The sequence below is a fragment of the Micromys minutus genome (genome assembly GCF_963924665.1).
Source record: "Micromys minutus genome assembly, chromosome: 10".
NCBI lineage: Eukaryota > Metazoa > Chordata > Mammalia > Rodentia > Muridae > Micromys > Micromys minutus.
The window spans coordinates 27,571,432-27,637,531 of NC_137979.1; the positions used below are offsets into that span (position 1 = coordinate 27,571,432).

Genomic DNA, 66,100 nt, shown 5'->3' on the forward strand with positions numbered 1-66,100 from the left:
TAGGAAGGATCAGTTGTAGTGTGTAAGCTGGGGCTTCAAAGTAATAGAACCCGAGGAAAGGTTGGGAGTCAAGGAAAGGTTAGGAGTCAAGTTCTGTGGTTGAATTTCAGGGGCAGGGGAGGGGGGTGTTAGTCCAGCCATCCAGCAACCTTCCTGTGTGATGGATGTGAAGTTAACTATCGAGCCAGAGGAAGCTGGAAATTTAAGTTGCTCAGATTCTTGTCTGCCTTCTACTGATTACAGTCTCTGTGAGGACAGGAACTGTGCCTTTTATGTCTGTTTCCCCGGTGCTTGCTACAGAGAACTTGCTCGGTGCATTAAAAAAAAAAAAAAAAAAAAAGAGCCAAAACTTGGATTTATATGAGTTACATGCCTGCACTGGTTTGTTCATTGAGTATTTCTGGGGTGTCTGTATCAGACACTGTGCTGATTGCTGGAGACAGAGGACAGAAGATTGTCCCTAGTGGCTGCAGGCCCTCGGAGTTTGTGACAGGATATGGTAATGAAGCCTAAGGGAGGTTGGAGGAGGGACAGTGGACAAGAGCTCATCGCCTGCTGTCAGTGGGGTCTGCAGAGCACAGAGCAACTGGAAGGAAGGCTTTCAGACCTGGAAGTGTTTAGATGGCCCTGGTGCAGCGAGCAGCGAGGATCTGCTTTTAAGTAGAAAGGTGAAAAGGCAGGGGCGTGTGCCTTGGCGGCCTCTGATGGTCTGAAGCTAAAGGTGCGCAGAGATTGTGATCGGCTTTCTTGCTGTTATCAGAGACACAGCGGGAGAAGAGAGCCAGGCTGCTGGGCCCTCACAGATGGTGCCCTGTGTTATTCTGGAGGGGAGAGCATCTAAAACCGGGGGTGGCGCGTCCTCTGCTGGACCAAGGCCGTTCTGCACCCAGCAGAGTCTGTAAAGCTAGGGAGGAGAGCAACAGGAAGGAAACTCAAATCCAAACAGCATCGACATATTATTCCTACTGGTTCCTCCCAAAGACAAATCTAACTCTCCAAAGGCTTAAGTCTACACAGTCAGGTCCAGTGTCTCGCTTCCCTAACCACCTGCAACTTCCCTATTGCCCAAGAACTCAAAACTTATAAGGAAAGAGTGATAGGTTAAAACTCTGCACTGGCCAAAAATCGTGATCTCCTTTAGTGCCTCAGTCCCAGTAGTAATGGACCCACTCTTTGGAAAAATACTGAACTAACTGGTTTGAGGGTCAGTCCGTAGTGTTTATGGACATTCGCAAGGCTCTGGTTCCATCCCCAACACTTAGATAGATAGATAGATAGATAGATAGATAGATAGATAGATAGATGATAGATAGATAGATAGATAGATGATAGATAGATAGATAGATAGATAGATAGAGAAAGAGAGAGAGAGAGAGAGAGAGACAGACAGACACACACACACACAATGATCGTGATAGTTCACAGACTTTGCATAGTGCTGGGGATGGACCTCAGGACTCACGTGGCAAATGTTCTAATGCTAAGCCATAGGCAAGCCCAATCATCTTTTCCTTGATTTATTATTCGGGTGTTGGGGATGGAACCCAGGCCCTCCATCATGCTGACAGCTGCTGTGGACATAGGCCCCCTTCACCTCCATATTCTGCAGTAACGAGAAGCGGGCAATGACGTGGGCAGCTGCAACAGCAAGGTCTGTATCTTGCTTATCGGCGTCTCTGTTCACAGGGTTTTCTTAAAGGCTTTAACGCCCCCCACTAATCTTTTCTAAACAGTGATAATTATAAATCCCAAACAAAAAACCCAGAGGCATGTGAGCCTCTCGGGCTTTTCATTTTTAATAGATCCACTAATTAAAAGGTATAATTTAACAAATAATGACCTAATCATCTCACTCTGAAATCAGACGGAAACCCACTACTAAAATGTTGGTCTAGGTAGTGATAATGGATCCAGGCTCAATTCAGACCCCTGCCGGGTCCAGCCTGGCCCTCTTCCAGCTGCCTTTGATTAGCTGCAATGGCTTTCCAAGCCATTTCGAGCAAGCTCTCTATAGAGAGGATAAGTGAGCAATTTAAGGGGCTAAGTGGTTTTTTGGACCCACTCCCACTGCTGATAGCACAAGACTGAATGTTCACCCCTTCCTCGCCCTTATTCGCCGTCATTTGGTCAATTCCGTTTTCTCCCCTTTCCTTCTCTGCCCTCTGCAGGGAGAGTGTCGCTTGAGAAGTAAGAAGCAGGAAGGAGTAGTGGCAAGGAAAACTAGCCACAAAACCAGGTGATGCCCATCGTATCCAGCGTCCTAAGTGGTTAATAGAATAGTAATTCGTGAAGGCAAGATTGCTTCCCACCTACCCCGCCCCCTCCCTCAGTTGGGAATAGGGCATCTGTGCCAGGTTAAAAATAGTCTTGTGTTCTGGAACCTCCCCCGCTGCCCAAGCTCACGCCAGTCTCCTGTGCCACCCAGGGCTCAGTGGGAACTCATTCTGCGTCCCAGGAGAGCCTCAAAGGCTGGCCCCCTTTCAGGAGACCCAAGAAGCGGACCGGGGAAGCTGAAGGTAGCAGAGAGTGGCAAAGGCTCTCTCGTGTGGCTGAGGCAGGAACTGCTAGGTGAGACCCCGAAGGATACAAGGCTTTGGGAGCAGTGTGCAGGCTCAGTGGGGCAGTTGCCAAGTGTTACACTGTTGTGCTGGGTTTTTTTCTGTTCCCGTGATAAAACTCTCTGACCAAAAGCAACGCACGGGCTTATTTCATCTTGTATATCCCGGTCACAAGTCCTCTGTTGAGGGAAGTCAAGGCAAGAAGAACCCGAAGTGAGGACTGTTTGCTAATCCATGAAATACTACCTCTGACAAGGATTTGAACTCATGGCCCAAGAAAGTACATCAGGAACCATGACAGATGCTGCTTCCTAGTTGGCTGATTTGCAGGCTCATGCCTAGTTAGCTTTTTTGTATAGGACCACCGGCCTAGAGATAGTGCTGCCCGCAATAAGAAATAAAATTTACTTATTTCATGTATGTGGGTACACTGTCACTCTCTTCAGACACAACAGAAGAAGACATCAGATGCCCATTACAGATGGTTGTGAGCCACCGTATGGTTTCTGGGAATTGAACTCGGGACCTCTGGTAGAGCAGTCACTGTTCTTAACCGATGAGCCATCTCCCCATCTCCACCCCCTTCCTGCATCAATTAATAACAAAACATTCTTACACAGTTCTTAAATGACTCTGTGTCAAGTTAAGACCGTGTCAAGATGACAAAGAAAGCCAACTAGGACAGTTGTATTCCTATCCCCAGGATCATAGCTTGAATGGTTACCTCCGTTCATATGTGGGGTTCAGGAAGAACACTAGCCTATTGGGCGGTGGACCAGACCTAGCACTCCTGACGAAGAGGCAGGTTGGTGGACCTCTGAATCCTCCTTGCAAAGCTGTTAATTTCTGAGGGGATGCACACAGTCTCACTTCACTCTGGTGTATATCTGCTCTGTAGCTGTGAAGACTGTGATCCTGAGACCCAGGCCTGTGTTAGACTTTCATCATTGTAATGAAATACCTGAGACGGGCTTGCTTTATAAAGAAAAGAGGTTTATGGGGCTGTGGAGATGGCTCAGTGATCAAGAGCATTTATTGGGGACCTGAATTTAGTTCCTAGGACATACACTAGGGGACTCACAACTGCTGTAACTCCACCTCCAGGGGATTTGATGCCTTCTTGCACCTCCAGGAGCAGCAGCACACTTGTGGCACACACACACACACACACACACACACACAAATAAAACATGATTTTTTAAAATGGAAAAAAGTTTAGAGGTCTAGCAATGCTGACACATTGGGCAGGCTCAGGAGATGGAGGTAAATGTAGAGCTGCATAAGTCTCTCTGTGCCTTGAAAAACCAAAAATAGGGCTGGTGAGATGGCTTCATGGTAAAAAATTCTTGCCTCTTCTGATGGTTTCAATATGCATGGTCCAGGAAGTGGCACTGTTGGGAGGTGTGTCCTTGTTGGGGGAGGTGTGGCCTCGTGGGGGGAGGTGTGGCCTTGTTGGAGAAGGTATGTCCTTGTTGGGTGAGGTGTGGCCTTCCTGGGGGAGGTGTGGCCTTATTAGAGGAGGTGTGGCCTTCCTGGGGGAGGTGTGGCCTTATTAGAGGAGGTGTGGCCTTCCTGGGGGAGGTGTGGCCTTGTTGGGGGAGGTGTGGCCTTGTTGGAGGAGGTGTGGCCTTGTTGGAGGAGGTGTGGCCTTGTTGGAGGAGGTGTGGCCTTGTTAGGGGAGGTGTCACTATGGAAGCAGGACTTTGAGGTAATATATATGTTCAAGCTCTGCCCAGTGTGAGACACAGTAGTCCTCTCCTGGCTACCTTCAGATCAAGATGTAGAAAATTTGGCTCCTTCCAAGCACCATGTCTGCCTGCATGCTGCCATGCTTCCTGCTATGATGACAATAGACTAAAACCTCTGAACCTGTGAGCCAGCCCCAATTCAATGTTTACCCTTATAAGAGTTGCCATGGTCATGGTGTCTCTTCACAGCAATGGAAACCCTAACTAAACCACCACTCAAGTTGAGTTCGGTCCCAGTGACTACATAAAGGTGGAAGGACAGAACCAACTTTACAAAGTTGTCTCTGGCTTCCACAATTATGCCATGACAGGAGCATGCCCCCCACCTCCTGCCACACACACACAACCAGGCTTGTGGTACACGCCTTTAATTCCAGCACTCTGGAGGTAGAGGCAGCAGATCTCTGAGTTCAAGGACAGCCAAGGCTACACAGAGAAATTATGTCTGGTTGGAAAACCAACCAACCAAACAACAACAACAAAAATCCTCACAATCCCCCACCAGCACCACAAAACAAACAAACAAACAAAAAGCCCACAAATAAAAACCCCATAAATTAGCCAGTGCTCTGAAGGCAGAGGGGTCAGAAATTCAAGGTCATCCTCAGTTACATGGTGAGTTTGAAACTAGTGTGGAATACAGGATCGTGTATCTTAAACGAAATAAACAAAACTGGAAAAAGAGCATTCTTTTTATCAGTAGGAAAGAGGGGCAGAAGAAAATGTTTTTAGCCCTTGGGGTCCTAGGGACAATTTCTCATTGTCCTGTGTCCAGTGAGAAGAAGGTCATGTTGACAGCGTTTGCTTTATGGTGTATCTTTTCAGCCTTCTGAGGACCAGGAAACATCTGATTCTGCAGAGCCAGAAAATTTCTCTGATACACTGTGAGGGGTTTCGTTTTGTTTTTGAAATATGGTCCTATTATATTGCCCAGTCTGGCCCTGCCACACCCCTCTCTTGGGTTTTGGACTCTTCTCACAGCAATGCCGTTGAGCATAGGTGTTGGAGACTTCGTGACCCTGGGCCCTGGGCACACACAGAGCTGTGTAAGAGATGTTGCAGTTTCTCCCAAATGCCATGCACCTTCAGGTAGTCAAAACCTCGCTTGAGGAGCTGTCGGCACAGGGTATACGTGTAAGCTAAGACAGCATTTGGCAGGATGTTTAAACCCCAACACCAGATACCACAAACCAAACCCAAGATACAAAACCCTAAGTCTGCAATTCCAGAACTTGGGAGGCGAAAGAAGGAGGATTGTCACAAGTTCAAAGTCAGCCTGGGGTACAGAGTGAGTGCCCAAACTAATTAAAACAAACCCAAACCCCAAACTTTCCCTTGCTCACCATTAGTCTTTTCTCTCTGGATAGCAATTTTTTCTGCCTCCCCCCCCTCCGTTTTTTAAAGACAGGCTCTCACTGTGTAGCCCTGGCTGGCCTGGAACTCAATGTGCAGAGTAGACTGGCCTTAAATCTACAGAGATCTGCCTGCCTCTGCCTTCCCAAAGCTGAAACTACAAGTATGGGCCAATTTTATTAAATTGGTTCTGGCAGTTGAAGACAGGACCTCTCTGGTATAGCAAGCACTTCAATGACCGAGTCAAGCCATCTCCAGATTAAAGGTATGCACCACTATACCTGACCTGACTTTTTTTTTTTTTCTTTAAAAAAAAAAAAAACCACAATCTCTCTATGTAGCCCAGGCTGGCCTTGATCTGGAAATTATGCCTTAGCCTCCTGAATATCTGAATATCTGGGATTACAGGCATGTCTCACTACTGGCTTTTCTTTCTTTTCTGAGTTTGTTCTTCTTGTTCTTTCTCTCTAAAGATTTATTTATTTAGTTTATGTATATGGGTACACTGTTGCTGTCTTCAGACACACTAGAAAAGGTCATCAGATCCTACCTATTACAGATGGTTGTGAGCCACCATGTGGATGGTGGGAATTGAACTCAGGTCCTCTGGAAGAGCAGTCGGTGCTCTTAACCACTGAGCCATCTCTCCAGCCCCTTCTCTTTCTCTTTTTGTCTCTCTCTGTCTCTGTCTCTGTCTCTGTCTCTCTCTCTCTCTCTCTCTCTCTCTCTCTCTCTCTCTCTGAGTGTGTGCATGCATGTGCCACGGCACACATTTGGAGTTCAAAGGACACTTTGCAGGATGAAGTTCTTTCTTTCCACCATGTTGGTTCAGGATGTCAGGCTTGACGGCTAGCGCCTTTCTCTGTGCACCATTTTGCTGACCCTATCATATTTTCTTTTAAAAAAATTTTTTTAGATTCATGTTTTAAAATTTTTATTTATATGCTTATTTTTTAGACATATACACATTTGAGTGTTCTGCCTGCATGTATGTACCTGTATCCCATGCAAGCCTGGTGTACCTGGGGGTCAGAAGGCACTGGATCCTCTGCATCTGGAGTTAAGGATGAGTGTGAGTCACCACATGGATTCTAGGAACGGAGCCTTGGTGTTCTGTGAGAGCAGCCAGTGCTCTTACCTGCTTAGCCATCTCTTCTGCCCCTTATAATGGTTCTTGAGTAGATTTGATGTCACAGTGGGGCAGAGAGAGGATGGTTTGTGGCAAAAGCAAAAAAAAAAAAAAAAAAAAGCTAACAAAATTGGTCTCCAATTAAAGGGATGAAAAGCACAAGGCAACCACACGGAAGGGCACACATTCAAGATATCAAGGCACAACTATGAAAATGGACTGTGTCCCGTAGATCAAAGAACACCATCATCCAACAGCCCTTACTAGGGTTGTATACGACGTCTTTGTTCTCGGATAGTCCCAGTGAAATTGGGAGGAGAGGTACATGTCTGCCTTCTTCAAACTGTCCAAGAAAAATATTTACAAAGAACAAAAACAAGTAGCGTGAGTGAGTAGGACAGTCCTCCGGGTAAAGGAGTAGAAAAGTCTGAGTGTCTGCGTTTCAATCCCAGCTCCACTACATCCTGGCTAGCTCTAAACCCCTCCGTGCCTCCTTTCTCCCATCAGTAAATTAGGGCAATGGTAGCTGCACCTGTGCAAAGAGCTCAGCATCAGATGTGAATCCCTGTGGGAACCAAGGAAATATTGCCTATGTTATTGTTACTGTTGCATTCTAGGTCCAGGGGGAAGAAGTTACATAGTAACTGTTCCTTCTAGAAGCAGCACAAGCTGGGGATGCAAGACAAAGGCTGGGGGTGGGGGATGGGGTGGAGTGGGGCTTCTCCTCTCGGAAAGGGATAAGCTCCTGTCTCAGGTTTTCACAGACTGTAGGCTACTTTACATATTTCCCCGCAGCTTGTCATATCACTCAACATTCTTTTGGAGATCACTGTGCAATGGCGTTTATCCTGTACACTTCTAAGGATTTTACATGTGTTTTAGGAATTTATTTTAAATTTACTTTGTTTGTTTGTTTTTTGAGACAGGGTCTCCCTATGTAACCCAAACTGATCTCGGCACATGATCCTCCCAGCTGGGATTAATGTGAAAGCCCCTTTACTCAAACCCTAACTGATGCATCTGTAGCATTCTCTTCCTCCTCCTCCTTCAGTTTAAAGTGTGTGGCTGTTTTGCCTGCTTATATGTCTGAGCCTGGTATCCAAAGGGGCCAAAAGAAGGCATTAGAAGCCCTGGAGCTGAAGTTGCAGATGGTTGTGAGCTGCCTTGTGGGTGCTGAGAATCAAACCCAGGTCCCCTCTGGAAGAGCGGCAAGGGCTTTTAACTGCTGAGCTCTCTTCTTCTCTGTCTTCCCCCCCTCCCCCCTCACTTGCTATAAAGCTTAGACTGACCTGGAACTCTGTGTGTGGCCCAGCGTGGTTTTGAACTTGTGGTTCTCCTGCTTCAGCCTCCTGAGTGATGGGATTACAAGGGTGCATCACCATACACAGCTCTCAGTATTCACCTTTTCTGTTTGCTTGGTTATTTTGCTCTTCTGAGAGTAGTTTCTTGTCATATAGCTTAGTTTCAAAATCTTCCTGCCTCCACCTCTGGATTACTGGACTCCTGGGATTACAGTTGTGAGCCACATTACTTAGTCTGATATTAAATATGCAAACTATACTGCAGAGGCTGGGAATGTAGTGGTACAGTATTTTCCTACTCTACTTAAGGCTTGGGGTTCATTCTTTACAACCACCTTAAAATAAAAGGGTAGAGACTAAAGAGATGGCTCAGTGGTTAAGAACACTGGTTGATCTTCCAGAGGTCCTGAGCTCAATTCTTGGTATTGATGGCCTTTCCCTGGTATCTGACTCCTCCCCGTGTATTCATTCCCTCGTGGGTAACTAACTACACCACAATCAAACAGGAAGATGGCTCAGGGGTAGAGGCACTTGCTTGAAAGCCAGATGAACTGAGTTTGATCCCTAGTACTGCCATGATGGAGAAAGAACTAATTCCTACCAATTCTCTGACCTTTACATATGCACTGTGGCATTCTTTCACACACATATGCATCCACACACAATAAGTAAAAGTGGGTAATAAAACCCCAAACCACACCCCCCCACACACAAAAAAAACCATTTAAACATACTGGGAAGGGAGGGCTTGTATGAGGAACTGGAGGAGCCCCTCACCGTAGCGCAGGAGCTAGGTGACTTGTGACAATAAACTTGTGCGTTTGCTGTAACCTCGGAGAAAGCCGAAAGCCCCAAAGCCCGTTTGCCCATAAACTGTCCATCTCCTTAAAATTCCACATCGTGACCAGCAGAGGACGCAAGCAAACCACTTATATTTTCTTCTGCCTCTCCAAGGTACTCTTTTTCAAAGATCCAGAGCTTTGGATCTTAGGAGTAGGAAGTTTTCTGAGTTATCCATGTTTAAAGGGCGAGAATCAACCCAAATGACAGCTCCGAAAAGAAAGAAGTGACTCGTGCTTAGATCCTATTTTGTGCTTCCTCCCTACACCCAGGAGCAGTCCACAAAGCACAGGACTTGTCTGTTTGGTGCAGATCCTCTGAATATATGGCTAAGTCACACCAACGGAGTCTTCTGAGTTTTAGATGTTGCTGGGTGGGGTCTGTCTACTTGCCTCCGGGGCTAAAATGTCTCTTTCTCACTCCCTACCTCTCTCTCTCCCTCCCTCCCTCCCTGCCCCCGCCCCATGCAGCTTACAACCTCCGGCCCCCATCAAAGTGCTGTGCCACCAAGCTCCTTTGTAGTCCTGATTGCAAGCAGTTAACTGCGAAGTATAGATGTTGGAACATCTGTGGAGAAACAGACAGACCCAGAGAACGAGTCGGGAGTGGGGTTGCTAGCCTTTGTGGACCACAGGCTGGGCAGAGTGGGTAGTGGGGGCGTGCAGGATGTTTCCTGGTCCTCTTGGGAATTAAACACTTGAACACTTCATCCAGTGCATGAGCGTTTAAAATCTTTCCACTCAGATAGGTACGGTGGTGCATGCTTTCAACTTCAGGACTACGGAGGCAGAAGCATGTGGATCTCTGTGAATTGGAGATCAGCCTGGTCTATATACCAAGTTTCAGACTATGTAGCAAGCCCCAGTCCCAAACACCGCACCCCACCCCCACCCCCATGTGCACGTCTCGATTTTTTCCACTCACCACCTTTCTAGAAAATTGTATCCAATCTTGAGTATATAATTATATAGAAGTATACACTTCAAACGTTTGTAAAGAAAATTATTTTAAAATAATTTCTTAGTACATAATTGATTTTTTACATTTAATTTCTTTAAAATACATGTATTTATTATTTTATGTGTATGAGTGTTTTCCCTACATGTATGTCTGTGAACCAGGTTCATGCCTACTACTCACAGAGGTCAGAAGAGGGTGTTAAATCCCCTGAAACTAGAGTTGCAGACAGTTGTGAGCCACCACGTGGGTGCTGGAAATCAAATCCAGGTCCTCTGGAAGAGCAGCCAGGTCTCTGAACCACTTAGCTATCTCTCCAGCCCCTGCTTTTTCACAATTAATAAACTATATACCAAGGACACACAAAATGCCCATATATGTAAAATAAAAGATGAAGGAAAACACTTGAAGATAGGACAAAGCAAAATTGCATACTAAGGGGATGGAAGGGCTTGCTTATTTTTACGTGTATACATATGTTCATGGATGGGTGTGCTCATGTAAATGTACGCATGTGCATTAAGACCAGGGGTCAAGTGGTGCACAGAGTCAGACATTTCCTCTGCCTCTTGCTTATTTATCTAAGATTTAGTTTTATTTTTACTTATGCTGTTTTTGAGCCACCTGACTTTTCTTTGTCTCTCTGTGTGCTTTGTGTGGTATGGTGTGTTATGTGTGTGTGTGTGTGACATGCTTTGTGACTGCAGGCTGTATGTATGCCTTGTGGGGTGTGTGTGTGTGACATGCTTTGTGACTGCAGGCTATATGTATGCCTTGTGTAGTGTGTCACACGCTTTGTGAGTGCAGGCTGTATGTGTACCTTGTGTGGTGTGGTGTGTGTGTGTGTGTCACATACTATGTGAGTTTGCTGGTGCACATGCTATGCATGGGCATGTAGAAACTGGAGCAGAATATCATCTGTTTTCCTCTATTGCCCTCTTCAACCTCACCATCTTGAGATGGGCTCTCTCACTGAACTGGAGGCTCATGATTTTGTCTAGGCTAGCTGGTCTATGAGCACTCCAAAACCGTTTGTCTCTGCCTTGCCTATGTTGGGGTTATAGACATGCATAGCCACACGCAGCTCTTCTTTCTAATTTGCTTTTCATTACATTTAATTAATGTGTACATGTGGGGGAGTGCACATACACAAACTACGACGTGCACTCGTGTGGAATTCAGAACAATTTAGGAAGCGAGTTCTCTATTCTGCCTTTTGGGTCCCTGGGATTGAACTCAGATGGTTGGGCTTGGCAGCAAGCTCTTTCCTGCTGAAGTGCCCCACCCCCATAAGCACCTGAGAATTGAACTCTGGTCCTGATACCTAGAGAGCAAGTACTCACCTAGTGAGCATCCTCCTGAGATGGTTTTATTGTTCTAATTGTTCAAATGAGGAATCAGGGTCGGAGAGGTTAAATCAATTGCCTGAGGTGAACTCTGAAATCCACTCAAAGATGGCCAGGTGTTGTACAGGCCTATAATCTCAGCTCTCTGGAGGCAGGACAGGATGGATCTCTGCAAGTTCAAGGCCAGCAGCCAGCACTACATCATGAGCTCCCCTCTAAAATAAATGGAGAAAGAAATAACCATTTGGGAGCTGGAGAGGAGGCTGAGCGGTGGCTAAGAGTACTCAGCTGTTCTTCCCGAGTTCAGCTCCCAGGTCTCCCTTGGTGACTTTCACAGATCAGGAACTCCAGTGTCAGAAGACCCGATGCCCTCTTTTGGCTTCCACAGGCACCAGGCAGCCACGTGATGCCCAGACAGACAGGCAGGGAAACACCCACACTCCTAAAGTGAAATTAAAAAACACATCAGTTGGGAAGCATTTCTTTCTTGTACTGAAGGTAAACAAAGATCAGCCCATTTCTTCTAGCATGGCTGCCTAGGAGGGTTTTGGAGTCCTGCTGCACACACCAGCACGACTCCTTTCAGAAGCTGGTGTGTTCCACAGTGGGCAGAGGTGAGTGCGACAGCACGGAACAGGCTTTATGTCCCACCAGTGCGACTGCTGGGCACATTCCTAGGAGAAAGAGACCTGGTTAGACCTGCTAGGTGGCCTCTTGTTCTCTTTCTGCAACCGATGTCCCCAGACCTCAGGCCCTTTGTTCTCAGGAGTTTCCATGAATTTGTGTCCCTCAATGTGTCTTACCAGTCACCTCCCGTCTCTTCCACCCTCACCCCAAGTCACTCGGACACCTGCTCACTTTGAGTTGTGTGACCACCCGGAAGTTGTTGCCACTTCCATGGAAGGCTGGACCCCTTTGTGGTGCACCCCTAATATCCCAGCATTTAGTAGTTGAGGCAGGAGGATCAGAGTTTAGAGATTAGCTGCAGCTATACAGCGAGTCTGAGGCCAGCCTGGGTTACAAAAGTCCCTCTCTCCAAACACAAAATAAACAAAAAGTACACCGAGCATTTGGGACTAAGATCTAAGTAAGCCGCTGCCGGGTCTGAAGGCTGTTCTCTTTTGTTCCCTTCCCTGAACTACCCCAAGCTGGTGTCTGTCCTAGCCTGGGTCTTTGCATTTGTGGGTGTGATGAAGCAGAATTTGAAGGGAGACTGACCTCCCCCTCCCAGAGACCACTGAACTTTCGGTCAGGGTAATACAATCCCGTGTGTAATATTTCATCTGGAAATGATGATATATCTGATTATATAAAGGTGATATATCTAAGGACACAAATGGATGTCTTATGAAATCACCAAGCACGAAGAAGATGCCCCATGAACCAGGAGCTAGAGGTTTGAGAGCCTTCACCCCTTCCACAAACCCACTTGGTGTGGGACACCCACACCGGTCACCAAGAGTCTTGCACCTGGCTCCCCACGCTTCCTCCTTGTTTCAGCTCTGGGTCTTAGCTCGTAAATCTCCTTCACACAGACTGCCATAAATCAGGGGCCTGAGGAGGGACCCCCAGCTCCCTGCCCATCCCTCCCCCTCTGGAAGGGTGGGGCGCAGGAAGCCCCTGGGACAGGGTGGGCTCAGCCCGCCTTCGTGGTCCCATAATTACAGGCCTGTGGGGCCTGATTTATGGTGGAAGCAAAGACACAGGCCTGCTAGTTTGGGAGAGCCTGGGGAAATGGGAGCCGGAGCCCCAAGAGGCTTCCAAATTCCAAGGCCTTGTTGAAATGACAACCCTGAGAGTAATAAGCCTTAGTATATTTATATATCAAATAAATCTAACCAGGAACAATGGGCAACTTTCTGCCAAGGTGTGCTCAACACTTTTAATTTCTTTATCAAATAGGAGGTTTACACAATTACCTCCTAAACAGCCTGAAAGTTTGTCCTGGTGAATGTCGAAGGACTCATATTCCTGGCCACCTGTCCCTGGATTTTGGGCTTTTTGGATCAGATTTTCCTGTCTCTTTGCTTCCTTTTTCTTCACAGACCTCCCTCCAGCCGTAGGCCGAGTGCCCTCGGGCAAATGCTGCTTTACATACTGCACAGTTGGCTAGGATCAAATTTAGGGAAAGAACTTAAATTTTCCTTGTTCAAGGAATTTTAGGTGTTGTGATATGATAGTCTCCAATCTCAGTATTTCCAGCCAGGAATTCTTCTTGGGCAGTTTTCTTCTAGGCGTCAAAAATTGGGGGTGGGGTGGGTGGAGAGATGGCTCAGTGGCTGAGAGACTGCTCTTCCAGAGGTCCTGAGTTCAATTCCCAGCAACCACATGGTGGCTCATAACCATCTTTAATAGGATCTGATGCCCTCTTCTGGTATATATGAAGACATCTACAGTGTACTTGTATAAATAAAATAAATAAATCCTAAAAAAAAAAAAAAAAGAATTTGGGACTTCACAGTCTCGTAACCCTGTCATTTCTAACCTGTGGCTCCTGTTGCTGGCTGGGGTGGCATGACTGGTGGCTTTGAAAGGGAAGGAGCTGTCGAGAAGCTAGTGTATGTGTAGAAGGTGGGAGAGGGGAAGGAGTGGAGGGGGAGGGGTAGCCCAGTGATCTGCCAGTCAATGGCAGAGAAGGCTTGGAAATGACAGCGTGATTCATCATCTCTGGCCAAACCTATGGGTTTAAAACAAGGCCAGCATGGTAGCAAACCTGCCTTCTCCACACTCCGAGACTGAGGAAGGAGGTCTACACAAAACCCCACCTTAACAAACAAAATGCAACAAGGGGCCAGGGAGATGACTCGGTGATTCAGAGCACTGACTCGTCTTGAGGACAGAGGACCTGGGTTCAATTCCCAACATCCCCATGATGGTTCATAGTGGTCTGCCACAACTCTAGTTCCAAGGGATCCAATGCCTTTTGGCCTTTCTCAGCACTACTCGTGTGGTGCATAGACGTGTAGGCAGTCAAAACACTCATGCACATAAAATGAATATAAGTAAATGTTGTTTTTGAAAAATCACACTAGCTCATATTCTCTATGGGACAAATTTTAGGGGGAGGGTAGATGCTGGGTTATTCTTTTTCTCTTTGGTGCATGATGGAGTACACATGTTAATGCTGGAATTTCTGTGGCTTTTTCTCAACCCCAGAGAAGTCATCTTGAGAAAGAAAGACACATGTGAGGGCCTTTAAAGAGAGACCCTAGAACAGGGACAGTGAGAGGGCTCAACAGGGCTTGCTGCCAAATCTGATGGATGACCTGAGTTCAATCCCTGGGACCCACACAGTGGAAGGAGAAAACCAACCCCCACTAGCTGTCCCATGAGACTCGTATACACACTAAGCAAGTAACCTTTTAATATTTTTTCAAATCACACACTAGGTCTGGAGAGATGGCACAAATGCTAAGAGCACTGACTGCTCTTCCAGAGGTCCCGAGTTCAATTCCCAGCAACCTCATGGTGGCTCACAACCATCTGTAATGAGATCTGGTGCCCTCTTCTGGCCTGCAGGCATACACTGCAGGGATATTAGGCTGTGTGCATAATAAATAAATAAAATTTAAAAGTCACACAATAGTCAGGAAACTGATTCTTAAATTCTTTTGACTGTCTAAATGTGTCAACAATGGATGATAAGGAAGAACGGAGTCCAGGTGATGGACACTTGAGTCAGGAAGGAGAACAGAAAGCCGATTGGTTTTCTTGTTTTATCTCTTTCATGATGTTTTTGGTGTCACGTGCACACACAAGCATCGATGATAAGTACATAAAGATATAATTGTTAGTGAAAGTGTAAAATTCGGGGCTTGCTCTTCCACAGATTCAGAATGGTTATTCCAACTCTATAGAAGTCCATTGAGATGCATAGACTTTGGGTCTTTTTTTTTTTTTTTAAGTTTTTTTACAATGAAGTTTTCATTATAAATGTATTTTATGTGTATGGGTGCTTTTCCTGCAATCATATCTGTTTATCACTAGCATGGAATGCCTCAGAGGCCTGAAGAGGATGTCAGCTTACCTGCAACCAGTGATTGTGAGGTACCACGTGGATGCTGGGAGGTGAGCCCCTGGTCCTCTGGAAGGACAGTCAGTGTTCCTAACCGTTGAGTCATCTCTCCATCCTGAAGTTTTAATTACACACACATTTATATGTATTTACATAATATATTATATTTTATAAACATATAAGTATATGATATATAGCAACAAATATTTATATATAAATTATAAATTTATTATATATAGTATATAAAGAGTGTAAAGGGTCAAGAATTGTCCAAAGGCAATTCTGAAGAACAAAGCTGGCCAGCCAGACCTGCACACGGGTGGTGACATGAGGAACTGTGGCACTGGACACCTTTGGAGACAGAGTGAACTAGACATCAAATGGAGCTGAGAGATTGGTTTCCAGCAACATTCATGAAAGCCTATCATGAGAGGGAGTCACACCTCCCTTGTGCTCCCCTGTGCACAGCTACCAGCCCTAGAGTCTTATCTTTGGTCTTTCAACTTTAACCCTAGAAAGTAAGCCCCAGCCGTTTGACAGACTGGGAGGACAAAGGAGGACAAAGGTCGCCTCCTTTGAGCCTAAGCCTGGCTCTCAGTTTTCTGAGCCAGGGAAAGAAGCCCTGTTTTTTCTCTCCTTGGAAGCAGAATACTTTCCAGAAGGTCCCTGACCTTAATCTGCCCTGGCCAGAGCAGCAGCTCCTCTCCCAGGAGACAGAGCTCTTCTTCCTCACCCTGCCAGCTCCCCGCCTGACGCCTTAGTCCCCACTTACTAAGACAGGTCTGGAAACTGGACCCCAGCTGAGCACAAAGGCCTCTTTGTCATTTTCTTAATGAGGAGCCAATGGCTCAGTCATTAGTGGGTGGAGCCAATGGCTCAGTCATTAGTGGGTGGAGCCAATGGCTCTGTCATTAGTGGGTGGAGGAGGTGAGGAGTGCTGAGCTGGAAGGGCAGGGGCTGCTTCTGGTCAAGTGGGTGATTTACAGCCTGCCAGGGAGGGGTAAACTCAGGAGGAGGAAGAATCAGTGTCCCTGAACACCTCTGGGAGGGGACTCAGCACCTCATTAGCACATTAATTCTAACAAAAATCTGATGAAGCAGTAATGTTACATTTGACTATTTGACAGACAAGGAAACAGAAGCCTGAAGTGGATAAGCATCTTGTCCAAGGCTGTAGAGCTAAATAAAATAAAATAAAATAAAAGAGTCTGAGTTCAGACCAAATCAGCACCTGGTTGGGGGTGCAGGCATAGTAGAGTTAAATGAAGGGGAAAGATTAACTCACTCTGTGGTTGGAGACCATCGAGCCAGAGAAGCAGTGAACAGAGAGGATTTGAAGGCGGTGATCCATTGAAGGGCGATACTGTGTTGGCTGGAAATGGGATTAGTAGCTAGAACCAAATGTGGGCATGAAGTTGGCACTCTTGGAATGCTGACAGTCAATCCATTGGAGAGAGGGCAATAGAACTAACTATTTTGTTGAAGATTTATTTGTATTTTTTGTGTGGATGAGGGCTTTGCCTGCATACATGTCTGTATACCACGTGTGTGCCTGGTGCTCTTGGAGGCCAGAAGAGAAACATCAGATCCCCTGGAATTACAGACGATTGTCAGGAGCCATGTGAGTGTTGGGAACTGAACACTTGTCTTCTGGAAGAGCAGCAAGTGCTCTTAACCCTAGAAAGTTTGTCATATTGACCAGCGATGCTAAGGTTACCCAGCCACAAAAAGATGCCCATGTCCCTACTTCAGAGATATGGTTGCTATTTCTTCAAAAGCCAGAAGCCTCTAGGTTTGCTTGGCTGGTTGATTTGGCTGCTTTGGTTTTTTGAGACCGCGTTTCTTCTTCTTTGTAATAGAACTCACTTTGTAGACCAGGCCGGCCTGGAACTCACAGAGACCTGCCTACCTCTGCCTCTTAGTGCTGGGATTAAAGGTGTGTGCCACTTCGCCTGGTGAGAACCTCCAGTTTTGAAAGACGGTGTGAAGATATCTCTTTTGTAAGCACCACTCAGTAGTTCTGTTTTCTCAGCAGACACCAATGCCCCATCTCCACCCCTGCCTCGCTTAGACACCCCTTGCTCCTGAATCCTTACTTCCTAAGAAATTTGTGTTCAACCCATTCTTCACTGTTCATAAGTTCTCAGCTATGATTCACCATCACACAGCATGCCTTGGTTTATTTATGTAGCAGGCTCTGAATATGTAGTATAGGCTGGCCTAGAACTTGAAGTCTGGCCTCAACCTCTGGAGTGCTGCGATCATTTTGTCACTCTGAGCCATGCATGAGTTTAGTACGCATGTAATTTGTAGTTGTCCACAGAACAAAAACTAAGAGTCACGCACACACACACACACACACACACACACACACCACACCCCACACCTCTGTCCCTAGAGATCCACAGCCTCATATTATCCCCTGGCCTCTCTACTTCATGATTTGGTAAAACCAATTAGCTGTATTCTTTTCTACACTATTGAACCATGACGTATACTGTTAGACTGGGGCACATATTTTTCTTTTAATATTTAATGCCTTTCCACACCCTTCCAATCACTATTTTGCAATCCCCAGTTTATCCTTGGAAATCTGGTTGAAGCTTTTTTTTTTCCTGCCAGAGCATGTCCTGCCCTCTCGGTGCTTCTCCTTCTTTCTCTGCATTGTTTCCAAGTCTTGCTGGCTCTTTCATTCCATGCTAATGATCAAAGCACCACATGACTGTCCCCATTCATGGCTAACTCAGGGATGCAGGGACAGTATGCATAATGTCCTGGCAGAAATTAAGTGCCCAGTGAACAACTAAATGGGTCAGGAAATGCTGACGACTGACAGAAAATAAAGTCTCAGGAGAGTGGGGATTGGAAGGTAGCAATAACTAGACTTTCAGGGCTCAGAAGGGCTGAGAGCTGAGGCAGGGGGATGGCAGAAAGGAGGGGTTGTTCTGAGAAAGCAACCTGAGATTCGAGTTTGCATTTCCAGGGCAGGAGCCAGTGGCAGGAGAGCTGTAGGACTCAGGCAGGGGACTGATTTGTAGGTCCCCAGGAGACATGGAGTGGAGGCAGGACTCCGAGGAGGCAGTTCAAGCAGGAGTCCTAGGGAGGAAGGACACCAAGCCCACAGAGATCCTCCTGCCTCAGCCTTCTGGGTGCTGGGATTACAGTCATATGCCACCATACTGGTTTAGACAATACTTATTTAATACACAATTGTTTAATTGTGTGTGTGTTATCGTTGTTGGTGGTGGTGGTTTGTTGGCTTTTGAGGTGTGATCTCACGAGGTAGCCTGCTGGCCTGGAATTCAACATGTAGACCTGGCTGGTCTTGAACTTACAGTGATCCTGTTAGCATTTCCTCTAAGCTCTGCCCAACAGTTACCTAGAAATAGCAAGGTAAGAGCCTGGTTCACATATAAAGGGATCCTACACACACACACACACACACACACACACACACACACACACACACACACACACACACCCTCTTTCCCATTTCCATTTTCTTCCTCTTCCCCACATGTTCTTGTCTAGTCTCTCCCTTCTTCTCTCTCCTCTCTCTATGACCTTCTCTGTCACCTTTCTTTCTCTGCCTCTACTTCTGTCCCATGTCCCAAATAAACTTCATGTTATACTAAATACCTTGTGCGGGGAGTACCTCAGCATGGACCTACTGAGGCACCGCTTCCACCACATCACATCATGCTTTGTAAAACATACCTGATCCACCTACCTCTGTCTCTTGAGCCCCCACAGGCTGGCTAAAGATTAGTTTTATTATTTGGTTGTTGTGGAGATGTGTTAGTAAGCTTCTAACATTTTTTTCTACTTGAAAAGACACACACACACACACACACACACACGGCCGGGATTACAAGCCTGTGTTAGCACCCTAGTCTGTGTAGTGCTGAGAGTGAACACCTGGGCCTCCTGCAAGCATTCGGCAGAGCTACATCCCTAGCCCTTGATACACAAGTTATTTATTATTTGCTCTCCAGGTTCCCACGGGGTGTTTTTGGCTATACCTGACACTTCTCTAAACCGTCCATATCAACCTCAGTAGGCATCCAGGAGCTTCTAAAATGTTTTAAAATTTATTATTCTGTGTACTGGTGTTTTGTTTGCGTGTACGTGTGTCTGTTCAATGTAGACCATAAGAGGGTTTCTGATCCTCTTTACCTGGAGTTACAGATGGTTGTGAGCTCTAGCTTCCTTGTCTTGGGACTCGAACTCAGGTCCTCTGAAAATAGTTTGTTCTTGTTGGCAGTGGGGGCAGAGACAGACGTGTAGGTCAGTGGTAGAGTGTGTACTTAGTGTAGCACGCAGAAAGCACTGCGTTCCTACTGATTTTGTTTTCCCCTGTTGATGAATGAGAGCATGAAGCAGCAAAGCCTGGATTGTTTTCGCATAAGCCATGGTCCCGGTGAGGGTCCTGGTCTGGTAGGGCAGAGACACAGCGGCTTCCCAAGTGTGGTTCCCGGTTTTCTTTCAAGGTGGGATCCTGTGCTACCCCGGGGGAGCGACGCCGGAGAAGAGCAAGAATTTCTGAAATCCAGGTCAGCTTGGGCGATAATAGGCACCTTCAGCGGAACCGCCCGGCCCTAAATCACCAGCAGCGCCTCCCTCCTCCAGGGCGTGCGGGAGCTGCGGAGCTCCGGGCAGGGGCGGCTCCAGGGACCAGCGCCGCAGGTGCTGCGGAAGCGCTTTGAAGATCCCTGTGATCCGCGAGGATCCCTAGTGCTCGCCCAGGAGTCATGAATGATCCAGAAAGCGTGGTCCCTGAGCTACTGACGTTCAGCTGCAGTCTCTTCTCTTCCTTTCTTTCCCCCCACCAGCCCCTCCCCCGCCATTCCTTTTTTTTCCTTGGGAGACCGCTAAGTTCTACTACTAAATTGCCCAGGCTGACTGCAGAATACTCTTGTCTGAGTTTGCTGGACCGTCGGGTTATAGGCGCAAGTCACCATGCTCATCTCTAAACAGTGCTTTTATGCAAGGTAAACTTTGGTGTGGTTGTGACAAAGTCTCACAGTGTAGCCCTGGCTGACCTGAAACTTGCTATGTGAATTGAACTGGTTTGCGAAGTGTAGCAAACCTCCTGTCTCTGACTTCGGGGTTTTGGGATTACACCTGAGTATGAAAGTTAAAACCAGCCTCCCTTGGAGTTGGAGTCACAGGTGATTGTGACACACACACACACACACACACACACACACACACACACACACAGCTGAACCATCTCTCCAGCCCCTATACTCTAAACAAATCTTTTTTGAGCATTCAAACTGTTGCCGTGAGACAGTTCTGAATACAGCAGCTGGTGCAGGCAGAGATTGGGGGGTGTGTGTGTCTCTAGAAGTCTTTGCTTGATGGGGTCATGGCCACCACATTTAAGAACCACTGCTACTCCTTCTTGACCCCAGGTGATGGGCGTAGGGTGGCTCTAAAATATTTCATTGTGGTTGCAGGGTTGTTCTATGTTAACAGCAGGCCCCACAGACTTGTCTTGAGTTAATGCATTTGTTTGAGTGTATGGGCACACAGCTCTCATACTTGGTAGGTGCTCATTGTATATGAACTTAAAGCTTGCTTGATCAGACCCATGTTGGGGGTTTCTAGTTTAGTGATGATGATTATTATTTGAGACAAAGTCTTGCTAGGCCTCAAATGCACAATCTTGTATCCACCTCCCTAGTACTCGGATCCCGGAAGTGAGCCATCACACCTGTCAGTCATGATTACCTTAGTAGCAGGATTACATTAGTCAACATTTCAGCGAAGGTTCTATGCATTCTGCTGTGTTCTGTGCTAGAGCTGAAGCTTTAGGGAGGTCTAAAGGTCCCAGCATGAATCCAGGAGACCAAAGGGAACCTCGTGAGGGTAAGGCTCAGGGACTGCGCCACAGAGGAGGAAATGTTCAAGCTGCTGTGGCTGATAAGCTGCATGTCACCATGAGAACTCAGTGAAGTCTCTTAACAAAGATACCAGTAAGGATACAGACTCAGAGCTGTAGACTGATCCTGAATCTCTCCAGGTCACTTTGGGTTAACCTGCTGGGACAGACGGGCTGTGGGCACAGTGTGGTCACTCCTGCTTTCTGCAGCTGTCCCTGGGTTCTCACGGACCATCTGTTCCATCAGGGTTGGTTACAGTTAGCCGAGGATACCTGAGGCTGTCAGCTGTTCCAGCCTTCTTCTGATTCTCAGCCCAGTCTTTGCTCACATCTCTATTTCCCCTGACCCTGAGCTCCCAGATTTCCTCTATACCAGCCAACAGCTTTTTGTTTTTCATATGTGCTTGAAAAAGATTTTTTAACAAATTGAAACATGATGTACAGCTCACAGCTGCCTGTAATTCCAGCTCCAGGGCACCTGCATCACACACACACACACATTTAAAATGAAATCTTAGCTGGGCGGTGGTGGCATGTGCCTTTAATTCCAGCACTTGGGAGGCAGGGGCAGGTGAATCTACATGAGTTCAAAGCCAACTTAGTTTACAGAGTGAGTTCCAAGATGGCCAAGGCTACACAGAGAAACCCTGTCTCAAAAAACAAATCAACAACAAATCCTTAAAAATAAATGAATGGAGACAGGATCTCATTACCCCAGGCTGGCATTGAATTCCCAATCTTCCTGCCTTGGCCTTCCTAGTACTGAGATTGCAGGTATGTACTGCCATGTCAGGGGAACCACTTAGTCCCTTCATGCCCTAGTCTGTTTCCTTGCTGGGAATGGAATCCAAGGCCCTTGCACGTGATAAGCAAGTGTCTTGCCACTGAGTCCCAGCCCTAGTTCTTTATTGGCTTTTATTTCAAAAGACAAATGAGTGTCAGGATTCTAATAACCACAGGTGGTTATTGGGGACTTACTGAGACAAGTGCCCCAGCCCAGCAGGTTAAGACCTTAGGGTTGGAATAGGAGGTACAATGCAGGTCAGCTCACTGGCTTGGCATAACTTCCTCGACTCTCAGAGTCTCAGTTTGCAGTCTGTAAAATGGGTACTGTAATAATAGGCCTTCCATATAGAATTATTGTGAGGCAAAGATAATGTAGGCTTAAAAGCATTTAGTCTGATGCCTTGGCTACAACAAACACTTTGCAGAAGTCAGTATTGGTACTATTACGATTATTATTTCTATGATTAATTATTACTAGGGCTGCATATTGTCCATAGTGGAGTGTGAGTTCTAAGATGCTGAGTCACTGGAGGAAGAAAGGCGTCAGAAGCAATTTAAGCTTATTTTTCACCCACTGGCACCTTCCCCCCTGCTTCCTGGGAGCTCCCTGGAGACCACGGTTTGGAAAGGTCTTCTCCATCAGCCCACAGTGATGGGGAGTGCAGGCCTTGCCCATCTTTGGCTATAGTGAAGGTCGTGTTACATATCCAAATGAACTTCTACCCGGTGCTTGGGCTCTTTTGTACCTCACTGATCTGGGAACTGGGAAGTGCTTCAAACACCAGAGTCTGGTTAAAAGCTGTCTCTATCTCCAAGTTCTTAATAATTTTGAACAAGGGCTCCACATTTTTATTTGGCATCACACTTGGCCTGGCAAGGGACATAGTCCTGTCTGCATTCTGACTCCCCCCCACCCCCGACGTGTGTGTGTGTGTGTGTGTGTGTGTGTGTGTGTGTATGTGCAGGCAAGAGTGCACACATGTATGTGCATACAAGCAGAGGTTAGAGGATGACACCAGGTGTGATCGGGTAAGGACCTGAAAGTGTCTACTACTTTGAGAATGCAGGGGAGTTGCTCTGTACATGGAATCTTTCATTCAATCCCTTTCTAATGTACAACCCCCCCAGACCCCAAAAATTCCTTGTGCCTTGTGCAAACAGTCTCTTCTCTAAAGGAGAAACTACGGTCCTTTAGTTGTGATGAAAAGAACACTTCTGCTTCTGGAGACGTCCGTCCGTCCATCTGCTCTCCTTTATTTCCACATCACCCCCATCCACCCAGATTTAACAAATGTTTTTCCCAAGGGTTCTCCACCTTTTAATTTTGAGATACAATCTCTCACTGAACTGGAGCTCATCAGTATAGCTAGGCTGGCTTACCAGTGAGCTCCCGGGGTCCGCCTGTCTCCATCTAACCAGTTCTGGGATCCTACAGATGTGATGCCCAGCTTTTGTGTGGATGTTGAGGATCTGAACAGGTTTTCCAGTTTGTACAGCAGGGACTTAACGGACTGAACCATCTCCCCAACCCCCAGGCTAAACTCTCACAGAGAAGACTTCTACACAAAACAAAAGAAACCAAGGAGTACAGACTTCCATAGCCTTCCATTGCAAGGAGATGCTGGCTGGAGTGGATGGGAGGGGGAGCTTTCCCACCACCAAGCTTCCTTTGTTACCAATCTGCTCAGGTGTTCCACCCTGGAGCCAGGCTTTTCTTAGAGGTTGGGTAGGACCCTGAGTCCCAGCATCCTCCTGATGGACAGGGCTGTGACTCGGCAATCTCTCCCGTGACTTCAACAGGCTAAAAGACATGGCCGAGTAGCCACAGAAGAAGAGACACTCAGGCTCCCAATGCCTCGGCTTTGGTCTGCCCTGTCTTCCACTCTCTGAGTCATCTAAACTGGCATCCTGTTGCTTGGGCAAGATGGCTGGCGGTAGTGCTCAGACACGGGGAATATTGGTTCTAGCCCATTTCTTCGTGTTTGGTTTTGTTATGTCCTGCTAGGCTTGGAACCTGGGGCTTTATGCATAGATACTCACACTTAGCTACACACCCACCCTCTCCTGTCTCTTCTAAACAAGGTCTCTCTCTCCACAAGCCTCAAACTCATGATCCTCTTGGCTCAGCCTTGCAGAGTGTCGAGATGACAAGCACGCGCTGCTTGCTATGCCTGGCTTCTAGCTAATTTTTAAACTTTGTGTTCTGTTTTGATTTTGAAGTGAGGTCTCACGTAGCCCAAGCTGGCCTCAAACTATTATGTAGCTGAGGCTAGCATCATGCCGTTTGTTTTCCAGTGCCCTGCTCTTTTCCTCCACAGGAAAATTCAGCCTGAAGCAATGTGGTCATTGGTAATATGCATGTGACCTGTGTGCCCATCCTGGCTGGTGCCACAGCATTTGGAATGTGGCTGCAAATGAGGTTAATCTTAATCCTATGTTGTTCCTGATAAATCATAAATGCATACCTAAAATTCCATGGGGGGGGTCTGTCTCTAAGACTAAGCATTATTCTTTTCTTCCCTCTTTTCTTCCTTCCTTTTTAAAAAAAGATTTATTTATTTTATGTATGTGAGCACACTGTAGCTGTCTTCAGATACACACCAGAAGAGGGCATCAGATCCCATTACAGATGGTTGTGAGCCACCATGTGGTTGCTGGGAATCAAACTCAGGAACTCTAGAAGAGCAGTCAGTGCTCTTAACCAATGAGCCAATTCTCCAGCCCCCCCCTCCTTTTCCCCCATCTTCTTCTTCCTCTTTTTTGATCTTGTTTAAACTTTCAGTCCTCAGTGATGACAATGGGGATCATCTCCTGGATTCATAACCTGACTGTATTCTGTAGTGGGATATGTCTGCTCAAAGACCCTGGACATTAAGGGTTGCTCCCTGATGGGAATTGTGAGAAAAGCCAGAAATAAGTCTTCATTCTTTTTTTTTTTTTGACTTAGCCCAGTTCTGTCTGAAGAAGGGGAAGCCAAAAAAACAAAAAAACAAAAAAACAAAAAAAAAAAAAAAAAAAAAAAAAAAAAAGAGAAAGAAAGAAAGAAAAAGTAGGCGAAATGCTGGGCTCAATCTAAACCCCAGCCTAGAATCCAGACCAGCCTCATGGTGGTAGCTGAAAGGTTACTTGTATCACCTGTAGGGCCAGGCCCCTCCTTTCTGGATTCTTCTGTGACCTTAGTGTCAATTCTGGCTGCTCACAGATGGAGTTTGGAATGGAGCTCAGCAGCAGGCGCTCTTAGTCGGGTTTTCAAACTCACTCAATCCTCAGTTGCTGGCTTTCTGTTACCCGATCTGCTCTCTTGTCAAGAATCAAATGTGGCATTCTATCTGGGGTCAGGAGTAGGGGAAACAGAACCCAGTTACCCCAGAGGGTCCGTACAACACAGCAAGCATGTTCCCTGTGACAACTGGGGCGTTGCCCAGGGCGTGGCCAGGCTGCCCAACTGGTCCTGTGTACAAGAATCTGCACGCTTCCTTCCTTGCTTCCTTCCTCTCAGGTCCTCCCTCGCCATCTCACCTGGGGGCAGGTAATAAAGCAGGAGGAGGGAGATGGATGGACTGGGAGGGTGGGGAGCCACGTGGTGCCATAAAGCCCAGCTAGAGAGGGCTTGTCCAGAGTGTCCAGCCAGCAAGAGCCATCAGTCAGTGGACCAGCAGCAGCCTTTTGGACCGGAATAGCTGAAGCTGCAGGACGAGGACATAGGCCATGCTCCGAGGCACGCCAGGACTAGGCCTTAAGGGTCTGAAGCGGGGTGAGGATTCTGTGGAGGACTTGGGGCGCTCCTGCCCAGAGGCTGGCAGGAATTTTGGAGTGCTGAGGCGCAGCCTGGACGAGGAAGAAGAGGCAGCTGGCAGAAAGCGCGAGCGGCCCCCACGGTCCAAGGCCCGGCGCATGGCGGCCAACGTGCGGGAGCGCAAACGCATCCTGGATTACAACGAGGCGTTTAACGCGCTGCGCCGCGCGCTGCAGCACGACTTGGGTGGCAAGAGGCTCTCCAAGATCGCTACGCTGCGCAGAGCCATCCACCGCATCACGGCGCTCTCCCTGGTCCTGCGCGCCAGCCCGGCGCCCCGCTGGCCCTGCGGCCACCTGGAGTGTCACGGCCAGGCTGCCCACGTCTCGAGCGCGGGGGATTCCGGCTTCAGTGTTCTGCGGTCTGCGCCGTCTCCTGCAGCGCCTACTCTAGCGCACAGGGACATCACCAGCCCCTTAGTGCCACAGGCACCACGCTGTGCTTCTTGCTCCCCGCACGCGCACTTGGGACGGCCCAGGGTGATAGCTGAAGTGCCCAGTTTGGCCCAAGTCTCCGGGGGAAGCTGGCGTCAATGTCCAGGAGCTCCCCCTGTTGGACCGATTCAGTGGCGATGGGGCTCTGGGCTTGGCTACCAACACTCCTGATGGTGCCACCAGGAGGGAAGCCCGGTTGGCCGAATGACTACAAAAGAGAAGATTGCAAAAGTCATCCTGGACAGAGCAAAATCGAATGGGGTTTGACTTGCGTGGCAGAGAAGGCTGTCTTACCATGGGAAGGAACGCCGGGGCCCAGGGCAGTCTCCTCACATCTCAGCCTGGGGTGATGAAAAAGGAGGGAGATTTTAGGTTTGGGCTTGGTCAACTTCCAGTTCCTGGAAAGTGGTCTTTGCTTCCCTGTGCTTCTGAGTACTCTTTTCCCTTGCTGCGTTTGGAAAGTGAGACTTGTGGGATTGTGTGGGTAGACAGCTGCTGTGATCTGAGGCACATGTTGTGGCCCTCTTGCCCTGTTTGGGCTGCTGCTGCTGAACTGAGAGGGGCCGGGAAAAATGACCAAATAAAAAAGAAAAATGTCTTCTCCGTCTGCTATCAGGACTCCAATAAGTTCAGTGTCCTAGTATGACAGAAAAGCCTCAGAACCAGGGAGTTCCCTTGGAAAGATGGCTAGGGCCTACAGCTGCCAGGTAGGCACTGGGGCACTGGTTTATAGCAAGACCCTAGGAATTGCCAGACACTCCTCTGTATGCTGGAGACACTAATTGGGGAAAATTAATGGTGGCATTGGAGGCTGCCAGAAGTGTGGCTGGGCCAGTTGCAGGGAGGAAAGTTTAGGGCAAGGCCAAGAATGGGGGTCCAGGACCCCAAGTGGTAGGCATTGCTATCAGCCAATTGAGCTCCAGGGTTTCCGGTAGAGAAGTAGACCAGAAATACTGAAGAGATTTTAAGGTACGGTTTTAGGTCAAGGCCAAGGGAAGTGCTGGAACACCTTCCCTGAGAGTTATGGAGAACTGGCCAGCATTTAGGATGGGTTTCTCCTAGGGTGCTAATACCAAAGGTGGTGTTTGCTGGGTTATTGCCCATCCCTGAATGGAAGCTGGACAGACACCACAGGTCAACAGACACCACAGGCAGACAGACAGACACCACAGGCAGACAGACACCACAGACACGGTCTCCAGGGACAGTGAGGGTTTCTCAGCACAGTTGAGATGAAGCTCAAGGCCACAACTGAAGCTGTTTGCTCCCTGACATCCTGTCCCAGTCACAGCCTTATGGCTCCTGCCTGTTTTCACAGTCAGGGCTGTGGAAGGGCCTCAGGAAGGCTTCCACTCTGGGTCTAGACAGGAGTGAGACTAGCTAGCTTTGGTCCTACTCCTAAGTGGATGGACGCTGGAAAGGAGAGAACTGGGGCCTGCCTGGGATGCGACCTCCCTGTCATTTCATCTCTGATGTGGCTGATGATGCCATGCAGGCCAGGTGAGATAATTCCCAGCAGTTGTTTATAGATTGTTAACTGTTTGATACTCCCATTTTATTTTTGGGGAGCCTAGACAATGTTTAATCCTTGTCTTCACCTTCAGGGATCTTTTCTCTGGAAATATAAATAACTATCAGATCTTATCTTTCTAAACTCTAAGATCTCTCTCACCCAATTACATTCTTTACCCGAGGAAAGCAATGGTACTCACTGCGGGTAGAATTAGATATGCAGCACATGGGGGGTCCGTTGAGTGACCTTGAACAAATTGTCTAACCTCTTCGAGCCTTGGTGTTCTTTTCTGTATAATGGGCTACTGTCAGTTGTTACATCACAAGCTGCTGTACAGACCAAATGAGACATAGACTCAAAGCCTTTTGACAGAGTGTTTAGGTCCGCCATAAGCACTCACTGAAAGCCATTTAATCAGCCTGTTCGAAGGTTGTCTTTAAGAGACTGTATGAAAGGAGTTTAGAAGCCATGGAGTCTGCAGCACAGTTAATTTTATGGCTTTATCAGGACTCAGGGCTGTTATGATCATATGTATTTGGTTATCATGACTTCTGGCACATACATATTATATATGCCCTTATATGTATGGCTGTGTGAATATGTGTGTATGTGCATGTATGTACCAACCTAGAAGGAGCTTCCCCCTCTCCCCAAAGCCGTAGGGAGCTCAGTTATGTGCCTGTGCACTATTTCTACAGAGGTTTTCTACAAATGTTGTATAGGTTTTGAGAAAAAAATGCTTCCGAAATCATATCCATCTCCGTAAATGAGTTATTCCTGTAAAAAAAGATAAATTTGAGGCTGTTAAAGAGATGGAGGTTATCAACTAAGACTAAATGGATTTGTTCAAACATAGCCAAAAAAAGGGGGGGGGGGACAACAGCATGGTTTAAGATGCATATTAGTACTGCTGTGGCCAAAGGATATAAAAAATGCACAAAGAAATTTTTATTTATGCAAGATTAGTAAAAGCATCATTCAAAAAGTCTCCTGAGGAGGTTAAAATATTTTTATATAATAATTATTATTATTAGTAGCAGTAGAAGTATTGGTACTTTTAAATCTTTACCTGGATTTTTAAAAAAAAGTTTTAATTGTGTGTGTGTGTGTGTGTGTGTGTGTGTGTGTGAATCAGGTATGAGCACATGAGTTGCAGGTACCCTCGGAATCCAGAACAGAGTGCTAAATCCCCTGGAACTGGAATTAAACTCAGCCATGGGCCACCTAATACGGGTGCTGGGAACTGAAGTCAGGTGACCCCTGGAGGAGCCACACATACTTTCCAGTCCACTTATGTTTTTATTTTTTAAATGTATTCATTTTTTTGTATGAGTGTTTTACCTTCATGCATGTATGTGCACTGTGTCCGTGTTCGGTCTCCACAGAGGTCAGAAGACCCCCTAGAACTAAATGAATCTAACTGCTGAGCCATTTCTGCAGCCTGTTAGATTTTTGTTTTGTTTTGTTTTGAGAATGCACCTCATGGTGTAGTCCTGGCTGGCCTGGAATTTGTAGACAAGGTTGGCCTTGAACTTACAGAGATCTACCTGCACCAGAGTGCTGGGATTAAAAGTTCATTCCACCATGCCCACTTTTTTAAAAAATGGTTTTTGAAATAGTATCTGTTTGTACAGCCCAAGGTGCCCGGAGAAACCCACCATCCTCCTGCCTCTGAGATCACCAAGCCTGTCAGAGGCGAACTTCTAATGGCAGAGAATGAAAAAGTTGCAGTCCTCTTAGCATCTTCACGGCTCTAGGGGGCTCTGCAATGTCTTGTCCAGCTGGGGGAGGGGAGGGGGGGCTCAGCACTCTCATCCCCAGGCAGGCTGGGCTGTGTGAACGCTGAGTTGGTAAAGAGTTCAAAGCACTTTGGGTTCCAATACCTTTATATTAAAAACCTGAAACCCAAATTTCTATGTGAAGTAATTTAAAACAAAAACTATGATAAGGGTTGGGGGGGGAGGGAGGCTCAGTAGATAAAGTCCCTCGATGCTAAACTGACAACCCGAGTTTGATCTCTGAAGCCTACACAGTGGAAGAAGAGGAGCAACTCCTGCAAGATGTTCTGACTTCCACACATTTGTGGCACATACATGCACCCCTACCCTCAACAAAATAAGTACATGTAATAAAAATAATTTTAAGAATAGAGGGGTAATGGGGGTGGGTAGGGAAGAAACCCACCATGTGTTAGAAGCTGGGGAGATGCCTTAGTTAGTGAACACTTGGGGACCTGAGCCCAGTGCTCATGTAAATCAGATGTGCACACCGCTGTAATCCTAGCACGGGGGAGGCAGAAACAGGAAGATCCCAGAGCTTGCAATCTAGTCGGTCTAGCCAAAAAGCACTTTACAGGGTCAGTGAATGACTGTCTCAAAAAAGAAGGTTGAGAGTGATTTAGGGAGATACTTGATCACACACACACACAAACATATACACACAAACAAACACACACATACGTACACATACAAACGCACACACAGCTGTGTAGGCCAAGTTCACCTTGTCGAATAGAGTCTGTGAGCTTCCATGTGCAACCTGGACAGGACCCAATCTGGGATTACAGCATAGTGGACCACACTCTACCACTGGTCAGGTTAAACTCATTTGGAGCCCGAGACAGCTACTGTGCTTGCTCATGCTCCTATCACTGTCACCCACTAGGTGGCACTACAAACCCAGAATTTTACATTGGTCACATCAACCTGTCTTGGTGGTTCCTCTAATCCCAGCCCATCCAGGCACCTTTCCTGGCCCAGCCCAGTCTGGAAGTGGCTTGACTCTTTCTTCCTTCCTTTCCTTCTTTTCCTCCCTCCCTCCCTTCCTCTCTCCCTTCCTCCCTCCCTCCCTTCCATCTCTTATTAAGTAAAAAGGACCTCTTTATATCTGGTACCCTCTGATACTTATTTACTTAAAATATTATTTTCATTTGGACTAGACACATGTCAAGTGCTCAGAGGCACAATTGGCTAGAAGATCTCAGATTGGGTTGGTCCCTCATCTGAACCTGCAGCATTGTTGGGGACCTAATTTCCTTACCTCGGAAGGATATTTTTCTTTTCTATTTGAAAGGCATTAGCATATTTTCCAGGTTAAGTGTGCCCAGGCAAGGATGCCACCCATGAATTTACTTTGTGAACCATCCTCCTGGCTTGAGATAATGAGAGCTACCCCTCAAGTCTGAGATGGAGAAAGTGTCTCCCTAGAGGGCCAGCTGCCTTTTGCAAACAATGGTTTTCCTTACTGAATAGACATTCTTTTTTTATGTGTTTGCATGTGGGGCCGGGTAGCATGAGTATTGTGGGAGTGCTTGTGTACGCTGGTGCACATACATGCTTGTGTGCATGCTGTGAAGAAGTTGACGGTGGGTATCTTCTTCAGTTACTCTCCACTGTCAATCAATCAGTCTCTCTGAAGCAGGAGCTCGCCTCTGTTTCTGACTCCTGAGGGCTGGGGGTACAGGCGGACTGCCATTCCTCCTGGCATTTATGTGGGTGTTATGAGTCTGGGCGCTAGGCCTCATAATTGCTTAGCAAGCACTTTACCTAGTAAGCCATCTCAAACTCTCAGACATTTTCTAAACTGAGTTCCCACGTGTGCTTTCAGTTTCTCTTCAGGCAGCTCTACATGGGAGTCGTCCTCAGGATGGCCCACCCCTCCTCCCTCCTCGTCTCTCTCTCCTTCCCTCCCTTCTACCAGCTCACGGTGAAGTCTTTAAACTCCTTTTCTACCTTTGGTAGAAGCAGCATTTCTGAAATAAACTTGAACCAAACCAAAGCCACCCCCTCCCCCACACACACTAACGTGACTGGCTTTGTTCCACACCAGCCCCAGGACGCAAGTCAGGGATTGCTGTCTGAGATGACATTCTGGGGTCAATGTTTCTTATTTACAAAAGCATCAGATTTGAATCCCATGGTCTCGTTGACCCTTCCAGCTCTGGTTTCCCAAATCCTGTGTGGCCCTGGGATTTTAAATACTTCCATAATGCTCGGGCCAAGTTAGACTCCTCTGTGTCCCCTTGGTGGCTTTAGGTCACTCTGGTAAAACAAAACAAGAAGACAGGTAAGGGAAAGAGAACAAGATGAAGAGGTGTGAAGAGGCAGAAACAGGAGAAATGGGAATCGGAAGAGAGCCAGGCGGGGCTTCTGGCACTTCAGAGCTGGCATCTGTCAGAGCAATCCCAGGAGGGTCTCTGCCTACGGCTTAGCACCGTAAGGCCTGGGGGAGAGAGACAGAGAGGCATTTACCCCCACAGACCTCCTTTTCAGCCTTGGTGAGCTGATTAGGAACCCAGGCAGAGGGCCCTACTAGGTCCCAGGAACCACACACCCTCAGGTCACTTCCCCCCACCCCCTAACTTCCAAGTGTTGAGGATTAAGGGCTCTGTAGGATCTGAAAGGACCAGGTTGCTGTTAGATGACAGAAAGCACACACCTGAGGAGGAACAGAAGGTCTTTGTGTGATCACTGTCTTTTTCACTAAGTCTGTGTCCCACAAGAGCAGGACTTAGGCTGCAGAGGAAGCCAGAGGCTGGCCCAGATCCCTACGGTCTCAGCTAGGCTGGGCCAGGCTGGGCTGGGGCAGTGGCTCAGATCCCTACGGTCTCAGCTAGGCTGGGCCAGGCTGGGCTGGGGCAGTGGCCCAGATCCCTACGGTCTCAGCTAGGCTGGGCCAGGCTGGGCTGGGGCAGAGGCGGGATGCTGCTGGGATGATTCTCTGGGGAGAAGAGAATTGAAAAAGAGATATTTCCAAGGAGGACGGAGAGGGAGGGAGGAGGCCGTGTGGCACGCACACACACACACACACACACACAGAGAGAGAGAGCGTCCCTGCTTCCTCACACTCACTCACTGGCGAGCAGAGGAAAGGAGCAATCTTCTCTCTGCTCTGCCTGCTTGCTGCTCCTGCTCCCCGTCCTTCTGTGCAGTCAGCAGCTCCAGCAAAGTTGGCCTCAAACTTAAACCGAGCGGAAGCCTCCAGCTTCCTAGAACTCCGAGGTGGTGGTGGCAGCGGCAACAGCAGCAGCAGCAGCAAGAGGAGGCTTCAGCTGTGGACTCCGAGATCCTCGAGAAGCTTGTCTGAGTCTTTCGGCACCCAGCTAGCCTCCAGCTCTCTGCAAAATACATCCACCCTTGTCCTGGAGGTTTGGAATCTTGACTGGGGGATGGTGTGCTGAGGACCCTCTGGAGCACGCTATCCCTACCCGGACTTGAAGAAACCCAAGGCCCGAGTCAACATGGCCAACCCAGTGCAGCCTCAGCTTCAAGACCCAGGCTCCATCTCACCCTTGGAACTGCCTGAGATGGAGAAGCTTCTCACCAAAGTGGAGAACAAGGAGGACCAAGCCCTGAATCTTTCCAAGTCTCTGTCAGGGGCTCTGGACCTGGAGCAGAATGGTCACGGCCTGCCCTTTAAGGTCATCTCCGAGGGGCACCGCCAGCCCTCCCTTTCTGGCTCCCCTTCCCGGGCCAGCTCTCGGCGAGCGTCCTCCGTCATCACCACCTCCTATGCCCAGGATCAAGAAGCCCCCAGAGATTACCTGGTCCTTGCCATTGCCTCTTGCTTTTGCCCTGTCTGGCCCCTCAACCTCATCCCCCTCATCTTTTCTATCATGGTAAGCCCTATGCTTTGTTCGGGGAAAGGGTTTGGGCACCTTAGTGCAGCACGCATGTCTTCAGAGAAGGGGCTTAAAGTCCCGAGAAACATCTGGTATTGGGGCCTTGGCAGGACTCCTTTCTCATCTCCTGACTTCCCTTCTAGAGGGGGGCCTAAGGCTCAGTTCTGTTTGCTCCTTCTTCATTTCTGTCTCTGGGTATCACTGGTTGACTTCTTGCTGCCCCTGCTGGCAGAAGGATTTAGGGGTACATCTGGAGTGAAATTCTGCAGAAGAGTGACAGCCAACTTGGTGTGTCTCTATGGAAGGGCTGTCTTAATTGCTTTTTAAAAAAAAAACTGTGGGAATGGGGTGGGAGACTGTCTAAGTGTAGTTCTGTATCAACAGAGAATACTATCAGAACAGGGCCAAGGGTTCCAAATGTCCCTAAGGAGAGCAGACCTTTTAGGCCACCAGGGCATTCTATCAGCCTCTGTTTCCAAGAACCACAGCAGCCTCCTGGCTTCCCTTGGGACACATGGGGAGGGAAAGGGAGGGAGTTGTCAGGCTGGGGGTTGGGACACAATGAAGTTCTTAGAGCACATTGAATCTCCCGACTTTCTGGATTTCACTGTCTGGCTTTTATGGGAGGTCTGGGTACAGGTCTGGCTAAGGAGGTGCACGTGTGCTAGTCTTCACTTCCGAAGGACTTTGAACAGTTTGTCTTAGATTGTTCCCAAGCCAAGTCACTGGGTAGGGCTACTTACAGAAGATCTTACAGAGAATGTGTGCTGACTGACAGGGCTGGATAGAACAGGGATTCTCAGAATGAGGTTAGGGCCAGGGGAGAAAACAGGCCAGTTAGAACGAGAGACCTGGGTAGGGTGACGCTATCTGTCTCCTTTGTAGTGACACTACCACCCAGTCACCAATTATCCAGCTACTAGAAGATGTGGTTACTCCTTCTATACGTTCTTCAGACATCTCTGTCCATGCCATTAGGGGTCCATGTCACCCAGAGCCACTTGACAGGGTGCCAGAGACAGTAGCAGCTTCTTGGGCATAAGAGGCTAAATTTGGGAGATGAGGTTAGGTGCAGGGTCCTGGGCAGGGCCATCTAAACTTCCTCTGCTGCCTACTGCACTTGGGGAACTTGCCAGGCTCCAGGGTGTAGCTAATGGCTCTGGGCTGGGCCAGCTTCAGAGTTGTTGGTTACAAAGAAAGGTCCCAGGAAGAAAGACAGAAGGGAAATCACACAAGGGCTCAGGAGAAAACAGATTCTAGAATTATCTCCTGGGACTTGGGGGTGGAATAAGTTGTCCTTGCTCAAAAGAAGCTGGGTCGAAAAAAGACTGTGAGATCACTGAACCGATCTCTGGCTCTTCTTTCTCTTTTTCTGTATGTGAGTAGGGTCTGAGAGCCAGGGGTAAGAAATGCAACTCTAAACCCAGCACCAGGCCTGAGTCCCTGGAACTGCATCCAGGCAGAGGAGCTTCTAAACAGGTCCTTACGACATACTGCAAGTGCCCAGGCTAGACGCAAACACAAGGGTATTAAGTCATCTGGAGCAAGTTGCTCATCCTCCCCTTAGTCTTTCCGTCTATGAAGTAGGCAGAAGCACAGCACCTGCATTAGAGAGTGGAGAGAGGCTGAGATGGGGCCTTACAAAGTGCTAAAGAACAGAACCCACCTCAACCTAAGTGTGTTCTGCGGTCACACTAAGTGCTGCAGGGAATTTCCTCTCTGGGGGATGGGAAGCCATTGTGGGATTGATTTGTTTATTTTTGAATTTTTGAGACACTGTCTTGCAATATAGCCTAGGCTGGCCTCAGGCTCATATTAACTCTCCTATTTCAGCCTCCCAAGTGCTATAATGACAAGAGTGTACTAATACACCCTTTATCTTCTAATGGGGTTTTTAATAGTGTTATTAATGCAATTCAAATATCATATAACTCACCCTTCTAAAGTGCATGGTTTAATGGGTCTCCAACCTCTTCTATCTATCTTATATGTAGCCCTGGATACCCTGGAACTTGCTGTGTAAATCAGACTGGCCTTGAACTCAGAGATGTGCCTGCTTCTACCTCCCAGGTGAAAAGCAAAAACTAGCCAGGTGTGGTGGTGCATACCTCTAATCCCAGCACTCAGGAAGCTAAGGCAGGAGGATCTCTGTGAGTTAAAGGCTAGCCTGGTCTACATAGTGAGTTCTAGCCCAGCCAGTGTTATATAGTGAGACCGTCTTAACATACAAGCAAATAAAACAAAACAACATGCAAGAATTGTACACATTGTTGGGATACCATGTACTGTCTCAATACATTCCACAGGTTGGACCATTTAAATTGGGTTAAACATAGATATCTCCTCAACCATCGATCATTTCCTTATGGTAGAAACTTTCTTTGAGTTTTTAAAACTGTGTAGTGCAGGGTTGGAGAGATTGCTCGGCTGTTAAGAGCACAGACTGCTCTCCTAGAGGTCCTGAGTTCAAATCCCAACAACCACATGGTGGCTTACAACCATCCTTAATGGGTTCCAATGCCCTCTTCTAGTGTGTCTGAAGACAGCGACAGTGTACTCAAATGAAATACATAAATCTTTTGGTGCATAGTGTTTTCCTTGTAAGATGAGGACCAGAGTTCAAATCCCATAATTTACATTTTAAAAGCTGGGGTTTACACATTTGGAGTCCCAGGGCTGGGGAAGGGCAAAAGGTTGTCCCTGGGGCTTGCAGCATGCCTGCCTTGCCTACTTGGTGAGCTCCGAACCAGGGAGAGGCTTTATCTCAAAAAGCAAGATGGCTGGGGATGTACTTCAGTGGCTGAGCACTTGATTAGTTTGCTTGGGACCCTGTGTTCAATCCCAGGTGGATGCACATGTACTCGAGAGCGAGTGTGCGCGAGCGCACACACATACACACACACACACACCCACACACACACACACACACATGCAAATGGCAGATGGCACTTAAGGAACAACATACACCCAACACCAGGTTTACCCTTATTTGTCTTAAAACCCTGTAGTTTAGGTGTCAAAACTGTGGCCATCATCCTGGATCAGCCTCCCGAGGGCAGGAGCCACCGCACCTCACTTTAGACTGAACGCGATCATGTGGACCTTCCGTGTCTGGCTTGTGGCTCCATCTAAGCTGTTGTAAATAGCAGGACTCCATCTTGTGGCTGAATGGTCATTGGTGGGTTTTAGGGCTTTGATGGGTTATATCTTAACCCCAGGAAACTTTCCTCGTCTTTAGAAGAAACCCGGTGCATTTTACTCCTGTCCTTGATCCCTCTCAAGCCTGGTGACACCAATTTTCCCATCTCCACAGAGGAGCTTATTTCAGACATTGGTTTTAAAATGGGGTTATAGATAGTGGGTGCATGCAATGACAATGCATGCCTTTAATTCCAGTACTTGGAAAGCAGAGACAGGAAGATCCGAGTTCAAGGTCAGCTTCGTCTATGGTCTACAGCTTTGTCTACAGAGTCCCAGGACAGCCAGGGCTACACAGAGATAACCCATCTCAAAGCAACAAAAACAAAACAAACAAACAAAAAAAGTTTAAGCCTTGGACCAGGCTCACTGGCAAGGGCAGGTGTGGCTTCTGGGGACCCCATAAGACTTGCCTTCCCTGACCTTCCATTCATTTGATTTTTCACTGTCTGATTCATTCATCCTGAGTGGCCAGTTGCTTGTTTTGAGGGGAATGAGAGGTGCTGGGTACCTCCCTGGCATCAGTGACTGAGACTGTCTTAGGAAGCGGGCACAATGATAGACAGAGAAGCAATGGCTAAGGTACGTGGCTGCTGTTTGGCATTGCACGAGGGGAGGAGAGTGAGCTGGGGGCTGTTGCAAGTCAGGGATTCATTCTCGGAACTTAAGCTTCTGATGAGCCCCTGGGGAGTTTTAGGCTGAGACAAATTGTGGTCAGTTCATACTGTAAAGCCAACTCTCAATTGCATTGTAGGAAATGGGCTATAAGAGGGAAATCCCATGTACAGGAAGGGAGGGGGATATCTGAGCTCTGGATGGACTGGGAGGGAAGAACATAAGGAAGGGGCGTGTGTGTGTGTGTGTGTGTGTGTGTGTGTGTGTGGGTGTGTTGTGTATGTGTTGTGGGGTGTGTGTGTGCATGTGTGTGTGTTGTGTATGTGTTGTGGGGTGTGTGTGTGTGCATGTGTGGGGGGGGTATGTGCATGTGAGTGGGGTGTGTGTGGTGTGGTATGTGTGTGCATGTGTGTGGGGGATATGCATGTGAGTGGGGTGTGTGTGATGTAGTTTGTGTGTATGTGGTGTGTATGTGTGAGTGGTGTGTGTGTGTGTGTGTGTGTGTGTGTGTGTAGCACATGCTCAGGATCCAATTCATAAGTACTGGAGCTATTCTCAAAGCTAGCTCTGGGACTGTCCACAGTTATAGAGTGAAGCTGAGTGTGGCCAACATGCCTGGAAGCCTAGCACATGGGATGCCAAGGCCAGAAGGCTGCTTGGGTTCAAGATCAGTCTTAGATACATAATGAGTTCTATACTAGCCTGTGCTACAAAACAAGACCATGTCTCAATAACCCCAACCCAGCCCAACAAATCAAAGAACAATGACAAAAAGCACTTACTGAGAGAGGTGGACAGAAAAGGGGTTTGAAAGGAAGATTCCAGAAGGTGGGGAGGAAGCTAGAAAAAAGGGAGGGAAAAAAGGATGAATCTGACGAGGAAGGAAGTGGCTGCAGGTCCTGGAGAAGTTAGATTCAAGGACAGTGGGCTTGTCTGCTGGGGTGGCCATTCCTAGATTCTGGGTGTCCAGATGGAGAGACATAGACAAAGGAAGAAAGGTATGGGGACCCTGGAGACACGTATTAAGGGAAAAGTACTCAGAGGAAAGGGAGCTCCCAGGGAGTGTATGGCAGTGTTTCTATTTTCTGAGAGAGAGGAGAGAGAGAGAGAGAAAGAGAGGCCTCATGGCACAAGGGATGGGAGCTGACTGGGGCAGAGATACAATGGCTCTGCTGAGGCTACAGACTGGGTGGGAAGCAGCTGCTGTCAGCTTCCATGGTGGGGTATCTTGCTACAGCAATGAGTGTAGGTTTGCAGACACTGATGGGCTCTGAGCGGCAGTGGCCATCAGACCTGGGCCAGGTGACACTGCAGATGTGGGCTAGAGTGGCTGAGGTGGCATGCAGACAAGTAGGGCTGGACAAGGAAGGAGTGGTGACCTTGCTGAGAAGCAGAGACCACAGATGGGGACTCCAAGAAGGGAAGGTTCCACTAGCATAGCAGGCTGAAGGCAGTGTTGGGGGTTTAGACTTCGGAGGAGTGATGAAGGGAGGGATGTTGTGGAAATGGATGTCCAAGGGAAGCATCAGCATCAGGACCAGGGATGGGGAAATTGAAGGATAATGTTACTGGAATTCATGGGTGTTTACTCAGTGTCGGGCACAGTGCCAAATCATTTAGATGTATTATCTCATTCAGCCCTGACTGTACTGTGAGGTCTGGGTGCTATTATTGTTCTCATGGTGCAGACAAAAAAAAAAAAAAACAAAACAAAACAAAACAAAACAAAACAAAACAAAACAAAAAAAAACAACAACAACAAAAAAACCCCAAAAAACAAAAAACAAAAACAAAACAAACAAAAAAACCAACCTGAAGTTCACACAAGGAGGTAGTAAGTGGGTTGGAACACCACCTGGCTGCCTTGAATGACAGACCATGTTCTTACCAGCCACATCTTCTACCTTCTTCTGTGTGCCTACTTTTGTTCTCCAAACCAGTCTGCTAGAACATTCCCATGCCCTGGGTTTGAGGGGGTCAGGATTTTATCTAGGGTTCCACTCTATATCCTTCCTGGCAACAGCAAGGGTGGCATGCCACAGAAGGAGGAAATTGGTTTCCTACATCGAGGATCTACGTTTTGAAGATAGTTTGGAACTCCATACTAGAAATCCCAGCAGGTGACCAGATGCGGGTTCAAGCCTTTAGCCTCCTTGCTGGAAGCCTCTCAGAGCACTCCGCTGCCAGCAGAAGCATGTTCTATAGATTGGGCCATGGCCACATAGCTGGTAGGAGGCCCATTATCTGGATGCTGGATCTGTTCTTTCATGGTCCATTCCGTATCTGGATCTGAAGACGCCTCTGGGGAAGTCAACCTTCTGCTTTGTGTGCAGGGAGGTGCCACATTCTCTCTCACCCTTCTCCCTCTTCCAGCTCATCTGCCCTCCCTATTAAGCCCATCCGAGGAAAGCAAATGGCTTCTACAGGACCTACTGTGGCTGGGGAGTTAGGGTCAAGAGCTTTCTCTGAAGAGCACTAGTCACAGATTTTTATCCCCACCTGTAGTATGCACTGCAATCCCTGTGATTCCCTTGGACACATGGGGTGGACTGAGAAATGGCCATGTCCTTATAGCAAGGCTGCCTGTCAGCAGAGTAAGACCTCAGGCATGGGCTTTCTGTGAGCAAGACTGAGAAAACAAGCCAATAGCTGGGCATGGGGCACGTGCTGGCTAATCTCCCAGCACTTAGGAGATAGAGATGGAAGGATGGGAGTTTCACATCAGCATCAGCTATATAGCAAGTTCTTGGCTTGTCTGGGCTACATGAGACCTTGTCTCAAGAATCAGTAAATATTATTTTTTTAAATGGGCAAAACAGAAACAGCCATGTCACAGGGCTGCTGGGAGGATTAAGTGGCTGTGCACTATATAAAACCTTGTATGCAGTAGAAACTTAATGGATGGGATGATCACTATTTTTACTGATAGTAAATGAAGTTTTGCAAGACCAGAGGAAAGAACTAAGCCCGTGTGAATGGGCAATTCTGGTTTACAGCAGCTTGGAAATAAACAAGTCCCAGGTCCCACATCTAATTACTGCCTTTAGTGTTGGCATCCTCATCTGTGGTTATGTTGGTGGGCACAGAGCAGCTTTATTTATTTATTTTTGGTGGGTTATTCTTATAACAAACACATTACGGTGCTCTGTAATTACTTCCAACCTTCCTTAGGCTTCTCCTGCCAACAGAAAGGATCTCATGCACCCTAGCTTAGATTTTTAAACTCTATGTAATCCAAGGATGACCTTGAATTTGTGTGTGTGTGTGTGTGTGTGTGTGTGTGTGTGTGTGTGTATCTGTGTATTTATCTCTGTGATTGTGAGATAGGCACTCACTATGTAGTCTTGCTTGGCCTGGAACTTACCACCTGACCAAACTGTCTTTGAATTCACAAAGATCTGCCTCCCTGCCTCCTCAGTGCTTAGACTTGAAGGTGTGCACCAACATGCCCAGCTAGATCTTAAACTCTTGATTCTCCTGCCTCCTCCTCACAAGTGCAGGCATGTATCACCATGCTTGGCTTCTATGGTGCCGAGGTAGAACTCAGGGCTCTGTCTAGGGTAAAGCCCTCTACTGACGGAACAGCATCTCTTGCCCTCCTTAGGTATGTTCCATAGTCAGTGTGTTGTAAGGGCAGCATAGTTTTTTCATGCTTTGATTTGTTCATTTGTGCATTCATCTACTTAGAAGGCAAATGTGCTGAGTCCCAACCAGGCACATGTGCTGGTGTCTGTCAGGCACAAAGGCGTATGTGTAGCTGAGCTTTGGGAACTTGTGCCTCAGTGCATAAGGCAGAGACAAATTCAGAGTAGTAGTCTTTGTTCCCCACCGTTCTCATTCAGTCACACTAGTGCCTCTCCATGGTCCTGAATTACTGTATGTGCAGCTGTCCGTCTATGAAGTCGGGCTTTGGAGTCTCTGCAAACCCTGTTCCTGTTCCTGTGCCCTGCACATGAGCCTTACAGCTTAGACTCCTCCAGAAATTACTCAAGGCAACCTCAGAGTTTTTCCTTTCTATATTTCCTTTTGCAGTGTTGGTGACTGAACCTACTGTCCTGAGCATGCTAGGCTAGTGATCTACCACTGAACACACTTCCTCAAGTCTTTTGTTTGTTTGTTTGTTTGTTTGTTTTTTAGCACACCATAGCTGTCCTCAAACACACCAGAAAAGGGCATCAGGTCCCATTACAGATGGTTGTGAGCCACCATGTGGTTGCTGGGAATTGAACTCAGGACCATTGGAAGTGCAGTCAGTGCTCTTAACCACTGACCCATCTCTCCAGCCCCTAAAATCTTCAAAAACTTTTTTTCTGAGACAAAGTCAGTCCCTCCAGGTTGCCCAGGCTGGCCTCAAATGTTTGGTTCTCCTTCCGTTGGCTCTGGGGCAGCTGGGATTGCAGGTGTGTGCTGCCATGCTCCACAGCCCTAAAACTGCTGAGTTTGAACTTCTCAGAAATCCCCAAGGCCTTTCCCTGTGTCAGCTCCTCTTCTTCTGATGCCCAATCACTGACGTCACAGATTCAGTGACCTGGGCTAGCTGTCCCAGTGGCTGGAGGTGGCATGGATTCATGAGTGGGTCCCAAACTTAGACAAACTCACACTCCACATCTCCATCAACTAAGCCAGAGACCCCCTGCATCATCTCAGACAGTCTCTTTTCTATTCTCCATATGACCTCTGGCTTCATCACCTTGGGCTCTTTCCCAGATTCTCACTCATTTCAAGTCTTTGGATCTTCCCCAGCCCCCATCTAGCCTGGTCTACAAAGTGGGTTCTAGGACAGTTGGGCTACACCTGTCTTGAAACTGTCTCAAACAAACAATCAAATACATAAATATTTTTAAAAATTAAAGATAAAATCCTCCAGGACTAAATCCAGCCCATTATACATTAGTGAAGCTGCCTCCTGTGTCTCCTTCCTCTCCTCTTCTTTTCCCTCCTCGTCCACAGGATCTTGATATTTAACCCAGCATGCCCTCAAATTGACTATGTAACCTAAGCCAGGCTCAATCTTACAGTCTTTCTGAGTTGCCCCGCCCCCTCCCCAGAGTGCTGGGATTATAGACGGATGTCACCAGGTATTATGTGGCTCCTCCTGATGTGGCCTTTCTCTGGCAATTGCATCTCTTCCCATGTACACACAGTGTTCTACACCCTGGCTCTAGCATAAGAGTGTTCAGAGAAAGAAATACCCTGATGAGGGGGCTCATTCATACATACATGTAGGAATGTCTCGTGGAGAGGGTGTTCCTGGAGTAAATCCTTCACAGTGAGAGGATTTGGCTATGTAGGGTTGAGGAAGCGGGGGACTGGAGAGGACTAAAGACACTGGAGGTCAGGACTCATCCTGCCTGGGGCAGCACAAAGTGGCTGCCCAGAGCCGTGGGAAAGGGTGGTAAGGATTTTAACAGGAAATACAAAGTTGAGCTGAATATTTTCCCCTTATGGGCAATGTGAAGCCTGTGGGATTTAGAGCCCAGGGGACTGTCTCAGTTCCTTCCTGTTGAGTCATTTAGCTTTTGTGTGGTGCACGTGTGCCCGCACACTAGTGTGCAAGCATATATACATATAGAAGCCGCAGGAGGACTTGCAGGGTCTTCCCTAGTATTCTCTGATTGCCTTGCAACAGAGTCTCTCACGGAAGTAAAAGCTCAGTTTTCTGTCTGCACAGGCTAGCCCTGAACCAAAAACCTGCCTCCTCCCCAAATGCTGGGCTGACAGGAATTACTAATTTAGAAATTTTTATTTTATGTGTACAGTGTTTTGCCTGTATGTCTATGCATTACATGCATGCATCACCCTCAGAAGCCAGAAGAGGGCGTCAGATCCCCTAGAACTGTTGCAGAAGGCTGTGAACTGCCAGAGGGTGCTGGGAATCAAACCTGGGTCCTCTGGAGGAGCAGCCAGTGCTCTTACCCACTGAGCCATCTCCCCGACCTCTAAATGTGTGTGTGTGTGTGTGTGTGTGTGTGTGTGTGTGTGTGCATGTGAGGCCACAGGTCAGTTTATTTTGTTTTCCTTAATTACTGTCCTCCTTACTATTCTTTTTATAGTGTTAGCAATTTAACTTTTAAATTGTTTTACAAATCTTTATAGAGCTAAATGAACACTTTAAATTTTTTTTTGTTTTGATGTTGTTTTGTTTTTTGAAACAGGGTTTCTCCATGTAGCCCTGATTGTCCTGGAACTCACTCTGCACACCAGGCTGGCCCCTAACTCGCAGAGAACCACCTGTCTCTGCCTCCTCAGCGCTAGACTAAAAGGTGTGAGTCACCACTGCCCAGCTCTTTTTATTCTTTAATGGTCATGTTTTCTAAGTTTTGATGTATTCACACAGACATACACACACACACCTGCATACACACATACCTGCATACACACATATACACACCTACATACACACACCTACATATACACACACACACCTGCATACACACATACATGCATACACACATATATACATCTACACACACACACCTAAATACACACCTGCACACACACACACATACCTGCACACACACACACCTGCATACACACATACACCTGCATACATACACATACCTGTATACACACACACACATTCACACGTTTAAGTTTAAAGCTCTGTCTTTTTTATTAAAACTCATGCAGAGGCTGAAGAGATGGCTCCATGGTTAAAACCACCTGCTACTTTTCCAGAGGACTTAAATTCAGTTCCCAGCACCCATTCTGGGCAGCTCATATCTACCCTGTTACACCAGCTGCAGTGGATCCGATGCCCTCTTCTGGCCTCCAGAGGCTCCCATACACATGTGACATACTCTCGTGTTGTTGCACACATACAGACTAAAACCTTTGTTTGGTACCTCCTACTTCCCACAGGCAGGAACTATTAAGCATGTGAACCTCTGCCCTGCGGTCATTTGCACACAACACTCTTCTCCCCTTAGAGAAGGAATTCATGCAGTTCCTACCCATCCTTCATCTCAACACCACAGCCTTTGTCCCAGTTCTTGGTTCTTTCTTAAGCTCTCATAAGTCTCGTGTGTCTCCCCTTGAATGCTCTCTGTGTTTGCAAGTTCATATGTGTGTGAGTGTGTGTGTGTTCATGTGTATGATGTGTTTCATGGAAAAGTAGGCTGTTGGGTTGTAAAACCCCAAACATATAAACATAGAATCTTTTACATTGCAGCTTTCTGGGGCCCTGACACCGTGCCTGGTCTAAGTATCAGTAGACTGAAGTAGAGCCGGGGATGAAATGGAAGAGAACAGAGATCGTATCCAGAAGGATCTTTAGGAGGCTTTGACACAGCTCAAATTGGGGACTAGGGCAGGCACAAGAATGTTAGACAGCAGAGCAGCAACGGAACTGACCAGGAGAGGAAACACATACGTATGGTGACTCTGAGGATGTGGCTCAGTGGTAAAGCATTTGCTCAGCATGCACAAGGCCCTGGGTTCAATCCCCACTGTTTAAAGTGAGCAAAGAAACAAGAAACCAGTTGTGACTTAGGTGGTGGACAGCAGCTGTTGCTAGAAGGTGGGTGTGAGGAGCCGCAGAAAGCAAGGGACAGGCAGATGACACTCTGTCCTGGCTGTCACTCAGGATGAAATGCAGTTAAGGAATGGATTAGAATATGAGAGGCGAGGACAAGGCGAGAGTGCAGGGGTACGGGGGTGGGTTCCCGAATTGAGTGAGAGTGCGGGGGCGGGGGTTCTGCATTAGGAACCAGAAGAGGAGAAGTCATGTCCCTGGCCCTTAGCCTTTTTGTTAAGCCAGGGAAGTGGGGCAGCACCTGCAGCATGCTAGGATGATTCTAAAGACAGGTAAAATCTCTACGTGCCATCCTGAGCTCAGTTAGTCACTGTCATTACTATCACCACCACCACCACCATTATCACCATCACTACCACCATCACCACCACCACCATCACTACCACCATCACCACCACCACCATCACCACCACCACCACCACCATCACAACCACCACCACCATCACAACCACCATCACCATCACCATCACCACCACCACCACCATCACCACCACCATCACAACCACCACCACCACCACCACCACCATCACCATCACCACCACTACCACCATCATCATTATCACCACCACCATCACCATCACCACCATCACCACCATCACCACCACCACCATCACCACCATCACCATCACCATCACCATCACCACCATCACCATCACCACCACCATCACCACCATCACCACCACCACCATCACCACCACCATCAATACCACTGCCATCATCACCATCAAGGCACTTGATTACATGTCCCTGTTGCACTTGTCCCAAACCTCTATGAGTTAGGAGATAAAATATATGGCCAGGGCCGGGTAGTGCAGACCTGGAACTCCAACTTGTCACCCCTGAGAGTTCCAGGTTGAGAGTTCAACCACTGCCTGGGTTATAGAACGAATTTTAAGATCAGACCAGGTAATTTAGCAAGAGCTTGTTCAAAGGTATATATACATATATGTGTGTATATATTCTACACATAGACACACACACACACACACACACACACACACACAGTTTTTTAAGGGCTGAGATATAACTCAGTAGTAAAAGTGCTTGCTGAGCACCAGCAAAGCCTTGGGTTTTATCCTTAGCACTATAAATCTCCAAAACAAATTCATCTTATGCCTGGACTTTCTAGATCAATAAAAAGAAAAGTAGAAAGGGGCTGAGAGTCAGAGGTCATGAGTCCAGTCTCTGCTCCAATGTCCTGGGACCTGGGCCAGTGTCCTGTCTGGCCAAACCTTGTGTCTTCAGGCATAAAGTACTGTGAAGAAGCCTCCAGTTTTTCTGTGGCCCTGAAAGCAGCCACACAGTTAGCTCTCTGTGCCTGGGCGGGCTAGAGTTTTGGGCAAGTATCTGGAACCCAACATGCACGAAGGGACTCAAGGTAGGGGCTTTGAAGATATGGAGCCAGACCTGGCTAGCTATAACATAGCCTTGGGCCATAGTAGGAGGGGCCCAGGATCACCCTAGCCAATGTTTAGATACACCTCCCACTATGGTGGCTAGGGCTTACCTAGGGGGCTGCCCTGATCTTATATAGTCTTCGCTGTCCTCCACTCTACCCACATCCACCCACATTACCCCCATCTACCGCATCCACCCACATTACCCCCATCCACCCCATCCACCCCATCCACCCTATCCACCAACATTACCCCCATCCACCCACATTACCCCCATCCACCCCATCCACCCACATTACTCCCATCTACCCCATCCACCCACATTACCCCCATCCACCCCATCCACCCCATCCACCCTATCCACCAACATTACCCCCATCCACCCACATTACCCCCATCCACCCCATCCACCCACATTACCCCCATCCACCCCATCTACCCACATTACCCCCATCCACCCCATCCACCCACATTACCCCTATTCACCCACATTACCCCCCATCCACCCCATCCACCAACATTACCCCCATCCACCCACATTACCCCCATCTACCCCATTCATCGCAATGGTCTGCATCTGCCTGCATCCACTGCACCCGCACCACCCACCCGTATCCACCCGCCTCCATTCTCATCCATCTGCATCTACCCCGGAGAAGTGAGCCACACATGGGAGATGATCCACCCCAGCCTGGCTTTCCTTGTGAGATCAAAGGTGGGCAATGTTGAACTGAGTCACATTCATGGAAGGAGCTAGAGAATGCCACCAGGGAAAGGATGCCGCTGCCTTCGTTTGGTTGTGTGGCAAGGAGGAGGTCACAGAAGGGGATCAGGCATTCTGTGAGCAGAGAGAACCACAAGGCTTTCTTCTAGTGTGGCTTTGGAATTGTGATCAGGAGGGGTCTGCAGGGCTTCTGGCCTGTGTGTTCCTGCTAGTCAGATTGGACCTGTCTCCATCCTCTCAGATCTCAAATCTCCACCTGCCTCTGTCATTACCCTGAGAGGAAGCACCTGGCATTGCTTGGTCCTTTAGGTCCAGCAGTCTCCTTGGAGAGGGGTCTGCAAAAAGTGCAGGGCATCTGTCCCGGAGGAGCCTGCAAGACTGTGGGTGGCAGAAAGGGTGAAGTGTAGAAGTTCACCAGGACTCTGCATGGCTGATGTGACTGATGGACAAGCTTTCTGAAGTTTCTCTGTTCTCTCTCTGCAGTCTCGCAGTAGTGTGCAGCAGGGGGACCTGGATGGGGCACGGAGGCTGGGCCGCCTGGCACGGCTGCTCAGCATCACCCTCATCATCCTGGGCATCGTTATTATCATTGTGGCTGTCACTGTCAACTTCACAGGTGAGGCATGGGGACATGGAGCAGGGGGATTGGAGATAAGTTGTGATGAGTATGTAACTATAGTCCTTCCCTCCGGTTAGGACCATTTAGGTGAGGATGGGTTTTCTGACGCATCTGATGCCCGAACTTGTGGATCAATAAAGGGGCATAGAGTGGGCGTTGGCCTAGGAGTCAGAGGCCACAAATTCCAGTCTCAGCTTTGATGGCCTGGGACCTGGGCCAGTGTCCCATTTGGCCGAACCTTGCATTTTCAAGCACAGAGAAGAAGCCTCCATCATGGAAGGCTTTTGTGACATCACTCTGGATAATGGATGGGATGGATCCTGATGCTGAAGAATAGGCTTCTTGCTGCATAGTCAGGGTAGACCAGAAGCAAGGTGCATTTGGAAGAAAGCAGACAGCAACATTCTGAGTACTCGAAGGTGGCCCAGGGAACTTGTCCCAGGTGGAAACCTTTCTCAGAAGACACTGTCAGCCATATCTTTGATAGTGTGGAAGGTATTCATTTTAGAGATGTCTCCAACATGGAATACACTGGGACATTTCTGTTTTTTTCAGAGATCAATCCAAGCCTCGCCCCTAAAGATCTTGCTATTCAAAATGTGCCCCATGGTCCTGTCGCAGGGGCATCACCTGGGGCTGTTTTAGACTCTCAGACCCCACCCTAAACCCACTGAATGGAAATCTGTATTTTAGACTCTTTCTTTCTTTGGTGGTGTCAAATGAGGCACTCTGGGCCTCATTCATGCTAGAGAAGCAATGTCTTACAGTGTGAACCACCAGCTCAGAATCTGAATTCCAATAAGATTTCCAATTCATATACCAGTGTGAGGTGCTGGCCTAGAGCAGGAAGTGCTCAGTGCCTGGGGTCACGGCAGTCTTACCTACTCAGGAGAAGCACGTGTGCAGATTTTTGGTCAGCTTGCCTGGACTGAGTCTAGATCCACTTCCTGCGTAAATGAAGTTTCACATTCCATAAGCTCTGGGCCTTGGCTTTCTCCCTCAGTGTAGAGTCTGATGGGTGTGAGCGGCATGTGAGCAGCCTGAGGCACTGGGCTCTATATCACTTACCGCATCCCAAGTTACCTGTTCTGCTGCTTCTCGCTGTCGCTTGGACAACTTCTGAATTCATTTTGGTAAAGGAAATTTATGGTTTTTATAAGAGAAACTTCAGGATGGAACGCTCTGGTTTGGTGTGAAGCTGTATCTAGGTACTGGAAGGGAGTGGCAGGACTCTGTTGCATGCTTGTTCTGCCTTTGGTGTGATGACTTTCCTAAGCTGCATCTCTCCTTAGGATGACAACCTCCAGGAATAATGGTGTCTTAGGAGAGGCAAACATGAAAATCAGTTAAGCAGTAAAATTTCTAAGGAGTGATGTATGGGCATTGTGGCATATGTCTGTAATTCTAGCACTTGGGATATGGATACTGAAGGATCAGAACATTAAGACCAGTGGTTTAGGGACAGCCATAGGCCATGTGAGACTCTGCCTAAAAGGAAATCAATCACCTCTAGGCTGGCTCTGGTGTCTCATGTCTTTAATTTCAGTATTTGGGAGTGAAGGGCTGGTGGCCTGACCTACATGGCAAGCTTCAGGTTAACCAAAACTACTTAGTGAGAGGCTGTCTTTTAAAGCAAATGCCTCTAACAAAAAAAGTCCCAGAATTGATTTTAATTGGTCCACTTGGTGTCACATGATAATCTTCTACCCAACCAAGAAGGTCACAATCTTCTCATTGGTGGGACTTCCTGTATCAAGAGCCCCAAAAGAAAGCTGTCCCTGGCCCAGGACCTCATTCTGGTTACCACTTCTCACCAATAGACAATTCAGCACAGGCCCATGGCTCTTTAAATCAGGGACCTGAAGACCCCGTGTTCTCAGAGCAGTTTCACCATAACCTTTGTTTTCTTTACAGTTTCGAAGTAACTGCGGAGTTGTTTCTAGTGGAGGCAGACGCCGGCCAGCTGAAGAACTCCAAATCCACATGTCCCCACACATTACAGAGGACAGGATGGTGACTGCTGAGTGCCCACCTGTCCCCAAGCTCCAAAAGCACAAACCTGGAGGGAAATCTCTACATCACTCCACAGTCAGCCCACAGCAGACGGGAGGGAAAATCTGGACTCAATCTCATAGTCACAGCTCTCGCCTCTTGACCTCAGTTCTTGGGCTCGTTTCTCATCCCACAATTCCTGGGACTTACATGTAGCAGAAACTGCTAGAATGGGGCAAAAAGCCAGCCCCATGGCCAAGAAAAGAGCACTGGGTGTCTATGGACCTGAGCACATCCTGGTCACTGTCTTTTCTATTTTTCTTGAGGGGGAGTAAACAGACTGCTTGCATGCTTTGTGCCGAGCATCCGTGATGATCCCAGCCGGAGCCCAAGGGGAATCTGTCACTCAGCACAGGCTCTGGACACGCACTGGCAAAGAGGGAAGAGCCACACGGAAATCCTCCATTAATGACTGGATAGGGACACTCCTGGTGCTCTCTGACATCAGGCTTGAGGCTTCTCTACCAAGGACTCTGGATCCAGACTGACTTCCAGAACCACAGGATCTGCCTCTTGATCTCCACCTGTGCTGTAGCCTGCGGGCACCAACCTGGAAGCCCTAGAACTTGACCTGTCCCAGATCAGCCATGGGGAAGGGACAAGGCTTGATCTCTCTCTCTCTCTCTCATCACTGACTCTATGAAAATCTGGGACCCCATCTTGGTAACCCACACAAGTGGCTCAGGAGCCTTATCTAGGGTCTTCAGGGGATCCTACACAAAAGAGCTGAAGTAGATCCTGGCTTCAGACTGTTATGCCAGCTCTAATGGATGCTCTGTGCCTGGTCCTGCCTCCCTGGCCATCCACAACAACAAAGGCTTTCCCTAGAGAAAGCTTTGAGACTCCTACTGGACTGTATTCCTAGGCTCTGGGGATTCTTTACTACAGTTTGTAAGTGGGGGGCAGCTAGAGAATTTTTAGGAAGGGTTGCTATTTCTTGATCTGGAGTCCAAGGAGGCTAGCAGGAAAGGCTCAGCTGAAAAGGCAGTCTACAGAGTGGGGACCAGGACAGGAAGCAAAGGACCAGTAGCCATGGCCTCTTGTCTTAGGGCCTAGCAGAACACGGGAACAAAGCTAAACAGAACCCTCTGCCAAACAACCTCGTGCTTGTTGCCTCTCTATTTCTCCAGTTCTTTTGCCTAGCACAGGCTGTACCCACAGGGGCTTCACCTGCTGGCCTTGCCTGCTCTGAACCCTGTCTACCCAATGTCATACTCCACTGTCACCACCATCTTCAGCTCAGACCTGGCAGAGGGGCTTCCCTGGCCCAGCAGCCAGGGTTATTAGCTACAATGGGGAAACAGGTCCACTGCCACAACTACACTGGTTGGAGATTGGAAGTTCACTTCCTCTGAGCAAAATTAGGATACTGATCCCTCCTTTCTCGGGCTCCATGCTTGGCTCCCTGTAATCTCAGAGATGCTGGTCGAGCAAGTCAGCACAGAGCACCGGCTCTGGGTTTTCAGAGCAGCTGCTTAGAGGGCTGAGGGGTTGGGAGGTTCTCTAAGGGGGTTGGTGCCCCTAAATCAGGCCTCCATTTAGGAAGTAAACTCGGAGTTATGTTCCTAAAGCAGGGACTGGCTGCACACCCTTTATGGGATCATTGAAACCAAACTAGACACGTCCTCATTTTCTGTGGGAAATGTGAGCTTAGAATATGTGTATGACTTGAGAGGTTGGGTCAGGGGAGATGTGCTATCTAAAGAACAGTTTATCATCGATTCCTGATCCTGAGTGGGTAACCTCCTAAAGGTCCTCCCAGGACAGATACTATCTAGGGATTGTCACAATGGCTTCTACATCACCAGAATCTAGGTCACACCCAACCATCCCTTTAATCTCCTAGTCACAGCTGTACACGAGGCCTGCCAGTCACACCTTCACACATGCACACTCTCACACATGCACACACTAATTCACACTTCAGCCTGGGACAAGCAGAATCTCTACACTAGGGAATGGCTTAGCTAGAGCAGGCAAGAAGAACCTGGGAGCCTTCCAGTGTTCCAGAGACACAGCCTAGAGATCCCCGAGATACTCCCTAAGCAGAGAGGAGCACAGGGAAGGAGGGGAGGGACATTAGGATGGAAGGAGAGTGAGTGAGAGTTCTCTCAGCCCCCAGTTCCCACTGAAGGTAGGTGGGACGGGACCCTGCCGTCCCAACTCTGGCTCGGTTCAGCTGCCAGATGCATGAGCACAGTGGCTGAATGGAGTGACTCGGCCTCTCTTTGGGCATCCTGGTGAACAGCAAGAACTGCCCCTCCCCACCACACACACTAGTGACTCTGTATTTCTTGGCATGGAAAGAAATAAAGCTGAACATATATGTTCCTTGTGTGTGTGCTCGTGAGGTAGGCGTTTCCAAACACCCAAGCAGGGGCTGTCTATTCAACCTGCCAATCCCTGGACCTGGCTGTGGGCCTAGGGATCCTGAGAGCATAGGGCGCCACAGACAACTCTAGGCATTTCTGTAGGCAGTCACCATCCTCTTCAGGGTAGTTTTACATATTACAAAGTGGGCTGGTCTCACCTCCATCTCGTGTGTGTGTGTGTGTGTGTGTGTGTGTGTGTGTGTGTGTGTGTGTGCATGTACAAATGTGTATGCATGCTATTAAGACCAGAGACCAACCTCAAGTGCTGTTCCTCAGGAGCCACTATTTTGTGTTTAGAAACAGAGTCCCTCATTGGGACTGGGCTTGTTAGGCTAGGCTAGCTCGCCAGCCAGACCCAGGGATTTATCTGTTTTCACCTCTCAGAACTGAGATTGCAAGTGTGTGTTAGCACACCTGAAATTTTACTGTACCGAGGATAGAACTTGGGTTCTCATGTGTGTGTGGCAGGCACTTTACCAATTGAGCCATGTCCCAAGACCCCTCAGTCTTTTCTGCTCATGGTCCAAGATCTTGAGCTAGAGAAAAGAAGGCAAGAAACCAGCTCTGTGGTCCAGGAAGATCCAAATGGCAGCCCTATGGGGCAGCTAGTGCCACCATCCCTGTACTAGATCTTATCTAAAGTCACACCATACTTGACACACAAAAGATGCTAAATACATTGTGGTGACATGACTCCATCCTCAGGGTCTTGCCACACACTTTGCTGACCCAGAAGGGAAAACCCAATGGAAGGAAGGAGTCATGGATGGTTTGAGAGGGGAGGAGAGCTACTTCCCATCAGCTGTGAGCCTCAAGCAAGGGTCTACTTTCCTCAAGTCTAGGGTAGGGATGGGGGGCTCAGAGAGCACTGGCAGAATCACCAGATTAGCACAGAAAACAGAGGATGGGGGAGGGGGAGGAAAGAGGGTCCCAGGACTCAAGGGGCAGCAGAACAAAGTCATGGCACTGGGTTCAAATCTCAGCTGCCTACTTACTAGTTTCGGCCTCCCAGGGAAGCTCCTAAACTCTCTGACCTCATCTAATCTGAAGTGTGAGCATTCAAGGAAGAAACCTATGCAGAGACAAACATACCACCTTCACAACCAACCCAGATCTACCCATCGCCCAAGACCTGCATCTGGAGTGTACATGGGACAGGAGCCACGAGGCCAGAGTCTTAGTCCAGCCTTTCTCCCCATGCCTTAGGAGTGCCCACACATACCTGTTCCTGGGAGCCCTGCTCCCTCCTGCTGCAGAAAAAAATAAGTACCTGTTCTACCTGCTCTATACACATGTGTGGGGGAGTTATCAAACAATGTCCCTAAGGTAGGTCTAGTTGACACAGTCCTGTAATCCCAGATACCTGGGAAGTTGAGACAGGAGGGTTGAAAGTTCAGGAGCAACCTTGATTACTGAGTGAGTTCAGGCTATTACTTTAGGCAATTTAGTGAGACTCCCATCTCAAAATAAAAAGTGAGACTGAGGTTTCAGTGTAGTGAGTGGTAGAGCATTTGCCTAGCACATGTGATGCCTTGGGTTTAATCCCCAGCCTCCCCCAACTCCCCTTTTACTCCCCCCACCCTAGTCCTATCCCATTTCTTGGTTCCAGCCTCCTATGAGGTAGGTGAGGTAGCCCATGGTTAGGTGTTAGCTCTCCTGTCTGATCGGATCCATCTGGTTTCATGCCATCCATGTAACAATCACATTTCCATGTGCAAACATGAACGAGAGAAGCTGGGCCCTGGAAGAGGAAGACACACAGAGACTCATGAGGATTAGGGGGAGGTGGGATGTCTCAGGGGAGGAGGAAGTCTCAAGGTCTGCCTAGAAGGGGAAGACAGTATGGCTTCCTTAAGAAGCCCCCTTCTCCTCTCTCTCATCACAAACTACTAAAGACTTACTGTATGACAGGCTCTGCACTGAACCCTAGAGGCACAAAGGAAAAAGGACAGGCTTCCTGGATCATGTGGTCTTTATCCAAAGAAAAACTGTAGGAGGGGATGGGTTGACTGTGGAGCTGAGGAGTTGTCTGGATAGGTGTAGGACAGCAATTTAGAGACTGGTCACATGAGGTCAGGGGAAGCCATCAGGAGAGTGGGCCCATGAGGAGCGTTCCTTGGTATCTGGGGCGGGGGTGGCGGTGTGCAGGCAGCCTTCTCGCTGTCTTTTTGAGAGGTGAACATCACAGTGAGCTCTGTTCTTCTTGAGACTGGTATTTGTGTGAGATGCCTTGCGGGGCCAGGCTCTAGATGTCAAGACACCATGACTCAGTTTTCAGGTGGCCATGACCTGGTTGTTACAGGTTTTCTGATTGTCTCTGTATCTCTAATGGTAGTACCCATGTAAGGGCCTGTTCACCCTACCATTGTGCCACCCTGGTGGCAGTTCTTCTTACTGTGGACCCTCAGTCAAGTAGTGGGGGAGGCTAACACTGTCTTTATACTGGGTACCAGCATGGTCTTAACCCTCCCAACACCCCTGGGAGGGTTCGTTTGTCTTCCTGAGATGAGACAGCATTCAGAGATGCACAGTTAGAAAGGGGGATCGATGGAGAAGCAGGGAAGTCCTTGGAAAAGTAGTGGCGACCGGAGAGATGGCTCTGTGCTTGAGAGTACTGGCTACTCTTCCAAAGGACCCAGGTTTGATTCCCAGCACTGATAGCAGCAGCTTACAACTATCTATAACTCCAGTTTCAAGGGATCCAACACCCTCTTCTGGCTTCCATGGGCCCCAGACATGAACATATTTTTTCTACACACATGTGTGAAAAACACTCATAAACAAAATAAAGTCAAAACCTGTGGGTTGTTTTGTTTTTGAGGCAGGGTCTCACTGTGTACCTCTGCTGGTTGTCCTGGAACTCACACTGTAGACCAGGCTGGCTTGAACCTACCTGGTTCTGCTCCAGAGTGCTGGGGTTAAAGGAGTGTGCTACCAGTCCAGGCTAAGGTTTTTTCCTTTTCTTTTTAAGAAATAAAAATAGTTTGGGTAACAAGGGGTCTTTTTGGGCCTTAAAGAGCCTCTGCAAAAGCTGGGCTGTGGTGGCACATGCCTTTAATCCCAGCACTTGGGAGGCATAGGCATGTGGGTGTGAGTTCAAGGACAGCCAGGTCTCCAGAGCTCCAGGGGAGGAAAAGCCCATGTGGCTGTTGTTTTAAGCTTCTTTTGTCTCAGTGAAAGAGGTTGAAGAAGGAGCCCTCCATCTTAGAAGGTGACATCTTTGTGGAGGTCCTTCCCCCCCTTCACCCTATGAGCAAGGCCAGATCAGGACACGGTTATATAACAACTGTGCCCAGTCAACACCACCGTGACTTTCTCCAAACTGATCAGCCCTAAATTAGGGGAGGAAGATCCTTGAAAGACTTCAAAACAGAAACAAAACAAAACCACCAGCCTTGAAGGAGAGATAGCGATTGGCTTCCTGAGCGGCCACTTTGCTTCAAGGAGGGTCTTTCTCCTTGTTTATGTATGTGCTGCCTCTCTCCTAATGATGCATTTTCTATACAGGCTGGGAAGCAGGGAGGCTGCAACCTCTCCCAGAGCTATCATGTCAATGTGCCTCACTATACAGCTTGGTATATGTGCCTCTCACTGCCAGCCACCTCTGTCTTGGGTCTGTGCGACAGCCATGTTTTGAAGAACATTTTAAGTCCCCCCCAGGGTCCACAATAAGAATTGTCACCAGTGATGTTAACTAGCCACATTAGGATGAACAGACAGATGGGCACCATCACTAGAGCTGTAGGGACCAATGGCAAACGTGAGAGCAAGGGCCCATACTATAAAAATCAGACCACAGCCATCTGGAAACTGAGTCATGCTTTACACAGATATTTAGAGCCTGGACCCCCCCCCAAAAAAAAAAAAAAAAAACCAAGGACCCATGGCTTCTCACACAAATGGCCAGTCTGAAGAACAGAATGCACTGTGAAATTCGCCTCTCAACAAGACAGTGAAAAGGCTGATACCAGGGTGCACAGGAGTCCTTGGATAATAAGAATAGGGAGACCTCCCCCTCAACTGCTATGAAAGTACTTATATCCCTTCTCAGTGGCTCTGTCCCCTCTCAGAACTTACCCATTGCCTTCCTACAGTGAGTGCATTTTAACAAACTCTCTCTGGTCTATTTGTATTTAGTAAATTGCTGCCCAAGTCGCCAGTCTTCTCTAAGCTGTTCCATATGACAGTGACCACACTAGTGTGTCCTGACAGCATTTGCCTGAGACTGTCACATTTCAGAAATCTAAGACTAAACCTGAAGGAACTTTGGAACCGATCGGGGGGAGCTGGAACTATTGCAATGCAGGAAGCCTCAAATGACAGGGATGTGCTAAGACACGATTTCTCCCTGTAGCTCTAGCTGTCCTGGAACTTGTTTTGTAGGCAAGGCTGGCCTCGAACCCAGAGATTCACTGCTTCTCCCCGAGTGCTGGCATTAGAGGCATGTGCTGTGCCCTACCATTAGAATATTTAGTCCTCAGTTGGCGGTGCTGTCTGGGGAGGCTTCGGGGACACAGCCTTGATGAAGACGTGTATCACTGGAAGTGAGCTTTGAGGATTTAAAAACTCTCACCACTGCTACTTCGCTCTCTATTTCTTGTTGCCATTTAAGATGTAAGCCCTCTGCTTCCGGTGCCTGTCACCGTGCCTGCCCCAGATGTCACGATTCTCTGCCATGACGGACTCTCATTCCTCTGGAACTGTAAGTCCAAACACACCTGTGAGTTCTATGACTTGTCTTGGTCATGGTGTTTTATCACAACAATAGAAGAGTGACTAACAATCGTACACTGGATGAGGGCTCCCACCACCGGAGGATACAGGAAGCTGGTAGAATTTCCAGTTGTCTTTCACCCTTTCTTCTCCCTGACCCACTGTCCTGGGTGCCCAGGAGCTAAGCACAGGGACCTTGTGCTATGTCTTCTGTGCACTGGCTGTGTTGTCTAGGGCAGACTGCCATTCATCCATGGGTGTTAATCACTCATGTAAAGGAATAAGCCAGTCTAGAAAAGGCTGCTCATCCTGGCCACACTGGAGAATCACCTGGTGGCTTTAACAGATGTACCCAACCTATGGTGTATGGAACATATATGTCCCTGAATGAATAAATGAAGCTAAGCCCATTTGTAGATGACATCATCATGTCACAGTATCAAAGGTCGGAGATCCCTGCTTTATAAAGCTCTAATACCTGGGTGCCACTCCTGACAGTCTTTGGAGGCTGAGACGGGTCTGGACTCCAGAGTCTTGCTTTTTGAAATGTGGACAAGACCATTAGCATGGGGACATCACTGGAGTTGTCAACGGAAGCCAAGGTGACACCCTACGTTCTCACTTTACAGATGGGAAATGTTTTACATACAGGAGTACTGGCCACGGTACCTGGGCCGTGTGTCTAGTTCTCAGTCCTGCTAGACTCTTAGATCCACAGGCTGTGGAGAGGCACCTCAGGCCTCACCTTTTCCAGGAATGTTCTCTCTAGTAACCTTCACTGTTCAGGTCCTTTCTGAGGGTGCTGGGGATTGAACCCAGGGCCTTACACGTGCTAGGCAAGAACTCTGTCACTGAGCCACATCCCAGCATCACTGGTCCTTCCTTTTCAGGGTTTATTCTAACAACCTGAGAATACCCAGATTCTTGCTTCTCAGGCATCTTGCTTGCTGAGTTGCCAGGATAAAGCCCAGCTCAGCTTAGTGGCTGTTTCCTAGTAGTAGAGACTTTTACCCCACTTTTGAAACTGTTTTCCAGTGAGGTTGAGGCCCGGGTATGAGGGAAGGAAGCTGGAGGTGGGTACACTCCCAGATCTCAAAATCTGAGGGATGGTAGGTCTTCTGGAAGCTTTGCTAGAGTGGGGGGGGGGGGGGGAGAAAGCCATGAAGATGTCTGGACAGACACTTGTACTTAAAACCAAAATGAAAGCTGTGGGCTTCCGGGGTCATTTTTTCTCAGCCTCTAGGACTAGATGGGGAAGGTGGAGGGAGGAAGGTACCTTGGGAAGCTCGCCGCCTCTTGCACTCCTGGCTGTATAGACATTCCCATCCCACATGTCTAGATGCCATTCCTAAGTGGCTCCCTGTAGACGGAGGAAGTAGAAAGGTTGCAAAAGACCTTCCTTTCTGTCTGCAGCCCCTGACACTGATCCTGGGACCACTGAGGGCATCTGGGTTTCAGAGTCCTCAAGTAACACCCCACGATCAGCACAGAACACCGCTCTTTCCCTAGGGCCTTCAGAGGCTGAGTGGGTCAACTGGAATCTGGGCCCCACCCAGGCTGCTGCCTCCTGCATTATTGATGTGCTGCCTGGCCACGAAAATGAATAATTCACCAGGACAAGGAAACAGAAGATTCACCAACTGGAGGCATCCCAGCTCCTCTCCGTCCTCCCCTGGCTTTCTGTTTACTTTTCTTGTCTTAATGGGACTTTCTGAAGCCCAGGCTTTTCCTCCCACCTATGGGGCAAGCATGGGAATGACCTCTTACAGTTGAAATTGCCACCACTCTAGTACAACCCAAGATGGAGCTACCCGCAACCTGGGAAAAGGGAACCTCACCTCTTGGAGCCCGTTTGACTCAGGGGCAGATTGGAGACTAGGCTGTTACGCAGATGAGTGGTACAACCCCTGCCCTGTAGCCAATGAAGGTTGTGAAATGTGCTGACCACGTTGTTTATAATTAATTCTGGTTTCTATCAGTGTCACCAAGAGCTTGGGAAGGGGAACATGGCTGGACAGCTCAGAGCTTCGGAAGAGTGGGTGACTCCGAGAGTGGGGACTCTAGCCAGGGAGTCTTTGGGTGGATGAGGCACGGCAGGAAGGACAAAGGGCAGAGATCGGAAAGACGTATAGAATTATCCAGAATCCTGCAGTGATTTTTTTCCTCTCTGATCAGAGTTTCTGAAGTCTAGTCTCAGGGGCTTCTACGTAGGCTGAAAAGACTGTGGGACATGGAGCTGCTGCAGAAGGATGACACTGGAGGTGGACAGCACAGTCCTCATAAGTTGAAGACCCTGGGCTCAGTTCCGATCAGCTGAAAATGTAGAGGTGACTGACTCTGGGACCAAAGTCGCCTGAGCAAGAAATGGGGGTTTTTTCTTTAGTATAATTTAATTTCTCCTTTGTCTCTGTTCTGCCATGTAGGTATTTTAACTGACACAGATCTCTGTCCCCTACCCTTGAGGGCCACAACAGGCAAAGGTGGCAGTGATTTGGCCTTCACTGCTGTCACTGAGATGTCTCTGTCTCATTGTCCCTAATCCCTGTGGATGGTGCTGAGTTGATCTTCAGTCCCCAAATTGCTGTCCTGCCTTTCCCGCACAGGGACAATTTGGTTGAATCCCTCAGGAAACGTGATTGACTGAGCATAACACAGGCTCTCCCTACCCTGGTGCAGATTGGACAGGATTGTTTAGTGCTTGTTGAACAGGAGGGTCATGACCGGGCTAGTGGTGGGGAACTTTACACCGAGCACTGCAAAGGGAAAGAAAAAAAAATTCAAACATGGGCAGTTCAAGCAGACTCAATGCCGTCATTCACGTCCTAGGTCCGTTCATGACATGTCTATCTACAGTCTACCTATCACCAAAGGACGGCCACTACAGCTCCATGCATCAAGAAGGAAGAAAAGGGCAGGGTATAAGGGTAGGTGAGAGTTGAGTAGGTGTCCTTTAAAGAGCCTCCCTGGAAGCTACGATTAGTGACTTGTGCTTCATGCTCTTTGACCATGATACACTACAACCCCACCCCCAAATATTGGGTCAGTCACTGAGGGAAAAGCTGCTGAATGTCTCCTGTGCTAAGCTTCAAAACTTACTTACATTCCAGTGTCTGAATAGACAGACAGATGGACACACACTGAAAGGGATGTGTGTGTCTCTGTGTGTGTGTGTGTGTGTGTGTTAGGAGGCATTGTGAACGTGTGCTGGGGGACCACCTACTGATCAGAGACCTGAGGAAGATGCTCACACCATCCACATGTGGGGAAGTTTCAGTGTCTAATTAGAGCCAGGTCGTGGTTCAGTTGGGCCAGTGTTGGGGTTTCCTCCTACAGCCAGGCAGGGCACTGACTCATACCGGTGTGATGTGGCTCTCGGTGTAGGTGGACTGACGACAGGGTTGGCGTGTGTGACTGCTGACATGCTGTGATAAACATCATTGTCAGATGAAAGGACCTTAAGGTCACCAGAAGCCCTCCTCTATAGAAAAGAACTTTGTCATCCAATAGAACACTCTGGATTAAATCAAGTTGAGTAAGTGGTTGGAATGAAAGACTTTTCTGAACCTTTAATAAGCTGATGGGCCTGAAGAATTTCCAAGATAGAATATTCAGTATTCCTCACGTTCATGAGATCTATCATTGAGAGGCATTTCCCCTGCAAAACCTATTTTAGATTTGCTGTTCCAAGTATTTCTCAAAGTTATTTAAAACTCTTTGTAAACATCTTTTATTTATATACTTGAGACTCCCTTATATAGGACAGGATGGCTTTGAACTTATGTCCTCCAGCTTCAGCTGAGCGCTGGGATCACATCCCTTTTAAAATGGCTGAATGTACAATATAAACTATACCTGCTTACTGGCTGGTCTTTCCTCACACTGCTGGACATATCTGCCTCTAGCTTAACTGTCTCTACTTGTTTTTCTGTCTATAGACAATCACCAAACGAGTAAACTCTGAAGGAGCTTGGGGGTCATCTCCCACTGTTCAGACCTGAGCTCCATGCTCTTCTGGGCCAGTAATAAGTACCAGAGCCCAGCTGATCTCGTTACTATGGCAATCTAGGAATCAGGAAAGGGAAAGATGCTCTTGAACGAAGCTGGAAGCCCAGGCCAGTCAGCCAGGAGCCTGGCGCTGAGGCTGTCTAGACCTGACTGTTGGGGGTCCTCTGGGAATGATAATTGTCATTTTTCTCATGACTCTGGAGAGTGCCAGGGACCAAAGTCTCAGTTAGAAGCCTTATTCTTTCCCAAGTATGCCTGCTGGGGCAAAGGACAGGCTAGGAGGTTGGGTGGTTGGGGCTGAGCAGACTTCACACCCACACAGGACATAGATGCCCTGGCCCCTTAAGGTGCCCTGCCCCTTGCATTTTTCATTGTATGGAGATTTCCTTTTAGAAATTGTTCAATCTGATTTAAATTCTTGGTTTCTTCAGGATATTTTGACAGGGATTCCCTTTTGCATAGTTGACTGTCAAAAGTGCCTGGGTGAGAGGGAACCTTTATGTTATTGGGACACTTCAGGGAGTATAGCCAGCAGGGGACCAGTGTCCCAGAGCTCCCTGTCTGATGGTGCAACCTTCAGCCTAACTCTCAGACAGCTGTCCAAGTTTGTACAAAAGTGAGGCTGGGGGTGTACCTTCGGATGCTTGCCTATTGTATGTGAGTTTTGGGGTTCCAGCCCAGTAGCCCATAATGAAAACAAAATCCAAAGAAAACAAAACCAACACAAGGTCTATGTATGGACCAAGGGGCTGGCTGTGGTCACGTGACATGGGCTTGGCACTGGAGAGACGGCAAAGCCTGCCTTTGGGGTTTGTTTGTTTGTTTGTTTGTTTGAGGGTTTCTGTGTGGAGTCCTGGCTGTCGGGAACTTGTTTTGTAGACCAGGTTGGCTTGGAGCTCAGAGATCCGCCTGCCTCTGCCTCTCAAGTACTAGGATTAAAGGTGTGAACCACCATGCCCAAGCTCTCTCTATACATATGTATATAATTTTTTGAAGCATTTGGGGTTTTACTCCAAATGCATCATATCATCAGAAACTTAGAGCAAACCTTTATTCCTGCATTCCTTTTATAATTCATAATTTAATTTAAGAAATAAGAATGTATGAGGGAGGAAGAATTATTCCCCGTGATCCATTAGCTGAGGCAATCAATGTGAATATCTGAGCATTCGTCTCCAGGCTTTTAAAGGGGGGTTTGTTTTGAATATGTAGTGAGAATCACTTTGCAACAGGGCTTGGCTAAGTGCTCGCTGGCCGCTGGACTCCTCGGAGCTTTTAAGCTGCAGGCCTCTTCTGTCCCTGCAGCCAGCCTCCTTCAGAGGTTAGCCTCACAGACTGAAATGCAGAATGAGTCCTGGGAAATGAAACAGTCTGGGAGAGATCAGAAGGGCAGAGTACCCTGAACCCTGCTCTACCTACTTAGCAGAAACCACAGGAAACTGCCTTCCCACCTAACCACCAGGAACCCCATAGAAGTCCATCCTCCTGTCCCACAGCTTGGATTTCTTGGTTCTGGGACTGTTAGCACCCCAGACCTGGAAGCTTCTACTAGGCTCCTGTCTCGTATCCCCTCAGCTTCACTCTGTCTGTGTTTTGTTGTCTTAATACTGCCCTCCTGTAACCCCAGATGCAGAGGCCCAAGTCTGAGCCCCTTGGCCTTGCTGAGAGTCCCAGGGTTAGAGCAGTGATACCTAAGTCAGATTCCACAGTCCTGTCAATCAATGTTCACATTCATCTTCCCTGTCAATGGCGGATTCAAATTCACCATGGAGACTCACCTCTGGGCCCCATCTGTGCACATGTTTCCAGAGAAGGTTAACTGAGGAAGCAAGGCCCAACAGAAATGTGAGCAGCACCATTTCATGGCCTGGGGTCCCTGACTCAGTGAAGGGAAAAAGCCAGCAGGGCACAAGCATTCATCTCTCTCTGCTCATGATTCTAGGGACCTCAGCCTCCTGCCGCCAGGCATGAACCATACTGTTAGATGGTGGGCCAAAACAGACCCTACGCTCCAGATGTTGCTTTTGTTGTATTTTGTTACAGCACAGAGAAAAGAAAGTAACAAACCCACCAGTCTGTTGGGGGTTGGGTAGACTGGGAGGCCGTAGTTCTGACTGGGAGCTGAAGATGTTCCCTAGAGAGGGGAACACACAGTTCCAGGCAGGCCAGGCTGTCTGTCCTCTGGGGAAACCAGGCTGGATGAACTCATGTTTTGATGGCAGCCTGTGGGAACTGCTCTTTGGATGGTTAAACAGGCAGAAGGTAAACAGAAGCCGGGGTGACAGAGACTCAGCCCCCTGTGCTGAGGGGTCAGGGGTAGACCCAACACAATGGAAGCAAGTCAGACTGGAGGACACAGACAAGCATACTCTCTTTCCCTCCCTGGGGAGAGGGGTGTTCAGTCTCTTCCCTGGTTTCATTTTTCTTACATCATTAATACAGTCTCATTGCAGCAAGCTGGGAGAAAGCAAAAAGCAGAATAACTCTTTCCCTGCTTCTGGGGCCAGGCCTGGCCTCCACACTCAGCCCACAGCTCCCCTCACAAGCTTGTCTCATCTTGCCTCACACTCAGAACCCACAGTTCCTCCCATCGGCCTGGCTCATCTTCCAGACTTGTTTATTGCCAGCTTCTTCCTGGTGCAATCTTAAATCCCAGGAGAGGCCACAGGCCATGTCTGCTGTTTGCCAGGGATGGAGCACATAGTAGGTGCTTTGCAACATGGAGGATTTCTGCCATTTTGCTTATTGATGTGCCTCTCCCCACTTTCCCTTTCTCTTACCCCTCTCCTCCTCTCCCCTCCCCTTCCCTCTCTTTTTTCCTTCCCATGCTGGCTAGTTTAACATCAACTTGGCAAGCTAGAGTCATTTTTGAAGAGGGAACCTCAATGGAGAAAATGCCTCCATTCAGTCAGGTTGTGGGTAAGCCTGTATGTCATTTTCTTAATTAGTGATTGATATGGGAGAAGCCATGTCATATGGGCCAAGCCCATTATGAGTGTGGCCATTCCTGGGTGGGTAGTCCTGGGCTCTATAAAACAGCAGGCTCTGCAAGCCACAGGAAGCAGGACAGTAAGCAGTACCCCTGCTTAGCCTCTGCATCAGCTCCTGCCTCCAGATTCCTGCCCTCACTGCTTTTGATGATGAACTACTGTATGAGACTGTGAATGAAGTGAGCCTTTCCTCCTGTCTTAGTCACTGTTCCATTGCTGTGAAGAGATAGCACTGCCAAAGCAACTGGTATGAAAGCAAGCATTTAGTTGGGGGCTTGCTTACAGTCTCAGGGTCAGTCCATTCTCGTCATGGACAGGGCATGGCTGGAGCATGGCAGGGCTCATGATGCTAGAGCAGTAGCTGAGAACATCCTGATCTGTAGGTAGAGAGGGAGAGAGAGAAAAACCTCAAAGCCCACCTCCAGTGACACACCTCCTCCAACAGGCCACGCCCTTCCAACAAAGCCACACCCCTCCAACAAGGCCACACCTCCAGTGGCACACCTCCAACAGGCCACGCCCCTCCAACAAGGCTACACCTCCAGTGACACACCTTCTCCAACAGGCCACGCCCCTCCAACAAGGCCAATTCTTCTAATCCTTTAAGGTGGTTCCACTCTCTTGTAACTAAGTATTTAAATATATGAGCCTATGGAGTCATTCTTATTCAAACCATTACATTTCTCCAAGTTGCTTTTGGTCATCATTTCATCACAGCAAGAGGAACCCTAACTAAGACACTTCCTTTCTACTCTGTCTCACTAGGTGGTCAAACTGCCCTCAAGTTTGCAATCCTCTTTCTTGTCTGAGCCTCCCATTTGCTGAGAGTTGCAGGTCACACCCAGATTTCTACACTGACTTTTAGTTTTTGTAATTTGTTATATTTATTTCCCACACAATTATCATGTTGGTTCTTCTCTCTCTCTCTCTCTCTCTCTCTCTCTCTCTCTCTCTCTCTGTGTGTGTGTGTGTGTGTTTGTGTGTGTGTGTGTGTGGACATGTGTACCATGGTGCACATGTGGAGGTCAGAGGGCAACTTTATGTGGTCACTCAGTTCTCTTCTATCTTTTTGTAGGACTTAGTTTGACAGGGTAGTGTCAAAGTTCCAAGGTGTATCGTCAACCCTATACTAAGTTCTATCACTGGAATGTCCCTGGGTTCTTCACCTCAGGTGGTAAGGAGTTGAGGTCAGACCCAGGATGCCAGCCAGGATCAGGATAGGCAGGATACGGAGAGCTGTCAGATGTTATTGAAACCCCACTGAGAGGAGCCCCTGCCTTGCGGAGCCTTCATCCCCTGGGACCCCTGGTAGTTCATTTGCCCAGTGGGGCCTTTGTCTCCAGACACTTGGTAGCTCTACGCATACATCATGGAGGAGTACTGAACTTGCTAGAGATCGCACCGCTGCTCATCTGTGGAGTTGAATGGGATCGGCAGACACAATCAGAAAAGCTACCACTCAGGGAAAACATCAAACCAGAAATCTAGGCTGTGTTTTAACGAGGCTTTCAATTACAAAGGAACTGTGAAGCCTGTTCAGAGAGCTAAGTGCCCTTTACACTTAGACTCTGCTCTGTAGAAAGCCTTAGTCTGCGCTGGCAAGGAAATGGATTTCATCAGACTGACTTTGGCGGCCAGAGACGGGCAGCTGGTTCATTAACTGAGGCAAAGTTCCCAGGAACATTAAGATGAGGTGACTCTTGCATTTGTATAACCCATGAAGATGACTCTTGCTGTCTGGTTTGGCACGTCTTCTGATTTGCCCAACTGAACTGCAAAGCTCTATAAAATAGAAGCAATTGTGAACATGCCGTAAGGCAGGGAAGACCAAACTCCCTCAGTTACAGACTTCCAGCACTTCATTCAGACCAAATATTAACTATACTTGCTAATTCAAAAGGAACTTTCCATAGCTCCTGGTATTTCAAGACTGCAAATTTCTCAGCGGCTTCAGAAATGGCCACTGATATGGGCAGGCTACACTAAAAGGTGACCATGCTCCAACAGAGACCCCCTGACAGGTTCTAACTTAAAACCCACGAATCAGGGGCTGGAGGTGGCTTAGCAATGCCACTGACCTTGCAGAAGACCCAGGTTCCGGTCCCCATGTATGTGCATAGGTGTCTGGCCTGCATGTATGCATGTGCACTGAATGCATGCCTAGCACCTGTAGAGGTTTAGAGGGCATCAGATCTCCAGGAACTGGAGCTATGGATGCTTGAAATGGAACCCGGGTCCTCTGCAAGAGCTGCAAGTGCTTTTAACTGTTGAGCCATCTCTATAGCACTCCCCCCCCCCACAGATAGATGGATGAATGGATGATGGATAGATAAATGGATAGATAGATAGATAGATAATAGGTAGATAGATATAGAAAGATAAAGAGGGCGATAGATAAATAGATATAGAGAGATAAAGAGGTAGATAGATGATAGATAGATAGATAGATAGATAGATAGATAGATAGATAGATGATAGATAGATAGATCTTAAAAAGAAATGCACAGGTAGGTCTTTCAACCCCCACTATCAGGCTTCTTCCCTGTCAACTCCAAAGCTGCCTGTCTCCTTTCTGGTCACCTGCGGCATTTTGTTACC

At 48.0% G+C, this 66,100-nt stretch overlaps 2 protein-coding genes across 2 annotated transcripts; both read left to right on the plus strand.

The window, feature by feature from the left end:
* Positions 1 to 25,628: 25,628 nt before the first annotated feature.
* BHLHA9 (basic helix-loop-helix family member a9) lies at positions 25,629 to 26,321 on the plus strand (the record flags this gene model as incomplete). Its single annotated transcript, XM_080924145.1, has 1 exon — positions 25,629 to 26,321. One exon carries the CDS (start codon positions 25,629 to 25,631, stop codon positions 26,319 to 26,321), a length of 693 nt encoding a protein of 230 aa, XP_080780271.1.
* A 6,078-nt stretch (positions 26,322 to 32,399) lies between these two features.
* TRARG1 (trafficking regulator of GLUT4 (SLC2A4) 1) lies at positions 32,400 to 51,736 on the plus strand. Its single transcript, XM_080923824.1, has 3 exons — positions 32,400 to 33,280; positions 47,235 to 47,367; positions 49,285 to 51,736. The coding sequence occupies exons 1-3, from the start codon at positions 32,903 to 32,905 to the stop codon at positions 49,293 to 49,295; spliced, it is 522 nt and encodes a 173-aa protein (XP_080779950.1). The 5' UTR covers positions 32,400 to 32,902; the 3' UTR covers positions 49,296 to 51,736.
* The last annotated feature ends 14,364 nt before the right edge of the window (positions 51,737 to 66,100 follow it).

Bases quoted from the DNA above. Each gene is read 5' to 3' on its own strand.
- TRARG1 (XM_080923824.1), top strand. From the start codon at position 32,903: ATGGCCAACCCAGTGCAGCCTCAGCTTCAAGACCCAGGCTCCATCTCA. The intron at 33,281-47,234 runs GTAAGCCCTATG...CTCTCTCTGCAG, and splicing joins CCCTCATCTTTTCTATCATG to TCTCGCAGTAGTGTGCAGCA.